The sequence below is a fragment of the Pyxicephalus adspersus genome, chromosome 1 (assembly GCF_032062135.1).
Source record: "Pyxicephalus adspersus chromosome 1, UCB_Pads_2.0, whole genome shotgun sequence".
Lineage (NCBI taxonomy): Eukaryota > Metazoa > Chordata > Amphibia > Anura > Pyxicephalidae > Pyxicephalus > Pyxicephalus adspersus.
The window spans coordinates 147,799,536-147,851,354 of record NC_092858.1 but is presented as its reverse complement, the minus strand read 5'-3'; the positions used below and the strand labels follow the sequence as shown (position 1 = coordinate 147,851,354).

At 38.1% G+C, this 51,819-nt stretch overlaps 3 protein-coding genes across 3 annotated transcripts; 2 read left to right on the top strand and 1 right to left on the bottom strand.

Moving 5' to 3' along the window:
- Positions 1-7,382: 7,382 nt before the first annotated feature.
- CRYBA1 (crystallin beta A1) lies at positions 7,383-11,107 on the bottom strand. The gene is made up of 6 exons (XM_072430624.1): positions 11,059-11,107; positions 10,129-10,193; positions 9,173-9,291; positions 8,487-8,628; positions 7,877-8,019; positions 7,383-7,690 (listed from the first exon to the last, which is right to left on the bottom strand). Exons 1-6 carry the CDS (start codon positions 11,087-11,089, stop codon positions 7,543-7,545), a joined length of 648 nt encoding a protein of 215 aa, XP_072286725.1. The 5' UTR covers positions 11,090-11,107; the 3' UTR covers positions 7,383-7,542.
- A 12,401-nt stretch (positions 11,108-23,508) lies between these two features.
- On the top strand, positions 23,509-30,735 carry LOC140343745 (beta-crystallin B1-like). Its single transcript, XM_072430616.1, has 6 exons — positions 23,509-23,556; positions 25,626-25,701; positions 26,301-26,419; positions 27,186-27,318; positions 27,795-27,937; positions 29,262-30,735. The coding sequence occupies exons 2-6, from the start codon at positions 25,636-25,638 to the stop codon at positions 29,428-29,430; spliced, it is 630 nt and encodes a 209-aa protein (XP_072286717.1). The 5' UTR covers positions 23,509-23,556; positions 25,626-25,635; the 3' UTR covers positions 29,431-30,735.
- Positions 30,736-42,513: 11,778 nt separating this feature from the next.
- LOC140322677 (gap junction delta-2 protein-like) lies at positions 42,514-43,723 on the top strand. Its single transcript, XM_072399240.1, has one exon. The coding sequence runs from the start codon at positions 42,514-42,516 to the stop codon at positions 43,585-43,587; it is 1,074 nt and encodes a 357-aa protein (XP_072255341.1). The 3' UTR covers positions 43,588-43,723.
- Positions 43,724-51,819: the final 8,096 nt, after the last annotated feature.

Sequence of the window (51,819 nt, the reverse complement as noted above, 5' to 3'; positions counted from 1 at the left end):
GTCCGACAGACCATCTGTGTTTACAAGGGTCATAAAGATGTTGGTAATTTCTTTCTCATGGCTGTACACATCAGTAAACAAATCATAACCCACAGCTTCACCTTTTCTGAGAGATGTATCTTATGACATTAAATGGCTGTTTTTCTGCAAGTGATGTTTCCAGGTAATTGTGACTACTTGGTGTTTGAAGAAAGGACAAATATTGTCATCTCCTGCCAATGTAGCCTGGCAATAGCATACAGAAATTCTCAGGTTTCTTTGAAAATCACAATAAGGATGCTTTTGAATTATTTTTCTGCAGTGGTGAAAGGATGTGAATACAATCCTAGTGCTGTCACAAATGAAATTAGCTTCATGACTTGAGGTCATTCTGGAAATGCTGTACTGGAAAGGAATTTTCCTAAAGCAGGTACAATGGTTTTCATGAGATTCTTTATTATTAATGTCCTTTAGTAAAACTAATCTCATCTCAAAGGTCAACCTTCCCTTGTGCAGATACATTTTTGGCAGGTCCACAAATTTCCACAAAATTCCACTTTCATTTCTCTGTTCTGCTGTCAGTGATGACAATAGGTAACAACTGAGCTGGCTTATTGTCTGTCTGGAAATGTATACACATCTTGTAATGCTGAAATGTGGAAACAACTTCTGCCAGGTCTGTATAGATTGTGTGAAGGATACATGGGGGGATCAGGAAGTTATTTCTGCCTTGTTTGCAGAGAGAAGCTTCATGAAGGTCCTTCACTGTACAGGAACATTTCCATTTACATTATTCCACAGCTGCCTGACAAACAAATTACAATGTGTATTTATAGATATAATTCAAATATAATGTGAAAAAATCACAATACATTCACTTCACTTCTTAATTTTATATGCTGGCCATCAGATACTACACCCCCGCCTGAACTTTAGTGTTGATCTCAGCATAGTTTAGAATAAACCCCATCCTATGTGGAGTTATGAGTTGTTAGAGGTCATACATAATGTTCAGAGTATTTGAAACTTCTTTAAAAAGTGATATGTAATTTTTCCCTAGAAAGACAGTTATATCCAATAAGCAGATTACCTCCACTCATACAAATAAGCATTGAATCACAAGACTTTATGACCCCTGAAAAGCAGAAGGTTTAAAGAAGGTGCATTCCAATGTCTCCACACCTTATATTGCATATGCTGTTTCAGCAAATTCTCTATGTGGCTGCTGTGGGGTCGTAACATCTACATAAAGGTGGTGCTGCACTGAAATGAGGAAGCGGTAACTGCATTGCAACCTTAGTATCAGTCTGAACATAGCCTAAAGGTATTTTGTTTAATCTTCAAGATGGCCTTTATTTGTTTTCATTAAGGGGCTTCTGTGAGTGGCAGACTTAGTGGTAGTCTAAAGGTGGCTGCTACCCATGGAGTTTCTTTGTGGAAAAAAAAAAAAGTACAGCATTATTACTACACAGTATTTATATAGCGCCATCATATTACGCAGCGCTGTACAAAGTCCATAGTCGTGTCACTAACTGTCCCTCAAAGGAGCTCACAATCTAATGTCCCTACCATAGTCATATGTGATCAATGTAGTCTAAGGTCAATTGTTAGGGAGAAGCTAATGAACCTAACTGCATGTTTTTGGAATGTGGGAGGAAACCAAAGTACCCAGAGGAAACCCACACAAACATGGGGAGAACCTGCAAACTCCATGCAGATAGTGTCCTGGCTGGGGATCGAACCTGGGACCTAGCGCTGCAAAGGCTGGAGTGCTAACCCCTGAGCCACCGTGCTGCCCATTATGATTTAGCCTGGACAATCTCTATGTAATCTCTATGTAATCTCTATACATAACTAACTTTTGGCTCATAGTTCCATGACATTACAGAAGTCATGTTGATGGTATGCTGTTAGCATGTTGTTCACAAGTTCAGCATGGTTTTCAGCTCGCTGGTTGCCCAGAAAGTTTTGTGCAACTAGCACAAAATTAATCCTAAGCAGCAAGTTCAAGTAGGTTGAGTTTGTCTCTGAATGAGGCATCAACTATCAAATTGCGGATTTGGGGACCAACAAAAATGTCTGCTTTCAGTTTAGCATCTGTTATAACTTTTCCAAACTTGTCCTTCAGATACTGAAAACTGGAACCATCACGATCTATTGCAACAACAAAGTTTTTCATTAATCCAAGTTTAATATGAAGTGGGAGATGGGAAACTTTCTGTGGATCAGTGAGTGATTTATGTTTCATGTTGTACTGGCCAAAAGTGTGTTCAGGGGTGGGTGGCCATTCTTTCACTTAGCAATTATTGCTGTCATCACGACTGTTCCACAGGCACAGAAAGCACATATGTTTTGTATATCCCAATTGCAGGCCAAGAAGGTGTGCCACCACCTTCAGGTCATCACAATATTCCACTTGTATTCTGAATAGTTAATCAATTTCAAAATGACCTCCATGGATTCTTATGTCTCTTTCATTCCCTCGGCATGAGCAAGAGGAACCTTTATACAGCAATACAGCTTTAAAACTTGCTTTGCCTGAGTCTATGAACAATCTCCACTGCTCTGGTATGTATTCGCAACCTACCTCCATCAGACCACTCACGTCGGTACAGAAGAAAATGTCGTTTTCCAGCTTGTAATAACCTGCAAACTTTGTGTGACGAAGACAAAAGTGTGAAGTTGTTGTTCCTTTTTGTAGCAAATTCTACACCTTTAATCTGGTGGTTAACAGTTCAGATTTTTCTTTTGACAAAGACAAATCCCTTACTAGATCATCTAAATCTGATTGGCTTTAAAAACGTGCCTTACCCTCTTCAAATTGGAGTTCATAACATTCATTAACATCAAGATCATCGTCCTGTTCTTCATCCAACATGTCACTGTCAGTAACAACAGATGTAGGAGGGACTGGCACCGAATTCTCTGCATCCTGTGGCACTGGCTTCAGAGCACATTCACAATCAGGATAGACAATGATTTGATTTAGTCTTAGAAAACCCAGCAATTTTCCTCATACAGAAGTAGCAGTCCTAGTGATGGTCTTTTGGCTCACGCTAAACCATAGGCACAGCAAAAGGCATTTTATTACTTTTCCCATTCAACCATTGTGTTAGGCCAGCGTAACACACCAGACAGCAGATATGAGGTGCCCAGCTTTTATCCTGATCTCCTATTTCACATCCAAAGTAAAACTTTTAAGCAAATCTCACCCTCTTGGTTAGGTTCTTACATTGATCACGTGGGATATATTTATCACAAATGTAGCAAAAATTGTCTGGTGTATTAACACTGCTGTGCCTACTTATCTTTAGGTCAAAACAGACTCACTATGTCCTATCTGTACTATCCAATAAGATGGTTTCGCACTAGAGACAAGCCCTTGGTCCATCTCGGCTTATATACCTATTTCTGACGCCAGCTCACTGATTTGCCCAGCCACTGCTGGAACATGCATGCCACCAGGGGGCGTGATTCAGCTGAGGTGGCAGCAGGCATAGTGATAGCTGCAACTGTTATATAGTGCCCATATAAAAATACATTACCCAAATACCGACCATTTGAACAGCTATAGCACGCCTATATCCTAAAATATGTACGTGATAGGCAAATTCTGTGTTCAGATTTGGAATCAGCACACTCAATATCATGTAAATCACATGTGTTATTCCCATTAGCAAAATTGTTGTTGTGCACTGTTATAAGAAGTTCACCGGCAGCAATGAGGCAATGATTGCCTACAGTAATATATGCTGCAGTTGCAAATAATCTAAATTATTGAGCTCCAGTGCTAGCAAAAAATGATGAATATGAATCCAACACAGATCTGCATTTTACATTACAGGCCCAACCTGGCGTGATTGTTGCTGCAGTAAATTCTAAATATGCTGCAAGTACACTGATCTCCCCAGTAAGATATCATCAGCTTCTCAAGTTATTAGAATGAGAACATTATATGGAGTTTGTAGAACCAAACTAAAGGAGCAATATTCTAGATGAATTTGACTTTAATGTGAATCTGACCAGCAATACTACTCATTTATTCTAAATTTATACAAAATGCACACTGCTGATTGTAAGGATGTATTAATGACATACCACATGTAGTCACACAAGGTCACTGTGAAACAATTCATAACACAAACTTCATTTCATAGACTTGTCAGTCAAAAGTCTTCCCAATAGATTTTAGTGGAGGCCCTAAGGGATTCACACATGGGCTGGGACTGCAGAAGGTTAGTAAAGCTGGCAATATACGCAGGTGAAGAGTGTAGAGGGTATGAAAGAGGGCAATTTGTGCAGGAGAGGAGTATGGGAGTGCAGAGGGTTGTCCAATAATGACAGTAATATGGAGAGGAGTGCAGAGGGTTGTCCAATAATGACAGTAATATGGAGAGGAGTGCAGAGGGTATGACAGAGGGAAGTCTGTTCAGGAGAGGAGTGCGGAGGGTATGATAAAGGGTTGTCTGTTCATGAGAGGAGCATGGAAGTGGGTACTCTGTGCAGGAGAGGAGTGCAGAGGGTATCACAGAGGGCAATATGCACAGCAGAGGAGTATAGAGTAGTTCAGTAGTAGACAGTCTGTGCAGTAAAGGATAGCAGAGGGTATAAAAGTGGGTAGAATGTGGGTGGAAAAGGAGGTGACTACCCTACTCTACATTTTGGGCTGCTGCAGTCTGTCAGTATGTGGAGAGGGCATGACAGCAGTATGCTCAGGGGAGGAGCGTGGAGGGTATTAGGATGAGCGGGAGAGAGGTGTGGAGGGTATGCCAGTAGGTAGTATGTGTAGAACAAAATGTAGAAGAGAAGGGCCCCGCTTGGGTGGGCCCACTGGCCAGAGCTGCGGACCATGTCTCCCGTACAGATCACAGGCTCAGGGCGGTGGGCGGGACCTCCTGTCAGACAGACCGGGGGTTGGGGACCCCTATTCTAGGAGATCAGGAGAGCAGTATGAAGGGTATGATAGTGGAGCGTATGTACAGGAGAAGGGTGGAGAGGGCATTAGCTGTTATGGAATTGATGTGTTGCTTAAATTGGTGCAGTATTGCTAACACTACTATTGCAATATTTTATTGCATTTTTTACACCTGTAGCAAGAAGTTGCTGTGTGAATACAGCAGATGTTACAGCCAGAGTGGCCAAAAACACACACATTCACATGGTGTATATAAACGGAGACAAACAAAGTAGCATTGTTACTTTTGTATTTACATTGTTCAATTTAGCTGTAGGATAAATGTATGAGCTTCAATTTACATGTGATTTCACTTAAAGTAAAAGTTTTCTGGTGTTCCACTCTTGAAGCTAATTTTAACATCCATTCTGATGGCAAGTTGTAAATGGCAGTCTTCGATCAGGTGGCTAGTTAGTAAATATGATACAATTTAGCAGTTAGTTGATAATTTTGACTTCAATCTGGTGGCATGTTGACTCATCAGGTCTGATTTACTAAAGCTCTCCAAGACTGGGGAGCATACTCTTTAATCAGTGAAGTTGGGTAATCCAGCAAACCAGGAATGGATCTGGTCCAGGATTCAAAAACATTTGCTAGCAAATGACAAAGTACGTTAATGAAATCCATTCCAGGTTTGCTGGATCACCCAGCTTCACTGATGAAAGTGTATTCTCTCCAGCCTTGGAGAGCTTTAATAAATCAGGGCCATCATGTTGACATGGTGGTTTGTTGAGATATTCAACTTTCAAACTGTGGACTAGATGACAACTAGATTTTTTTTATAGCTGACTAATTGAACTTTCCATCGAGGGGCTAGTTGATGTGTTAGTACCCTACAATCTGATGGTTGGTTAACAAATTGAACTTAAAATTTGCAATTTAGGAGGCTAATTTGCACTACTAACCTGTAATCTGATGTCTGCTTCATATATCCACAATTCAGCCTGATTGATAGTTCACACTTCAAATCTTCAACTCTACTCTAAAGCTGCGTACACACTTCCAATTTTTATCGTTGGAAATGAACGACGAACGACTGATTGGCCAAAAATCGTTCGTAAAAAAAGTAACCAATGACGCCGACGAACGAGGATAGTCGTTGGAAATGAACGACCGGACCGGCGGATCAGATTGGACGACGATCGTTGACCATCTATCCCCTTCTGATCACTCTGTGCCAATTCATCCCCTTCTGATCACCCTGTGCCAATTCATCCCCTTCTGATCACCCTGTGCCAATTTTTCCCCTTCTGATCACTCTGTGCCAATGTATCCCCTTCTGATCACTCTGTGCCAATGTATCCCCTTCTGATCACTCTGTGCCAATGTATCCCCTTCTGATCACTCTGTGCCAATTCATCCACTTCTGATCACCCTGTGCCACTTACCGTACTGTGCGTAGGGTCAGCGTGCTTCCGAGATCGCAGGGGCACGTGTGCTTGCCGGCTTCTCCTCACTCGGAGGAGGAGGATCGCGGGGGCACGTGTGCCGGCTTCTCCTCGCTCGGAGGAGGAGGATCGCGGGGGCACGTGTGCCGGCTTCTCCTCGCTCGGAGGAGGAGGATCGCGGGGGCACGTGTGCCGGCTTCTCCTCGCCCGGAGGAGGAGGAGACACGCGCTGCAGCCAGGAGGAGAGGAGAGAAGAAGCATGCAGCATCGCGGGATTGCAGGATCGGGTGAGTATGATATTTTAATTATTTTTAAAAACTGTGTTCGCTGTATAAGACGCACCCACTTTTCCCCCCCAGTTTTGGGGAAGAAAAAGTGCGTCTTATACGCCGAAAAATACGGTAACTAACTTATTAAGCTTAAGCATGGGGATGAAGACCATTCAATTTTAGACCAAAATACAGAGCTGCACTGACCATCCAGTATTTGTCTTTTTGGTAGGCAAAGTAACTTTGGTCGTGTAGGGACCCTGAAAATCTGGCTTTATGAAACTAGGTGACTGATTTTACAATTAAATTACTGAAAAGATTTTTGAGAGTAACGTTGACTATTTGGATCACAATGGCTTCTTCTGTGGCTCCAAGGCTGTTGCTCAAGCAGATCCTTTTTTATTATACACATTTAACTTCAAGAAATTTTCCCCTGTGCAAAGCTCAAACACAACAATACTTGTATAGCACACTAGTATTGAGCTCCAAGTACTCTTCAAAGGTTATGTCAGCACCTAGACAATGCTGTTTTAGAATTACCCAAGCTCACTGATGGAGCATAATTTTATAACTTTCATTATTTCGGTTCCTAATTCCACAGTTATGATAAAGAAATCCCAGACTGATACAATATAAAACCCCAGCAGGTGCTGCAACTCTTATAATACACATTTCCCAAGTACAAAATGACTTTGTCTCCAAAGAGGTTTCACATAAAACAGTAATTAATGAAAAGAGATCTGCAATGTTGATTTTTTTCTGAATTACATTTATTTTCATTTTCGCAGTTGGTACAATTAGGAAGTAATTTTCCCAACATGCATTCACAGTACAATAAAAGAATTCTGTTTCTAGATTATCATTAAAAGAGATTGGTAGCACCACAGAAAGCCTGTGAACAGTGACCTCTCACTAGCACGGCAATGGTAGGTGACAGAGCTGTGTTGTCCTTTTACTGCTGGATGCGTCGGATAGATTGGATTTGGGAAGTCTGGGCATGGGATCCCCACTCTCTCCAGTGCTTGTATTCACCTCCATGGTGGTCGCATTCCAGGATGTACTGGTAGCCGCGATAACCAGGATACTGGTAACACACCCAACTGTAAGAAAGTATAGAAAAAGTGTAATAAATGAATGAGTGGGGCTTGGTTAACTTTTATTCATAAAGTTAGAACCCTTATCTCATGTTGGCCAAAGTCTGGCCATATTTAGTGTTTTAAAAATTATTATTATGTGTTTCTTCTCTTTAGGTATAATCTGCCTTCTTCTTAGTGTTTAGTACTTACGCGCCACACTGAACCTTCATGGATCCAACTTCGTTGTTGCCCCAGCCCATAGCCTGCAGAGAGGGGTAGTCATCGCACATCTCCCACTGGCGCCCAATGAAGTTCTCTTTTTCAAAGATGACCAGCTTGGATTCTTTATGGTTCTGCATGAATCGAAATGAAACATGTTTATAAATGGTTTGATGAGAATAGGATGTAAATCTACAGAACATTAGGGGGGGAAATATTACATATATTACTTTACATATACTCTATTACACATTAAACAGTAATAGAATATTTTTCATAGTTATAAGTTAAAATAAGTCATCTCTCAAAAGGTTTTACCAAACCATTTTCATATCCATAACACCATCATATTACATTGAGCTTAAAAATTCCTAAAGACAAAGACAGTGCATAATTATTGGATAAATAATTATTTTTTGTATCAGTACACTTCACCTGATCTTGTCTTCAAGTCCTGCCAGATTCGAAGTTGTTTTAACCGTTGAAATACCAAACACTTAATAAATGATTTTGTTTCATGCTCAACTGAACATTTCATTTGGTTTTTTTTTGTTTTTTTACCCCCCACCAGAAACACTCATGATATCCTTTGCACACTCACAGCAGAACAGATTGGGCGGAAAGACATCAGGCGCTCAATGTGATAGGCATTGCTACCACTCCAAGCATCCCAGCGGGGGTACTCTCCTCTTTCCAGGACAAACTGCTGACCACAGAAGCTTGTGTGTTCATATCCAATCCATCTATAGGGAGACAAACAAGAATTTCAGTAAAATGACCAATGTGAATTGTAATCAATGACTACCTTGTTCAAGTGAATGCTGCAGAGCCCAGGGTGTGAATAGGGTCTTTATGGGCCTGATAAAAGAACAAACGCTAATTTAAGACTCTACATCAAGCTATAAGGTGGCCAAGTAAGGCATGTCAAAGCTAAACAGTTTTAATATATTCTAATACGGGGTTAAAATGAATCTTCATTTTAAAAGGGACCATTTGAAAACTAGCAAACTGAGTAAGAGACCCCTAGCTGACCAAATGGGTGCATTGACCTGGGGGGTCAATGAATAAAGAAATAGAATAAAGAAATAAGCACAGACACCCATACTAGTATTTTTTTAGTCTTATGTCTCCTCAAACTATTTGTTGTGTCCATGTGATTTGTGGTGTCTTTGTTATACAAGCTATACTATTTATGCATATCTAGAGGGACACTATTACCAGAATAGTTGTGCCTCACTACATAAATGGTGCCAGAAGCTTTAGAAATCCCCAAGGGGCCATACTTACGCTCCACACTCGACTTTCAGGGACCTAATGTTATCAAAGCCGCACTCCATGATGTTTGCGTTGGAGGCAGTGAATTCCATTCTCTTTCCTTGGAAGTTCTCTTGGTCATATACTGTAATCTGGTAGAGAAAAAAGACCATCAGTTCTGTGTTCTATTACCTTTTATTCATTCGTTTGGCAGGATTTACAAATTCAAAGTAATAATTTTATAGTCATGCAAAGACTAAATTAGATGGGTGTCAATAAATGGAATTTTTAGATCCCATTGTAACAAAATGAATACAATATGGGTTGTGGCTTTGGATGCCTGATCTCCTTAAAAACACCAACTTCAATTGGTGGTTACCCTGCAGACTAGGTTAGGCAACCTACAACCATGAAACAAACTCCAGTTTGCTATAAAACTCCATTCTGGGACTTGTATCTCCGCTAATGCTGTCTGCAGTTTGTCTGTAGCTAATAAGTCCACAATTTAGGATGTCTTTCCTATCCCCTGAGATCCTAAATTTAATTCTGGGTGTACGCAGTTCAGCACATCACCCCCTGCAGGCTTCTAAGGGTTTTGATCATTGTGAATTCTGCAATTTAGTAAAAACAGTTATGTGATTTGTGATATGCTGCCTTTGTGTTTTTGTTGCTTAAAACAAATTCAGATAAGGATGATGAATGGATATTTTTGTTTTAGTGGTCCCATGATTTCTTGTTCTTGGTGCCAAACAAAAGAGACTATTTTGAGCAGTCGACAAGAAATACAATAAAGTAAACACAAGTGGCTCCTTTTAGTCATTTTTGGTAATACTCTCCTATAACATGATCTCTTTATTGGATCTAATTCAGGATAAAACCCAGATACGGAACATCTAATCTACATAAAGTCTCAGTGTTCTGCTTTCATTTAAAAAAACTGTGTTATTGTTATCCCCATCAGCTCTCCCCCATGTACAATAGTTGGATACCTTCCAGGGTCCCAGAGGAGCAGGAAGTGGGTTAGTTTGGGCCATTTTTTCAGTGGTGATGTCTTCTGCAGAACAAAAAAAACATATCACATTTTACCAAGATTGATTGTTACTATTTTATGTTCAAATAATTTATCACTTATTTTCCAAGCTTTCTCAACAGCTAGAGAGAGATTCTTTTCTTTTACTTTTTTACTGTAGTGTAAAAAAGGCTTGTTATATTCTGACAGCAACAGCAGCTAATGGAATTGTAATTCCTATTGATGTAGGTACACCCCGATCTGCTTCCTCTGAGAAGAATACTGACAGTGCAAGGGTCTATAGGGATTTGTAATTTTGTCCATCTGATTTTAAGAGTTTTTTTTCTACTGCAAAAATGAATACAGCTTGGTCCTTACCCTATGATTGCACAGGAAAAGACCAGCAGAATATGGACCAGAAATCCTTCTGCTCTATCCACCTGTTCACATATACCTTGTATGGAGCACGCCTGGTTGTCTCCTAATGTTCCCCTCTCAATTTGAAAGCTGTTGTATAGGGGATAGGACGAGGCTAATAGATTCAGGTGTTTAGCTGCTTTTAGCAATGAATTCTGTGATCTTTAATGGTGCTATTGAAAGAAATACATTCATTTTGGCTCAAAATGATAATGATAATCATCCCTGTCCCCTATTTCTTTACACAGATAGATTGGGGATTTATCAGAACTATACAACTATGTGAATGCAAGTGTCCCCAAGATTACAATATAAGCTAATAAATCTAAACAGTAAAATGATCTATTTTTTAAAAATAGAATTAATTCAGAAACCAATCCAGACTCTAGTATTCCAATATAGAGAGGTCCCTCATTCTGTATGCTGTACTGGATCCCGCATAAAATGCGTTATAGTGTGTAGAATTGGATGCCCGCTAGAGCTGTGCACTCACCTCGCTCAGTCTGAACTGCTGGGATCTCCATCTGGCACTTGCCTATTCCCTCCATCCATTCACAGGGTTTATATAGGGAGAGGAAGCACGGGTTCTAATGCCAGCATTTCACCCTGTGTCAGCACAATCTGGTCTAGCCTATTGTCTCCCGCTGATCCCAGGCCTCCTGTATATTGCAGTCTGCATGAATGAGCCAAAGCCTATGACTTCACTTTTCTGCCCAACTTCTAACACTTCTGCATACATTGTGTATAAAGAGTTATGGGAGATACTGATAAATATAATATATTATATACTGATAAATAAATAATATGTTATAAATAACACCTGCCAACACAAATAATTAAATCAGTTTAATCAATAAACTAAGAGGGGCACAAAGGAAGCATACAATACATTAATTTAATGGGGATGGGGATGCATTTTTAAATTAACCTGTTGCTTTTCTGTATGGATCAAGCACAGTTTTACAAAATATAATATAAAATATTCTCAAAATATACTCTAGTTAGGAAAGTTGACTTGCTTAGATGCAATGACATATTGGGCCTAATTGATTAAAGCTCTCCAAGGCTGGAGAGGATACATTTCACATCAGTGAAGCTGGGTGATCCAGGAAAACCTGGAATGCATTTCCTAAAAGTCATTAACTATTTGTTAGCAAATCTTTTCAATTCTGGACCAGATCTGTTCAAGGTTTGCTGGATCACCCAGCTTCACTGATAAAAATAAATCCTTTCCATCCTTGGAGAGCTTTAATAAATCAGGCCCATTGCCTCTTGAGGGCTGAGTGACTGTGTGTTCCCCTCACAAGGTATCCCTACTGATATATTCTACCTTGCCACCATCTTGCTCCGTTTCTTTAACAAAGCGGTACTTGTGAATAGGGGTTATTATGTGACCTTTTACATGTCCTCAGGCCTTAATTGCCAGTTTAATGTTTCATATTACTCTTATATCAGCCAACTGTTTTCATTTCACATAAATATAGTGACAATATTAACTATAGCACTTGGAAAATGGAGGCATGAAAAATGGATGTAATCTAATAACATATTACACAAAGTTATTTGTAACTGTTGCCATGGCTAAAGCACTCTTATTTTTTATTTTGTGATGGTCAGACTATTCTAAAAGAGATCTCGCTTCTGTCTCTGTCCAGAGACATTGGGTCTGATTTTTTAAATCTATGCAAGACTTGAAAAGATGGACAATCATGAGAGAACCTGGGTGATCCAACAAACTTGGAATGGATTTCATAAAATTATTTGATCTTAATTGGCAATTTTTTTAGTCCTGACCATATCCTTTGCAGGTTTGCTGGATCACCCATCTTCCATGATATTCTATCTTCTCCAATCTTGAAAAGCTTTAATAAATTAGTCCGTTTGGATGTGTTTTTGCCTCCCTTTGTATGTTATAGATCCTCCAGTTCCATTATTCATAGTAGAAAATACATAGAAAAAATCTTACAGGGAGAAATAATGTACCTAATGACCTCAGCAGGTGTTTAGACTCCGAACTGGTTCTATAATCTCACCAATATGATTCCTAGGGGATATAGGAAACTGTCAGGTGGTATAACACTATCATCTACCAACAACTGTAACTAATATTTTTGAATTGACTTACATGTCCATGCATTACTTACAATTACCACATAACCTCTATCCCCCTTTCTACACCATTTCCCAAACTAAATATATATATATACATTGGTAAGGGACAGCTTTTATTACTTCCAGTGACCTCATTACCGGGTTTGTAAAATTCTTGCAGGACAGCTGCTGGGAGCTTAGTTCCTGCTAACACGCACCACCAGAACTACTTTCCAACAGAACTTTTCATTGTGTAGGTAGGGTTTTAGATTTGGGGCAGCAGCATTGCTTTGCTATGAATGAAAATAATGTATGCATGTGAAAAGGAACAAAAAAAAAGGTGGAGAATGAACTTACTAATAAACTGAAAAAGTAGCTAAAATGTATAAAGATGCTCTCCTAAGCACAATTTAAAAAAAAAACAAAAAACAAATAAATAGATAAAACCGTTTTGGGGGCTGCCACTAACATTTAGGCTTGCACAGAAGAATGAAACGATTAGGACATTTATTTGGCTACTAATCTTTTGAAATATTGGGATCTTGAGGTTGATGTAGTGAAGGATGTTGGTGCAGACAAATAGGGTTTGTTAGGAAAGGGTCAGGACTTTATAACAGCAGGCGTGCTAAACTTGGTTGTAACATCGTTACAATATGTTTATTATTCTTTAAAAATAATTCAATTAAGAAAGTGATCATTTGTAAGCTTTAGATCTATCCAGGTTATAGATGCAATATTGATTTTGGGGGCTAATGCCCTAGGGCCATATCATATTCATTCCTCTGTTACTGGTGACAGTTCACTACCATGAGCAATCAGCTGCTTTATATTCCAATAAAAGTCAATTGTGCTGCTTGGAATACTGCAGGATGTAATAATTGGTGTAAAAGCAGAGTCACCTCCCTTGCACACTAAGCCTCTTAAATTGCCTAATATGAGGTTATTTTCAGAAATCCTAGTGTGGGAAAAATGTTGCCAACAATTTAACTGCCCCAGTGACATGGGCCTAAGGCAGCAAGAAGAAGAAGCTTCAAATCAAAAGTTTGTGTTTATTTTTTCCGTATTGTTGCATTTACTGGTGTTCTGTGGATCCTAATGAGTAAACAGAATGAGATGGATAGAGTCTGATTACAGAGGTCCCAATGCTCCCTGTACATCACATAGAATGTAGATATATTCTTTCTCTAGTAATGATAATTCTGTATACACTTCAAATATAATGCTGACTTCAACATCATTCAACATTATGAAGATATAAAATGTTTTCTGTATAAACAATAATAAATTGCTACTTCACCAAATAAAGTATTATTTATGCCACATCCCAATGTAGAAACCCCAAAAAATTTAATTTTTTAAGGAACTTTTTAGGCACTTTTTCTTATTTCATACAACATACCAATCTTTAAAAGTACCAACAATTTTTATTTAAACAATTCCATTATAAAATGACAATTCTATTAAAAACAGTCAACTGATGATAGTTGGTTCTCAATGGAAGTATTTTTCGACGCATTTCTCGGACATTTTATCCGCTTCTCCAGGAAACAATCATGAGACAAAGCCAACTTTCTATTGAAGTGTAGCCAATTAAAATTTCCTCCTTCTTTAACACACTATTGAGGCTTACACAGAGCAACAAACATGGAAGGAAACAGACTTGGCACCAAACCAGTGCAGAGTATCAGTAACCAATATTATTAGGAGTTGTCTAACATCCATATAATTGTATAAATTGGGTGAAGTTTCCAGTTATGAGGACTTCAGCTACACTTATGTATCCTTCTTACTGCCCTTCATATGCTGCTTCTCTACATTGGCTTTCATTTTATCCCAGAACAATATCTGGCTATTGTTATTTGCCACTAAATCACTCCATTGCTCCTTTCCCACTAACTTCTTCCCATGCACATTTCTAAAGCTGCGTACACACTCCCAATTATTATCGTTGGTAAACGAACGACGAACGATCCTGCACGATATCTGCGAACGATCGTATAGCACCGATCCTGTACATACAGATAATATATATATACATACACACTCACTCATATACACAATACAGCCTGTATCGATCGAACGTTCGTTCATCGCGCATGGTCAGAACATGCACGATCACTGTACGACCGTACACACGATAGATGGTCAACGATCGTCGTCCAATCCGATCTGCCGGTCGTTCATTTCCAACGACTATCCTCGTTCGTCGGCGTCCTTGGTTACTTTTTTTACGAACGATTTTTGGCCAATCGGTCGTTCGTCGTTCGTTGTGTACGCAGCTTAAGACTTTGCTAGGGCTGTCCTTACTCTATATACCTTACTTTAGTCTTGCTCCTACATTTAGGACATAAAAAAGACATATAAACCCACCACTCCAAACATGCCTACCCTGACATATTGATGTCATAGTGTTATGTATGCAGGTTTATCATCTGCATCCCCTATTTATTGTACAGCGATGTGTATTATGTTGGCACAACATTAAGTTGGCTAAATTAAAGTTAATACTAATAATGTATGGTTTGGAAAAGTCAAAGAGGGCAAACAGCAATGCAGTATACACATTCCATGAATGGGGCAATAAAATGTTTAACTTGTAAATAGAAATGAAAGCTTTATGTAGGAACAGAACGTCCTGATCTGATTTCACAGAGGGATAACACAATATTTGGTATTGGGCTGGGATCTTCTGAGGCATTTTCAAAGAACCTGTGCAGTCACTTTGTTCTGAACAGCAACAAATCATTTATATAACTCAATTTATCCTTTACATAAATCACATATAAACACTAGGATTTACTTCTTGTTCTTCTAGCAGTAAGTTCTTAGTACTGAGTCTGTTCTTATGAGTCAGCAGACAGAGGAACAGCTTAGTATGGCTCAAGGGGGGAAAGATTAGCTGAGATTTGGACAACCTATGTTTCCCCCAAGTCTTGGAACTTTGAGTCCTAGACTGCTTCACAGGCCTGTGATAAAATTGAAGCTGATGTATCCAACAGCTGCTCCTATATTCAGGATCTGAGAGTTCATAATGAGTAAGTGGACATTTAGGCTATGTATACAAGTCAGATGATTCTCATCCGATATAAATGGACTTGCTCGTCTCAGACAAGAATCTGACACGTGTACAATGGCCACCCAATGCCCTTCATAAATCCTTACCGATTTACAAGTAAAGGGAGGGAGCACAGCAGGGTGCTGCTCGCTTGTTCTCTCCCCTTTCCTCTCCATAGACAGAATAGTGCTGTGTGTATAGCACTTGTTCGTTCATCTGTCACTCTTTGTCACTGGAAACAATCATGAAAGATCTTTTCCAGCGAGGAAAGTTGTACATGTGTACACAGCCTTTGACATTCCTCTTTCGGTCCAATATGTTATATAAATCATTACGATGGTCACGAAGGGACGATGGTCTCCTTGTACAGGTAGTCCCCGAGGTAAGGACATCTGATATACAGACGACTCCTAGATACGAACGTGTGCAGGACACCTCTTGTAACTCTTTAATGAACAAGACAAACTCTGCAGTTGTTTCCTTTTGCATATCAAAGCACAGCTTGCTCCAGAAGTTAATGAATGTCTAGGCTCCATAAAGTTTTTTTTTTTCTTGCTTTGTTTGTGATTTTATACAGTAACTGACACCATGCTGTCTAATAATATGTTGGGACAAACATCTGTCCTAATTGCATTTATTAAAATAATGTACCTGTTCCAACTTACATTCAAATTCAACTTAAGAACAAACTTACAGTCCCTATCTCGTATGTAATCCGGGGACTAACTATATTACAATTTAGTGCCGTGTAATAATATCTAATATTATATTAATTTAAATCTACGCTGCTACGCTGGAATAAAGCTGGAGCAGTTCAAACTTTTACCTAGATACATAAATATATATATATATATATATATATATATATATATATTTGCATATATTAGATTGTAAGCTCTTCTGGCCTGGGTCCTATCCTCCTGTGTTACTGTCTGTACCTGTCATTTGTAATCAGGATGAACTTTTTGGCCACCTTCACCTTCCAATTTCTCCTCCACAAAGCAGGGCAAAGTTCACCTTAAAATCTTGTGGTGTTATATTTTTGTTTCATAAAGGTGTCATGGTTGACTTTGTTGAGTCATGTTGCCCAACATGCAGCCCTTTAGCATTTTACTATATGGTCATCAAGGCCTGTGCAGACTGAAGTCTGTGTTTTGTGAAGAAAAAAACCTATTGGTATTATATGTTTTAGCATGTATTTTATATTTTGATTTCTTTCTTTTACACTTGTCGTGACAACACTTTCTGTTGTTTTACCCTAAAGGAACAATTTAAATAAAAAATGTTTTACCGCTTCAGTTTTTTATTCTGTTTTATCCTTTTTCTCATTTTATTTTTTATTCTAATTTTTTGTCATGGATCTTGCTGTGAGAAATGTTTCAAATGTGGAAAGAAGGAGGACAGAAAGCACTGATTTAGAAGAGTTTATTAGTACAGTGATGTGGTTTTACAGGTTGGCCGAATAACAAAAAGCCGGATAGTCCAGAGTGCCATTAATAAAGTACAATACTCACTTTCACACAAGACAGTGTTCCTCTCTCTACGTACCGGGGGACATCTGCTCACAGTTCCGGAGAGCAGGCAACAGGTCTCAACGTGCACCATGTCCGCCCGCACCACCCCGGCATTTTAGAATAAGGATTTTTTTCCATGGATGTAGTGTGTGCTGACTAAATGAATGTTTGTTTAGCAGTAATAACCTGAATGCTCATTTGACTATTGCCAAGCACCCGGAACCATCTCCAGTCATATGGTCTTTGGTATGTTTACTTATATAGAGACTTCTGTAGAAACAGACAATTTGGTATATTGCCAAAAAACGTGCTGTTCATTTTTTAAAATAAAGCCATTTTTCAGCTATTATTATTACACAGAATTTATAAAGCACCAACATAATATCCAGTGCTGTACAAAATCCATAGTCATGTCAATAATTGTCCCTACACAGGGCTCCCAATCTATGTCCGTACCATAGTCATATGTCATTAACGGTAACTAAGTTCAATGTTAGGGGGGAAGCAAAATAACCTAACTACAAACTGACATGATCATCACTTTAAAAAAAAATCTCCAGTTTACTGGTGGTCTTACTAGCTACCAGCACTACTACTACTGAAATATTAATATACTGAAAAATGGAGATCAGACTTGTTTTAGGAGTCTATGGTGATTTCCACATTGATAGTGTAAAATCCTACCAGAAATAATAGAGATTAGTGGTGTTTTTTTCAAAATCCTTTATTCCACTTTTGGCGCAAATAATCTATGCATCCACAATAAAGGTGAATGAGCTTTTTATATCAAATATAGTTATTGGTTACTTCATTCAAATGATTGAAGTTGCTACAGGCAGCAATAGCTTTCAAATCCTGATCACCAAGAAACAAAGTCTTTATTACCACTTATAAACCGATGGTCAGGATTTCAAAAGTGATGATCTGAATGTCAGATTGACAGTCTTTATAAATTACCCCCCTAGACTATTACATGGAATTGTTAAGTAAATCATCATCATGTTCATGCATCTTAGGGAGCCGGTGCTAACAACATTTTTGGTAACAATGCTCCTGCCAATGGTGCTCGGTGACCTTTAATAAAAGGAACTGATGTTGATGTGAATTGTCTGGAGGCATAGAGGTGTGAATTAGAGAATAGGCTACATGAGGTCTGAAGGGCAAAGTGAGGTCAGCATGACAAAATGAAACAAAAAGCAAAGGTTATACCAGTGACAGCATAAAATTGCATTCACCAACTAGACACCATTACCGCTAAAATAATGAACCTTCCTGGCCTTCCTGGCAGTGTGAAATGCTTCCAGAATGTTGAAGCATAATGAATTAATATCAGTAATTAATAATGAATACTGAAGTATAATCACTTCAACATTGGTGCTGAGGAAAAATTACATACAGAGCTTTCTTTTTACTTGATATCCTGGATTCTTGATTTCTTTTTACACATTTACTTAATTTACAGATACTTCTCCATATTTTCTAGGCCACCTCTACCCCATATACAGCCCAGAAACTAAATATAATTACATTTTAAAGTCCATTTTTGTTTTATTTTTATTTTTTTTTACCATAAATGGAAACACAACCTGTTGAGACTACTTGCCATTTGTCAGGTCATTAGTTTAGTATTACATTTTTAAAGCAGGTACAACACCAACTGACTATATACAGGCCATATGTATAACATAGAGCAGATATTACTATTTGCCATTTTTTTACACTGAGCTTTGCTGTGCACACCACCACCCACCATAATTATAAAGGTTATGTGACCTGCTCCAATTTATTCACATTCATTTTCAATGTAATAGAGAATGATTTGTGATTGAAGGAGAGCAGATCGCATGATCATTTTGCTCTATCAAGCAAAGAGCTTTTTTTGTCACTGAGTTCTATTACAGTACAGTTAAAAGGTTCTGAAGCTGGCACTGTAAAATGCACACCTATAAAGCACCTAGTTTGTCAAAGCATTGTGGAATATTATTGATTTTTTGTATTACTATTTTTCAACAATTGAATAATTTGTTCTGTGTGAGTTCTTCTAATCACCTTTTTTGCATGTCTACATAAATCCCATGGTATTGCATTCTTTAAGGTGGGTTCCCTGATTTTGAAAACAGTGAATAATGCCTATAGCTGTAATTAGGACTAAGCATAAAACCACCCCAAATTATATTCCATCAGACATTCATAGGATGGGTATAATACCCACCATGTTCAATGCATGAGAAGGTCCCAGAATGAGCATAGGTGGAGAAGCCATGTTTAGAACTTGTGTTGTAGGGTTTTCTTCCAGTTCACTAAAAAAGGGTAGAAGACCTGAAGACTTTAATCAGTTGGGTATCTGCAGATTTGACACGTTTTATCTAGTATTCTGATCCAGGGTGTCTTGGATGATTGGGTGGGTAAACACTCCAGCTGGTTTAGTGCTGTGTGCACTTTTCTAAGCATTTAATAAGTTTACAAATGCTGAAAAAAATCATTAATAAAAATGGTTAGGAAAACAAATGAAATAAAACTCAGTAGGGCACCTATGACCATAATGTTGTCTCTGTGTTTGCACTTTGTTCAATATACACTTTTGAGCAGTGAGCCTTTCATTTCTGATGAAGCTTTTCAATTTAAGTAGGTTTCAGTTTTAAAAGAGGTATTAAATAAAAGCTCAATGAGCAAACAGAATATGAAGAGGGACAGGATAGAGAGAAAACTGAACTCAGAAAGAAATAATGAATTACCAAACAGTATGAGAAATACAGAAAACAGAGAAAACAAATACAAATACCAGGGACGTAATAGGACTTGGCAAGATGATCTAACCAATTAGATCTAAGTAAGCAAGAGGTAATAAAACATAACAAACTCAAATACGATAGATTAGGACAAAGAGATCTCTATTGTAAGCTTTCATTGCAAAAGAAGGACATTTAGGACCATAAACACACAAAGACAGCTGGAATATATTTTACAAATAAGTTATGTTTTAATAACTGTGTCGGGGTGAATCTGCAGAGGAGTAATGTGTGGCTTATTCACTATCTTTGAAATCTTTGTGAAAGTCATCAAAGGAGAGATGAGAATATGAAAAAAAACCTTGTTTTGTAAACTGGATAAGAATTCAGTGCTGGCAGAGAGCACAGGAAGTGAGCGGATTTCTGCCAAGACCAGCAGGTGTTTTTTTCTTTTTCTGAACAGATATAGCAAACTGCTTGGTATATTTTACAGACCAAAGGTGAGATGTTCCTTGTGACCTCTAAGGTGACAGAGTCTCTTTAAAACTTTAATCACTTATCACACTGAATGCCGTTTACAAATACACTTTTATGTGGATGCCTATATTGTAATACTGCAAAGGACATATAGGAATCTAGGACATTCCCACTGTTGTCTATATTTAAAACGTTTCCTGTTTCATGTTCAGTTTGGATCTCTTGCGTAGCAGGGTATTTTCCTGATCACAGTTGCTTTATTAGAACCATCCAACAGATTTTGACTTGATGGCAAAGTTTGGTCAACTATGCAATATTTTGTATTTCTGGTGTGTTCTGCAGACAACCATAGTTTTCTTAACTATACTCCCCAACCTTCTGCAATGTCCCTGCCCCTTTCTTATAACAAACCAGGCAATAATGTAACTGGGGCGAGGGCAAGGCCACAGTTTTATTGATTTAGGCATATTATCCAACCCAGTATTTTTTTTAAACAAATAACCATAACTTTGTGCTGCTCCCACCAATATCACTTTAAAAGCATGTCAAAAGACCTTTCTTCACCATATGTTCCAGACAGTCCCTCAACTAGTCCATGTTCTTAGTGCAGGAGAAGGTTACACCAAAGTGAGTGACCAGATCATAAGAAGTGAATCTAGTTCAAGAGAAAGCCCAGCCTGCAATAATTCAATAGATCTGCTAGGAGAGAGAAGGAAAGATGGCAGGCTATTTAAGAGCAAAGAGTTTTACTTAAAATCTAACTTTATTGAAAAATTTCAACCTAAAAAACTATACAGAAGTCTACTATGCTAGCCCAAAACTAACAGAGGTCTCATGTACTTAACAAAATTATAGTAGTAATGTCATGTGTCCAGCAATATTTGTTAAAAACAAAGCATAAATGTCCCTGCCTGACGGGTTTCGCTCTGTGGGGCTTCTTCAGGAGATCGGGAACTTGGTAATATTGCTGAAACTTTCGACTGGTACAGAGGCAAGCTAGTGCCCTATACTACTCACAGTTGTGATAGGGGAAAACCCCAATATGTTCGGATGAAAGATAAAAAGGAGATATGTGAGGTATAGTCATGCCAGAGTGTGGAAGGAACTGAGTGTGGATGGCATTATTTTAGTATTCGGTTATCATTTTCCTGAAAGTAAGTATCTCACGTTATATGGGGGCTGGATAAGACACTTAAGTGGATTGCTAACAGGATGAAGAAGGAAAGTGTGCAGAGTTGTAATATGCTTGATAAAGGGTTACTGTTTACTGTTATGGGAAAGCCAGACTGTGAAGTTTGATAAATGGAATATTGGTAGCAAACCGTTGTGGTGTAGTGGCGGACCGGAGGCAGCCGTCCAGAAGACAAGAACACAGTCCATGTTCCTATAGGGTTTGAAGCCTAACTGATCTCAACAACTGTCGATAAACAAAATCACCAATAAAGCTGTGACAACCTGTAAAAGGAAACAAAAATGGGGGAGTGGGGTAAAAGACAACAATAGGGAGGAAAAGAAGGCACTTTAAGTCTTGATGGTTGGCTCCAAAAAGGGTCAGTAATTCTACCCCTTGCTTGTTACTTTTATAATTTTTCTAATAAGTCCAACAATGGGATGACCAAGGGCAGATAAATGTAAATGATCTGTACATCCTCTATAAGTTTCCAGCAGTCAGGGCTCCATTCCTAAAGATCAAGGGGCTTCATTTTCATTCCTCATTTTTTTTTAAATGACCATAAAAACATAACACATATTTATTTTTCTAAAATAGCAATCTGTTTTTTAAAAACATTTAAATTTAATATTCTGGATGTTTTCCACTGTGTTTGTAAAAATATCTTGGAATTTTTATGTAAACTTTAACAATCAACTTCCCCTAATTATTCCTTTTGGAGGGCAACTATACCACTCACAGAAATGGGTTATTATTCAGACCAGCCATGGGAACAGCGGTTCCTGTGCAGTGCCATACCAGCCCCCCCATTGCTGCACTGTTCCTTAATGCACCTACATTTGAATAGTTTACAGCAGGGAGAAGTACTAAACTGCTCACTACCACCCCCATTTGTTCCCTTTACGCGACCATGGGTGACATACAAAAAGTAAAGTTAAGCACAGGCAGGGGCTCATGGGTGTAAACTACACCACAACCTCATCACCCATCTGTCAAGCCCTTAGTTTTGGGGTATTTTGTGAGTAGAATGACTGTGGCATATACGTGAACTGTGTTATGTCAGTAAGTTTAGAAACCTAAACCACATCACTTTGATGCCACTCCCCACAATCATCAAAATATCAATTTTTCACCATTTTGTTTTCCCAAATATATGCCTCTATATCTTACAGTCTAAAGTCAAGCTGTATGTATAATGTGATATTGTGAATTGATTTACTACAGCTTTGGCAGCATTGTGTAATATGTTGTGTGATAGGTTTGATAAGTTCTCACTACTTGATACAATTGAAATTATGGTATATTATGCTCATGTTTGCCAATACAACTGTTGTAGCTTTAAATGGATAATCAGTGCCAAATAGTATTGTTTCTGCCAAGGTGTACTAGTGCTGAGGTGTCTATGGGCATTTTCCAAACCTGCTCCATTAGCTTAAACTTTAATGCCCAGACAGTCCAAGCATGCATGTTTATGCCAATATGTGTGCAATATAAAGCTTCTGACAGTCCTATCTTACCTTTACATCCAACAGCCCTCCACTTACAGCTTTAGTTTACTTTAGCTCCCAAATCTCCTAAAACTAGTGAGGTAATAAAGCTGCTCAGTGCACAGCCAGTGGAGTCAGCAGTTTTGCCCAATGACACCATCACAAAACTGTGTCTCTTATTGAGCTCCCCATTGTGTGCTGATCCCCTGTACGAGCACAAAACAATGAGCAAAATCAGCTAACTTTTCCCCTTCGGCTGAAAGACCCCAGCACACTTCTCATTTTCCATTGTCTGAAATATGGGCTTTGGGTCTATAGGTATCTTTTCATTCAACTTAGACCACTCCTTTGAAAAGTTCCAAAGAAAGTTTAGTGCAAGCAAATTTATGGAGTATATATTAGTGGGGAGGGGGCCTGGCTCCACACCAACATCAACCATTTCTCAGTGGCTCAGTCACAGCGATATTGTGAGTAACACTCTGCATGTGCCCTCTATATTCATCTGTAAAGGAGCATGCCAATATCTGTTTATGATCTGTATGTTTCATTGCAGTATAATATATATATATATTCTTGTGCTAATATGTTCCTGTATTACCAATAATAATTGGAACAGTAGCTGCCAAATACTATATTATTTCTCGTCCTTGCATTTATTTTATGTTAAAGTTTTGTGTTTAGTTGGATGGGAAAAAATGTTTTACAGCATTTGATAGGACCCATACATTTTGTTGCAGGATTATTAGTAATAAAGGCACCCTGTAGGCTTTCACAGGGAGGCATTTCCATCTCTGGAGCCTGTATATACACAACTTTAAACCTCTCGGCAAGAATCATCTTTCAGACAGGACATGTTTTCTCTTTCCCTGTTTAGAATATTGTATTATTGTGTAAATGATTTGCATGAGATGACATTTCTTGCTGATGTTGCTAAATTCAGCTCATTTTGTTGTCATAAATATTATTTAGGCACAGGTGTAGGTACATTACAAATAAGTCACATTTTTTTTAATGTGACTGTCTAGGTTTTTTGTGCATTTTTGTTCTCTAGAGCATGGAGTTTTCTTATTAACATGTAAGAGGTGAAAATCAATCAGGTATCCATTTATTGTTGTTTGTTTAAAGAAGAGCTGATTTTTGATTTGGGTTACTTTGGGTAATCACGTTTTGCTTATTATCATTGCTCTGAATAACCCTGAAAAGATTTATGTTAGTTTATTTTTTAAAGTTGCATAATGCTGGCACTTTACACAAAAATAATAGATGAGTATTAAAAATGTATTGGTAAGTGTGCAGCTTAGTTTTACAGTGGATGTAAATGATGATGTATCCATAACGAGTAAATATACCACTACCTTGTTTGATTTCTCAAAGATAAAGGCAGGTTTAAGAAAAGTTTCGTATCTAGCTGCCTAATAAAACACACTGCATGCTCAGTACTTAATACTTAGGACTTTGATCTTCTAATATTTTTAAATGCTGAGGAAATGGTCCTTATATTGGGAAGTGGAATTTCAATAAAAATGCCATAATGTTACCAGTTTACAGATTCCGATGAATTTGAGAAATACGGCTGTGTTACAGTGGTTCTGATTTTCTGTCCTTATTTTTCACCATAACTAGGGAGTGGTGAACTCCCTAGTCAGATTTTCACTTCAATCTGATTGCCAGTTCAATAAAACTATCCCAACTGAATTGAAATGAAGGGAATTCATCTGCTGACTAAGTGTAAGAAGCTGATTTTTGGTTTCCAATTGCTTTTGGATAGATGTGAAATGCTGGTAAATATTAATCAAGAGTATCCAAGCTGTCTTATTTGGACATATAATCAATTCCATCTAATTCTACTTCAAACAGAAGTCTGATCGCTTTCTACCATACACTTGTGTGCATTTTTTTGAGAAATCTGATGACTAATTAGAAAATTATTCAGATTTTTGTGTCCAATTCAGATTGGTTCTGCTCATGTGTACTAAGTTTTTATATAACAAATAGTGTCAGATGTCAAAAGAAAAATACCTGTTGACCTGTAAAACATATCCATACATAGTATTATCCACAGGACTAGAAAATGCTATGAAACCTCTTTTTCCTTATTAGGAAAATTCCTATTAAAACTACTAAATTTGAGTAAAGGAAAAAGCAAAGCATAAAAGTGTAATTACATTTCCAGCCTCCAATGTGTGGGAGTGGGATTCATTTAGATTGTCATAGAGGAGTCTTTTGTTCCATTGCATGATATTGTTTAGTCAATATTCAATGTTAAAGATATCATAACAGCAAAACAGCCAGTTGCTGCATTATAATATTCAATATAAAAAATGTATTGATCCTATACTTGGTTGTGTTTAAATTGATTAGTGTATGGCCAGCTTTGGATCACATTTGGGTTAATTCACCAGTTTAAATGTAAATGTTGCTTGATAGCAGGTCTATATCTCCCCTAACGTTTGCATTTAGAATGAGCTATAATCAATCTTTTCTGTACTCTCTGTTACAAAAAAGAACCTTACAAATATTTGCTGATTCTTTAAAGATTTGCCAAGATGTCTCACAGTGTAGCACAAGGAAGCATCGGTAGCCATTCTGCACTGGGACTGCAGAATTACAAGGTAAGTGCTGAGGACATCATAAAAAACAACTTTTCTGATATGTATTAGGATTTAACATATTACTGATGATTATTTATTATTAGTTTCTCTTTAAATTTTTTATGGGACACATAAAGCAATGCCATTTGCTCATAGACTTTTCTTTCTATGAAGTCAATAGAAAACTATAAAAATGTTTTTGGTAGCATTTTTTTGCAATGGCTCACAATACCAGCAAATAGGACCATATTTAAACCATAACTTTCATAGTAACATTTCAATGAATGTTAAAATACAGTATCTGTATATATGCGACCCAAAGCCGCTACATATTGGCAGATGCTTTACTCTAAATTTGTTTATTATAGAAACTAAATGTTCACTAGTCTAGCAGACATTTTTTAGTTAATGACTATCCTAAAATATGTATCATGATACTTTTCATCTAGTTGATGTTAACAGACATCCTTAGATGTATTCAATGTTGGATAATATTACCATGAAAAGGATTCTGTACTCTATTAAATACAGGAAGACACAGTCAAGTGATTTTTGATTTTAATCTGAGGGTATAAAACTTTGATGTGCCTCTGTACTGACCATGTTTTATTATGTTACAGCTGATCTGCTATGAATATGAAAATTTCCAAGGTCGCAAGGTAGAATTCATCTCTGAATGCAGGAACCTGTGTGATCATGGATTTGACCATGTTAAGTCCATTCGAGTGGAGAGTGGCCCGTAAGTTACCATCTTTAAAATACAAAATATACCAGAACACCCATTTAATCTCTTCCAATTATAGCTAAAACCAAAATGGACCAAATGAAAACATCAGACATTTCAGATACATCTAGGAATACAGAAGTGTATTACCTTAGGATTTCCTTCTCCAAAATTCTTAAAATGGCCAACTATAGGCCATAAATCTGCAAGGAAAACTGTTTCACATCTTTTCTGCCAATTATCTGCTAAATATGATCTAGCGCAGACATGCAAGAGTGACAAATATGTACTTTGATAATGATAATTTAGTAATCATGAGAAGACTGCATCTGTTTGTGCATGTGGCTCTCAATTGTTGCTACCGTTCTTCAAATTAAATGAATAATCAGCTTTCAGAATGTATGTCTTTATCTGTAACTTTTAGCCATCTCAGTGGATGGTCAAATCCTTAGAAGTCCTTGTCGCTTCGCAATGCAAAGGCATCTCAGTCAATTGACTTGTGAATTTCCATTATGTAATATACAATGTTCTGAGATATGGTTTTGCCTGTGAACATAGAAATACTTTGCATATAACCTTCGTACACTTGTGCTCCAGCCTCAGACTAATAACTGACAAGTTCCATAGTGATCCATCCTGCAAAGGTGCATTACTTTCCCTTACAACATCCTAAAACTAAAGGTATGCAGGCTAATGATGTGGGATGTTCCCCCATTTAAACAAACATAGGAACCATGCCACTGTGGAGTGGATTTTGATAAATCTTGGTTTGATTTCACAGTTGGGTTACCTTTGAACAAAAAGACTTCACTGGTGAGATGTTCATTCTGGAGAAAGGAGAATACCCTCGCTGGGACTCCTGGTCCAACTGCTTCCGTGCTGACAGAATCATGTCCCTGAGACCAGTTCGTATGGTAAGGACCGGACCACACTTCACACAAACATCTAACAACTTAATTTGTATGTATAGTCAAAGACATTTAAATTTTAAACATTTCTGGAAAAAATGAAAAATCATGATTTTCTCACTTTCTGTGTTAGAAGGGAAATTTATTCTGGTAAACAACTGTCTAAAAGAGGAACAGAAAGTAATAGGATTTTTTTTTTCGATATGAAGCAGCAGCCATAAGGAGCTTGATGAACTCCACATCTGTGACTCCATTGTGCATATGGCAAGAGATAATTTGACTTTGACATTCAATTACACTGTGAGACTGTTTAGAGCAGTTCATAATGTATTTATTCAGCAAGACACATTTGGCATTCCATAAAGCTGATGGATAAACATTCTAAACATGATATATTTTGTGTAGCACAGACTTTCCATTGTTTTTGCACATCAGGTTAGAGTTTAGCCAGTGATATGTTTTGATGATGCATCTAATTACAGGACACTCAGGATTACAAGATCTCTTTGTATGAATGTATCAACTTTGAGGGCAGGAAGATGGAGGTCTGCGATGAAGATATCCCCAGCTTGTGGTCCTATGGATTCCAGGATAGAGTGGCTAGCATCCAGGTTCTTGGAGGAACGTAAGTGACCAGTCTAGTGCAGAAATATACATTTCATAGCTACAGTACTACATTTTTTCCTGAAATATATTATTTTCATGCTAAGGGCTTTGTTGAGTATATAAATTTGAGGAAGTACTGCTGACTAATCATTCTTATAGCTCCTAAAGGCAGCAGAACTATTCCAATTGTCTTTACAATTTCAATTAAGTTTTTGAAACAAGTTACTTTATTAACTAATTTGGTAATAAGAAACTCACTAAAATGTGAGGAAAGCTCATATTATAAAATATTTAAAGCAATGGCACACAAAACAACCATCGCAAAAAACAAAAAAGGAAGATGCAAATGAACACACAGTTAAAATATTGTGTAATACATGAAAAAGGCATTTTACAAATAAATGCTAGTCAATAAAAAGTTAGGCAATTTATGAAATAGGACTAATTCTGCTTTGTATTAGACACTGACACTGCAGTTTAGAATGTGCTGAACTGCAAGAAGATAATAAGCATTTATTATTTATTTGTGTATTTCTGTTACTGCTATGCTCTGTAATGCATCCATAGAAAAAACAATGTCTGCGCGTATTGTGGTTGTATGTGGCAGGAGAGCACTAAAACTTGCATATAAATTATTTTATGACAAAATTCTAGAAGAAAGGTGTAAGGCATCACAGTAAGGCTGATTGAAAGCTACAGTACTTTAAAACCCCATGTTATCATATAAATTCTAAAAATAATGTGAAGTCACTAGCACTTTTTAAAATGATATTCACACATTTTTTGCGAAAGGAGTCCTCATGAATGTGGAAAATGCTGAAGTTTCCGAGCCGTGCAGGCACATAATGAGATTATAGTGTGCACCTCATACCACTGCAAAAGGCAAGCTGCTCACACCACAGGCTTTATATGTATTTTCACATTCTAAACAACAGTATATAAAGTTACCTTGTCCTTATAACTACTTGTATTGCCCAATGGCTTATTATGCTTTGTATAGCAATGACCTTACTAACCAAAGTCAAATAAAAAAAATAACAGCTGCGACAAGGGGCCAGGTAGTACTGTGAAGACAAGAGCAGGTACGCTTCAGGTATGCTTCCCACTTGGTAAAGGTTCAAGAGTCATTGGTTATTAGTACTGCTAAGTAATGCTAGATAATCTGAAAATGTAAAGGAAATCCATATTGCCGCAGGCAGACACAATAGTGAAAGTATATTGTGATAAATACACTATGCATTGGATAAATCATTTTTAAAGTGGCTATGAACTTTGATGCATAAAACAGATTTAAAAATTTGACTAGAAAGAGTATAATTGATGTTTTAAATGTTTTTTTCTAGATGGGTTGGATACCAATATCCCGGATACAGAGGATACCAATACCTGATGGAATATGGACCATACAAGCACTGGAACAACTGGGGGGCCAACCAGCCCCAGATTCAGTCTATCCGCAGAGTGAAGGACATGCAGTGGTATAAGAGAGGAAACTTTGAAGTTGGGAACTAAAAAGGCATTGAGGACAAGACACCAAACTTTACTGGCAAAATAAAGGGACTTGTTTCTTTTTAATCTTAAAACCATTGTGCGTTTATTGGTGGGAGAGATGACTGGGAAAATCCCTGCTTTACTTGTTTGTGTCCTAGTATATTTTTTTACTAAGGTCTTGACTATCTTCCAGATAGTCAATGGATAGAAAAGTTTATCAGCCCACATTACTTTTTCCCAGCTGCTCCTTTGATGCTTCTCTTATTTAATATGGAGTAACCCATACAGCAGGCTGTCCATTGTCTCCATTAAGCCTTGCTGTATTTAAAGAAAAATGTGGGTATGTTAAGCTTACAGCCTATCCGTTAGAATTACTAAAAGTAATTATTTGCAAGTAACTAAACTCTATCAGAGTCAGATGCTAGACATCATGGCTGTCCAAATCAAGTCCTCAAGGGACAGGGTCTGCACAACAAACAAACAGCAGTGCATTAGTAAGGTATAGTTTACAAAGAACCAAAAAACTTCCTATATAATAATCCTGGCCTGTATGCAGCCCTTGAGGATTGGAGTTAGACTCCCTTGTTCTGATCCAGCCATATATTGAAAGGTTAACATTAAGGAAAGTTTGAGAGAAAGCAGCATGCATTGAATAGGAAACAGCACGGACTGGATTTTTTAGACAGAGCTAAAGACAGCAAACCATTTTGTTGACTCCAGCCAGATTCTGTTATTGTGAGAGGGTTCCTTGTCTAGAAGTGTCTTGCATAAAATGTTTACATCAGAATTTCGTTTTTATAGAGGTTCTTCCAACAGACAGTGTCTGATTACAGCACATATTGCTGATATACTATTGCAAAACTTTACTATTACCTCTAATGCCTTGTGGTGGGCCCAGGTCATGCAGAGTAGCAATGTAATTACATCTTGTAACAGAAAAGATTGGCCAGCAATAGTAAGACTAAAGAAGCAACAGAAATGTGTGTGGCCTATTAGAAGAAAGTACGTTTTTTCAAATATGAAGCATAGTCTGTGCTGAATTCTGTCTCATGCTGTCCATAAACAACTTTTTTTGTAAAGCAGGAAAACCCTCTCTCCCCTCAATAATATTAAGAATGCTTCTGTTGAGGGTGGGAACACATGGGCACTGTCAGCTTTCTCAGGGAGAAACAAGTCTTGTTTTCTTACACTTTAACCTCAGCCAATGAATGCACACCATGAAAGTGTTTATTTCCAAAGCATTGTCCATCTAGTTACAGCTCTGCCGAAATACATGTGTCAAACCCTTTGCAGATGAGAAGAATTAAAACCATGTCATTAAAAATATACTGCTTGTTGGGTTTTGCTTGCATAGGTTTTTTTTTTACCAAAACACAACTACATTTAAAAGTGTATGTTAAACTTAATTATTTCACCACTTAATTGCTTCCTTTTATTCTGCTAAATGTATAATTTGAGACATTTTGTTATATCCGGTCCATTCTTTCAAAAAAATACCTGTTGATTTTTCCAGCTCTTACAACCTATTAACTTCTTGTGTTCTCTGTGTACAAGTTGGGGTTCTAAAGATGAATAGGGAGGTAAATGAGATGAGGAGAGGTCTGTATTTTTTGTAATCTATCACAAATGAAAAAGTCTGGGCTGACCACTCCTGCTTAGAAATTTAGAGCCATATATTGATATTGGTTGTAGGCACCAATTAACTGAACCACCTTCTGACCTCTTAACCTTTTAAATACACTGGTGATGAAATTGAAATCAAATTTGAAATCAACTACAAGTATTTAATGTACCATTCACTTTTTGATTATAACAAAAATGTGGTTTCAATTTCAATATGATGGTTAACCATTTGAAAAGAATAATACCAATCATAACCTAATTGGCATTCTGGCCTAAGTTTGATTTTAAGTATGATGGAAGCAACAACATTGGCTGAGTATTTGGAAATAAATTGCCCAGCCAAGTATTTTGATGCTAAGAAATTCTGATCTACATGGCACACAAAGTAGATGTAGCAATTTTGTGATAGGTTTTATATTTATGGATAATGTATTTATAAGTAATTTGCAGGGATTCGTTCAACAAAATCTGGTTTTACTGTTCTGTATAAAATGAAGTTTACTAAAGACCGGCATTTGTACTTTAATGTACTTTCAAGTACATTTGCCAATCTCGTCTTTTCTTTATAAATATACTCCTTTATGTTTTTCCCAGATCTCACCACCCACCATTGAAGATCTATCATTTGATATTGAGGTGTATTGTACAGTCCCACCTTGAAAGCTTTTACTTCTTTAACAAGATTTTATTTATCTTGTTAACTGTCTTTGGCTTCTCCTAAAAAAACACTGCTTCTTATTAGGCTTTAAAAAGGTGGGACTTCTTCTGTACAACATGGCGCGGATAGAACATCTAATTTGGAAGGGTTCAAAGTTTGACAATGAACAGCTAGTGCAAATTTAAAGGTTTTCTGCTTTTCTTGTAAGAGCAAAAAGGCATTTTAAATATTAAGTTCTGAGGAGCATTCAACCAGTTCTTTTATTTCAGTTTGGAGTCTAAGTCGCCATCACATACACACAGGAGCCAATTTTAACAGTGAACTGAATAGGAAGTTTAACTGGATTTCTTATTCTATGTACTAAGCAACAATCAAAGTAATGTGCGGTTATCATTGTACATGTCTGATTTTCCCAAGACGAGCATGATCATTTGTCTCAGGCGAGAATCATTTGGCATATGTACATAGCTTTAGTCTGTTGCCTATCCTATGAAGATCGAAAACACAAAACATAGCGTCTGTTTTTATATTCTATATTCTCCAAAGATAAAGAAACCCTATGGTGCTCCATAAGGACAATGAAAAATTAACCTGGGATCTCAGTCCCGCAGTATAAAACAAACCACGAAGACATTATAAACCATATTTATAAATTATTTTTGTGGTCATACATTTACATACCCTAGCAGAATTGTGAAATATTTACCATTGCTTGGAAAATATGACTGATTATGCAGAAAACCTTCCTTTCATTTAGAAAGTGTGCTCAGAAAAAGACATTTATTATAACATAATTGTGTGTGCCCTTGTTAAATCATAATGATAACTGAAATACCCCAAATGAATCTGATTAAAACTATACATACCTTTAAATGTTGGGGCTGATAACGTACACACAAGTGGGGACACATATGTTCCAAGGGTAATTAGGGACAATGTTCAGACCTGCAACTTATTTAATTGTCTGTATATAAATAGTCAGTTTAAATTATTTACATGCTCTACTGAATTTGCTGGATACCGTACCATAGAGAAAGCCAAAGAACTGTCAAGGGATCTGCGAGAAAAGGTGGATCTCTGATATACTGTGTGTGTGTGAACTACAGTGGCACAGGGAACATAGTGAAACTTGATGGGAAGATGAATACAGCATGGTACCAGAAACATCGGAGGCCAATTCATCAGTCTGGAAGCTGCGCATGGGATGCACTTGAATCTTCCAAGGTGACAATGATTCAGAACATTACGCAAAGTTTACCCTTCAATGGCTACAGCAGAAAAAAATAGCAAAAAAGAAAAATGTGTTGGAAAAGCCATAAGTCTCCTGACCTCATTATTATTGAAACACTTTGGGGAGATGTCAATAATGTCCATGTAAGACAGCACAAGCATTTATGAAACCTGGAGGCTTTTTTCCAAGAAGTATAGGCAGCTTTATCACCTGAAAAATCAAGTGTCATCCACAACTATCACCAAGTCTGCATGAAATCATCGATGCTAAATGGGGCAATGCATACTATTACAAACTAATGGTATGTAAACTTTTGAAAAGGGAAAATATCTAAATATTTTCCTTACTGATATGTTTAGAACAAGCCAAGCACAGGTGGGACTTTACAAGCATAAAGCTACGTACACACGGCAGATTTTTATCGCCCGATAATCGGCATCGGCCAATTATCGGGCGAAAATCTTCCGTGTGTACAGTCGGTGTCGTCCATTGTCCGGACGACCGACCTGCCGGATCCACGGACGATGGACGACAGCCGATCATAATGAAAGGGAAGGGGAGAGCGCGCAGCAGGGTGCCGCTCCGTCGCTCTCCCCCCTCCCCTCTCCATAGAGCATGAACGGTGCTGTATGTACAGCACCATTCATGCATCTTGCAGCCCCTCGTCGTTGGAAAGGATCGTCAAAGATCCTTTCCAACGACAAAAATTGCAAGTGTGTACGCAGCTTAAGAATCAGCACAAAAGAAAAATAGTAGAGATAAAGTAGTAGTAAAAATGTAGAGATAAAATAATGGTAACCTTCCTCTGATTCCTCTGAGGTTCCTCTGGCAAAATCTCAATTCATTTTGGGGGTATCCAAGTCAACTTCTTTAGGAAAGAGAAGGTAGCCTTGAGCAAATGAATGATCAATTTTAAACAATTCTACATGCATATAACAGATTATTATTATTAAAAAAGATTTATATCGCCAACATATTACGCAGAGCTGTACATTAAATAGGGGTTGCAAATTACAGGCGAATACCGACAGTGACACAGGAGGACCCTGTCCCAAAGAGCTTACACTCTAGGAGGATTGTTGACCAAAACCCTGTGTTTGAGACCAGGAAAGGACAAAATGAAATAGACACACACGGCAAAGTAGCCATATGACCCTGATCCAGCTGGAAGCAAAAAGCATATCAACTCATGGGGAAGTACTGACCACTGATATGCTTACTTTTGGATTTAAAACTCATATTGCTAGAGGTGACATTATATGCTAGCCCCAGGTCTTCCCTACAGTAAATATAAATAGACACTCCCTGTAACAGAACAAAGAGATTGTGGAGGGCAATCCCATTTTCCCCCAAGCAACTGCCAGTATGAGAAGATAATGGTGGAGCTGCAGGGTCAAACAGTCAACTGCCCAAAAGACTCTCTAGCTTCTTTGAAGTACTGACCTAGTGGATTTATTCTGTGGAACACTCACTGTAAACAGCAGCAAAATATTCTTTTGCCCAACTATCAACACAGAGGGGCAGGAACCTAACCCCACAAATATATTTAAAAGAACTCTACAATAAGGATTTATTGAATTCTTGAAGGTGTAGACAAACATTTAGTCTCCGAATATATACTTTGTAAAACAAACATGGCAGCATATACTAGGAAGAAGAAAAGTACATTAATCTTTCTGGAACACATTTTATAGTATGCCCTATCAATGCTTTAATGATCTTTCCATGTCCTTTTAATTCCTATACGTTTGGGTAATATAAGGAGGATGTAGTAAAGGCTGGGAAGGTCTTGAGGTTGGGGAGCAAATATGAAAGTAGAGAAGGAGGAAAGAGGGAAGGGGAAATGAGAGTGGAAAAGAAAGAGAGGTAGTAAGGGAGGACGAAGGGGGAAAAGGTACTATGTACAGCACGAGAGAAAAAGACCCACTACTTCCTTGTAAAGAAGCATGATAATTTAATATTAAATAACTACAAAAACAGGGCTACCTACAATATTAAATGATGCATGAACCACAGTAATTTATAAAAAGAAACAACAATGCAATAAGAGAGAAAGATGAATACCTCAAAGTCATGTCCCCCTAGGCACCAACCACACACCCGGAAAATTTATAGGTACTCATTAAGGGAAGGGAAGAGAACAATGGAGAAGCACCCTGCTGCACTCTCTCTCCCCTTCACCTGTTTTATGATCGTTCATTGTTCGTGGATCTGCCAGAATGGATTCAAACATGTCATCAAATGACCGCTGTACACATGCCAGATTCTCGTCTCTTGCCCGTCACTCAGGGGGTAAGCACTTCACCTATGCATGGTATACTGGTGGGTCCCTAAGCACCTGGTGGATTAGGATAGCAGTGGGAACACAATGAATGAATACTGCCTTATTCAGGCAATTCCCCCACCCCAACTAAAATTTTAGTAAAAATTCTACTATATAGCATTAAAAAACATTCCTTTAGCTCCTTGTATGCAACTACGTGAGACAACATAAGGTATATACTTAGCTATTAAACAGATGGCTGCAATGACATGATTATGTCTTCTAGGGGAAGGTGTTTAGTCCAGGGAGTAGGTCTTGACCCTAAAAGATGTCTAAACAAAGATTGCACTGTCTTTATAAAAATAAAAAAAATAAGGGTTAGAACAACAGTGACCTTTATGAGCAGTAATGAGAGTTATACTTATACTGCATGCAGGTAACATGCTTACACATTTTCCCAGACTCCATCGAACACCCAAGCCATTCAAAGCATGTTTTTTTTGTTTTGTTTTGTGAACTGAATAATGATTATAGTGTACTGAAGTCGTCTTTCCAGGGGAACAGCAACAATTTCTCCCACACAGTTTTCCTTATGGAAATTACTGACTTGAACATTACAGGAAATTGTTAGAGTATCAGTTTAGAATATTATAGAAGCAAACAGTTTATTATGTAATAGCATGAAGCACTGCCTTTCTAAAACATGTATGTTATGTATATCACACCTCTTCCATTACTATTAAAAAAAACCAAAGAGTTCAATAAAATTTGCATTTGTAGATTAGAATTATTAGATGAGAAATGGGAAGCACTCTACTCCTGGCTTTATTTGTTTGATTCACCTATTCAGAACAACAGATTTTTCTTTATTTTCAAGATTCTGCATATTATTCTTAGCCAGCGTTAAGCTGAGCTCCAACCTTATCTTTTTTTTGCCCATTGATTGATAGTCCTTTCCTGGACCATTATTGCTATTTCTTTGTGCACTGTGATATTCACATAACAAGTGTTAGAAGGTACAACAGGTATCCTGAGCCCACCTCATTTCCTGCCTGATGGACTAACAGGTAAATCTGAGCTGCCCTGGCCCTTCCCTTTCAGTCATTTGCTTCCTGTTCTTTCAGTCATTTACTCTCAGCTTTGCAGTGTGGCCATTTCTTAGGGTGGTCTGCATGCAAATGCAGTCTTTCCAGAAATACCATTGTGCTGATACAGTGTGTGTGGGAGGCAGGCCTGAGGAGATGGGGATGCAGCCAGTACATCACTCCAGGGCACTTTGAAGCTCAAGGGGGCCCATGAAGCTCAACGCATCCCATAATTTTTACTATAATATGAACATTAATTTATTTAATTCATGTAATATTTATTGTAAGTCTATTTAGTTTCAAAATTTAAAAGGTACGTGGGTGAAGGTCAACAGTTTACAACGTAAGAGACATTCATAAAGACCGCCCTAGGAGAGAAGTCATGTTGTCTACAAGGGTATGTGTGATAAGGAGGAGGGAGTTCCAGACGCAGTGAGAAAAAAGACGGCAAACGTATACGTCACATAGTCGCCACGTTCTGAGACACCATGAATTCGGGAAAGCGGACTAAGTAATCAGTATCAAGTCTGATCTAGCAAAACAGAATAATTTTGATTATGTAATTCAGAGTTTGCCAGGAAAAGGGCTAGGAAAGCACCTTTGTTCAGCAGACAATAAATGCTATTATAAATGTCTTTTACTATTATAAATAAATTGTCTTATTATTACATTTATACCTTTACATACTTATCTAAATGTATCAATGTAATCTACGATTGTTGGGAATAAATATTAATATACACACATACATTTGTGTAGAATTTTGTATAAGGGCCCACACACGTTCTTTGTACCAGGGCCCGCTTTTCTCTCCGCGGCCCTGGTGGGAGGTAGTGGAGTGGGCTGAGAAATCCCCAGTCTGTGTTGAAGTTTAGTATTCTTCTTTCACATGTCTGTTTCATGAAGATTTCTCCTAAGCTTACACTCAGTGGGGTAACATAACAGTGAATGTATGAGCAGACACATGAACAGACAACAGGAAGAGGGATGTTCTGATTTCAGTAAACGGGAGAGATAAAGGTCTGTTTTCACACTCTAATGTACAGCAAGTTTTCAAAACCATGAGAACCATGTATAGAACTGGAGACGAGGAGGGTGACTGCTGATCTTTAGCCTCCCTGGTGGTATTCCGGAGTGTGGCTCAGGGTAATTTTTAGTACCAAATGGAGACTGGAAGAGACATTGGCCTCCTCCTCCTCTTGGCTTTCAAAGATAGATTCTTAGCAGCCCCTGTAATGACATCACCAGGGCAAAGAAGAGGGATTACATATGACAGGGTCACTACACAGGGGCAGGAGAGGAAACAAGGTGTTTAGGTTTATTAACTCAAAAACTTTCAAAAGCAGATCAAGCAATGGCTACCAATGTGGTTTTCTTGTGGTCTTGTGTTGATAGATAATAAATATATATAATATATATATCCTCTAAAGCAGGGTTGTCAAACTCAAATACACAGAGGGCCAAGATTAAAAACTTGGACCAAATCGTGGGCCAAACTTGAAATTTATTGAAAAAAATTAAGAAGTTTTTCCTTCTCATTAGATATAAAACATTTAACATTCAATCTGGAACAAGCCTATATTAGAGAAAGAGGCCTAAGTTTTTTTTTTACATTTTACTGCATGATAGAAAAATAAAAAGACTACAATAAGCTATGCAGAAGAGAAGTTTTTTGGATTTTGTTTATCCTGGAGTGTGACAAAACTTTCACTTTGGTGTAATCTGCATGGTTGTCAGTAGTATCCTAGGGTAAGTAGTCTTCTTTCTTCTTATTGTTTTTTCTTAATTGTTAAATTTTTCTTAATTGTTAATTGTCTTCTTTCTTAATTGTTAAACTTTGCCAGAGAATGTAATGTGAAACCAAATTAATTGCTGCAATTAATATATCAACAGCTCTATGATACTTCCTGATTATTGAGTTTACCTGTCAGTATAAACTCTGCGGGGTCCACGCAGGCTGCTGTTGAATAGACACGATTGATGTCGCTACTACAATTCCCGGCATTACTTGCGTCGAATAAATGTGGGGCCACGCATACGCCACGTATAGGCAGAGAGGCTGCTGGTCTAGAGACGCAAGTGATGCCGGGAATAGTAGTAGCGGCATCACTCGCATCCAGAGAACAGCAGCCTAATATTATTTGCAGCTGGCTCGCCGTTACTATGGATTGTAGTAGCAGCCGGCCAGCTGCAATTCATATTAAGAATTCTTTTGGGGGCCAAAAAAAAGAATGTTGCGGGCCAGAGTTTGACACCTCTGCTCTAAAGTGACCCTGCCAGTTCAGGAAGTTCACCTAAAATAGAGGCTATACTATATTTTCTTCACTGTTGGCCCGTGTCTCCTACCTACCTAGTGCTTAGGCCACTGTCAGAAACTTTGGCATTTATATTACTGTTGATGGCCATGTTTTTCAACATGCTTTCTTAGGCCATTGTCAGTGCTGTTCCGTAGTGACCTAGAGGTTTGAAGTGACCAGAGGACAAAAGTGTGCAGCAGAAGACACAGGCATCTGATACTGGAATAAAAGTAGGACTGTGTAGACCTTTTTTCTGATTAGATATTTTACCTTTAGCAATTTTAAAATAGAAACCTGCTTCTAAAACCTGTTTTCTCCTGAAAAATATTTAACCTGTGCAGTCAGACATATGTTGTGTAGATTTCTCTGGTCCACGTTGTGCCTCTCTTCTCCCCTTTATCAGCTTAGAGTAATAGAACTGAGGCAAATAACCTGTCCATTCCTTCTCTTTTCCCTCTTTCTAGTTCATTCTGTTGTGCTGAGTTGCTGAATGGCAGCAAAAGAGGTAATGACCCCATGTCACACTTGTGTCTTTGTCACTCGCTGTAAATTAAACCTTTTTGTCCTCCTATGTGTACAATGAGTGCGTGTGCTAAACAATTTGGATATGTGCTGTCAGCCTATTCTCCATTGAGTGGCCCAGGGGCATAGTCAATCAAAGCTTGCTTTCTATATTCTGGATCCACATGATGTGACTAGCACCTATGGAAGCCTCTTACCTCCTATTCAAGAAGACTCACACAATAAGGTAAGATGTAGAATCTTTCCAAGCTGATGACTGCATTGTTTCCATCTCACAGGTATTGCTATTAGTTTATATTATGATATTAGGAACATCAATAGACATGAAATTAAATAGGGGATATAACATTTTTATTGTTATTACTATAATATCATTTAAACGTTCAGACCCATACTATGAAGATGAAACTGATGGTTGACAACCAAGGACATAAAACATTTGCCCATTTTACCTTACTGTAGTAAAAGTATATATTTTTTGCAAAATATATATTATTAGACAAACTTTATTAAATTATCTAAAATAAGAACTGCAAAGGTTGCCAACCAGCAACAAAAACAATGTCATCCTGATATTTTTTTGGTTTTTGTTTTAGGATTGAATCTGGTTGTAGAAGACAATTTTGTTCCGAAAATACTGCTAATAGTAAAAGTGCCTGCCCACAGAAATTAGATTGAACATCTGATGCAGTCGAAATCCAATTATCAGGCAATGATTGAGATGTCTGCGGAGAAACAGACGTCAGCACACATCTTTAGCTTACTCCTTACAAGGAATAGACTGCGGCCTGCGGGTGGAATTTTTCAGAAAAGTTTATTTGTGCTCTTACGATAAGAAAGTTGGCAGGAGTGTTTATAGGACATTTAGGATGCCCATAGACCTAGGAGAGTGGTTGTGTACAAGGGCAGAGTCTGATTACCCTCAGTATTTTTCATCTGATTGCCTCTTTATAAACTTGTGTGACCAGCCAAACATATGTATATGAGGAGAGGTCAAAAGCTCATTTATCTGGGGATAACAAAATAGGAAACAAGGTTTTTAAATCTGAACATTTTCCTCTTAAGAAGCGATAAGGTCATTACCAGATCTGTCCATAAATGATAGGACAAGACAATATATATGTTGTACTTATAGCCAATTATTTACTATATAACTTTCAGATACACCTGCACATGATTATATGATTATTCACAGATGCATAACATAAAATTATGTGAATGTCAGGTATATGTGATTATCAACAATACTTAATCAGAAAAATTTGCTGAGGCAATATGTAACAAAACAAACACGTAGCATGTAATTAATGATGTTTTTAATGAAAAATGAATACTTGAAATGGGTATAGGAAGCAATATTGCCAGACACAGCCAAGGACCTAGTAGAATAATGTCAGCAGTCCCCACATTGCCATGTAAGGTGTTTTCATTAGTCCCCTGGGATCTGCAATGTTTGTTTATGGTAACATAGTTCACATTTTGGATATATAATTTTTACTATAAAAAGTTTTTCCAAAAGATATAATAAAAGCAAACTGTAGATTAAAACACATAATTTTATTAAGTTTCCTAGTTAGACACGTGGGTCATTTGAAAACATCCTTTGATAACATAAAGCTGCTGTTTTAACCTAACCAGATTGTAATTGGTCTACCACAAATTGTACATTATTGTAAGTAAGCAAGTGAAACTGTAGTATAAAGAATGGAATTGTAGGGCTTATTTACATTTCTGTGGGCTATTGCAATGTATTAACACATACTGTACATGTTAACTCGAATATGTAACATGTTTACATGTGACAGTCATTTTGTTTTGGATGAGAAGCATGGGAACGGACCATGGCACATCATGTGATTTGTGGTGCATTGCTGCCTACTGTAATAGTGCACTGGGTACCATTCTAAACAAATGGCACCCAAACCCAATGCAAATGTGCTTTGCCGAAATGTTTTAGTGTTTGGTACTGCAACCTACAAATTTGAAGGGTTTTTGGAAATTTGTTATTAGGGAGAAAAGGTGGCTGCTGTTGCAGAACTATTCATCTGCAAATTATATTTTCCTGGCTGCCATGCTGACCATCTTGTTTTGAACTGCTTGTCATTAAACAAGCAGGTAATTAGGGTTTTGTGACTTTCCTAGCCTGCATGTGTTCTGGGTAAGTGACTCAGACTGTCAGTGGATCAGCATACAATATTTGTAAGGAAGTTAGGAATGGTGATGAATTGCTGGTGAAGAATCAAATAGTGCCATTGAAACACATAAGCCTGGAAGATTCACCAGGAAATGTTTAAAGGAATGTCTGATTCCCTGCTTTATAAATAGACCTCAATGTATTTGAGAATATTACTCCTCACTGACCATCATAACTATAAATTCTTTCAGATAACTTCCTGCAAATTTTACATATAAATTATATAATACATACAAGAAAAACTGTTGCACACAGCTCTCCATAGCTGTAGAGGATACACCTTCATCAGTGATCCAGCAAACCTGGAATTGATCTAATGCAGAATTGAAAACATTTGCTAACAAATAGCAAATTACTTTTAGGAAATCCATGCCAGGTTGCTGGATCGTCCAGCCTCACTGATGAAAGTGTATCCTCTCTAGCCTTGGAGAGCTTTAGTAAATCAGGCTCAGTGACTGAGTAGGTAATATATACTAAACTAAGTATTCTGTAAATTGTCAGATGCCTAGCTATTGTTTAGTGACAATGGGTTCAATTCTGAGAGCAGAACAAGTAAAGATAAAAAGTTCTGACTTCACTTATTACATGCTTGTTTAACATCTTCTTGGGAAGTATTAAGATCACAGACAGTAAGGCAACAAGTATTTTCGGAAGCCAGGATATTTGGACCATATTTACTAGATAACTTCCAGATACACCTGCACAATATTATTATCCAGCATTTATATAGTACCAACATACTTTACAGCGCTTTACAAAGTCCGCAGTCATGTCACTAACTGTCCCTCAAAGGGGCTCACAACCTAATGACCCTACCATAGTCATATGCCATTACCACAGTCTAAGGTCAATTTGGGAGAAGCCAATTCATGCTAACTGCATGTTTTGGAATATGTGGAACCGGAGTACCTGGAGGAAACACATGCAAACACTGGGATAACCTGCAAACTCCATGCAGATAGTGTCCTGACCAAGGTTCAAACCCATTTGACCTAGCATTGCAAAGGCCAGAGTGCTAACATCTGAGCCACTGTGCTGCCCAATATGATAATTTTACGTTTTTTTTTTTTACCGCACGACAAGGACATGCCCGACAGAATTGCATGTCCTAATAAATATGCGCTCTTTGTGGATATCCACAGCTTTGTAGAAGCTTATTTATTTACTCTGCAATTTCATATTTGAAAAACTGACCAAAATGTTTTCTGATTTTTATAATATAGGTTAAAACATGGGGGACTGGTCTATCTTGGGACGTCTACTAACAGAGGTTCAGAACCATTCAACTGTAATTGGAAAAATATGGCTGACAATGCTCCTGATATTTCGAATTCTTTTGGTAACACTGGTGGGAGATGCTATGTATGGTGATGAACAGTCTAAATTCACTTGTAATACCCTGCAGCCTGGCTGCAACAACGTGTGTTATGATAGCTTTGCCCCAGTCTCACATTTAAGATTCTGGATATTTCAAATTGTTCTAGTGTCTACACCCTCCATTTTTTACATAATCTATGTCCTGCACAAAATTGCCAAAGATGAGAAGAGTGAAATAGAAAGGGCCTACATCATGGAACTTCTTCAAAGCTTATCCACTGGGGAACATTTCCTAAAGACCAAAAAAAGTGCAGATGCAGATGAATTGGTGGAGGTCAAAGATACATCTAAGAAGGTGGAGAGGTTCAAACCAAAGTTTAATAATGATCCGGTCCGAGGCCCCATTCCTGTGTTTGACAAGATGCATGTTATTTATATTGTTCATGTGGTGCTCAGGTCAATTATGGAAGCGGTGTTCTTAGTTGGACAATACTACCTTTATGGCTTTGAAGTACCTCATCTTTTCCAGTGTCACACCTACCCTTGTCCTACTGCAACAGACTGTTTTGTCTCCAGAGCTACAGAGAAGACAGTCTTTCTTAACTTTATGTTTGGAGTTGGTCTTGGCTGTTTTATTTTGAACATTGTGGAGCTGCATTATCTAGGATGGTTCTATGTATTTAGAGTCTTATCAGTTGCTTGCAATACTTGCTGTGAATTCAAGAGCAAGAAGAAAAAGAGGCCCATGGTATTATATCCTGAGCAGAATAGTCTACTTATACATCTAAAGGATACTATACAAGAAAAATTTGTCCTGAAGACCTCAACAAGCCTTTCCCCGGACAGAATTGGCTGCCTACCCTCTCCACCCGTAAACACGATTTCCTTCACAAACGATGATGCAGATGATACTACCTCAAGGAAGAGCCCAGATATTAAACATTGCAATGTAACCAAGATAGGCAAGGGCAAGAAATCATGGCTTTGAGAAATTACTCTTAAAATTGTCATAGTGTTTTTGGTGTTGTTGAAGAACACGTGGTATTGAACTGTTTGGTGCACATCTGGGTGAATATTAGTCTAAAATTGAATGGCTCTGTAAAAATATATTTTTAAACTATGAATAGTCTGCCATGGTTTCCATTGTAGTGTACTATATTGTGTTCCTCTGTGTGGTAATAAAGTGTGTAAATCCAGAATACCTGGAAAAAGAGGCTTAAAAACATTTTGGAGTCTAATTTTAAAGCAGTGAATCTGACATTCACTGAAACATCCCCTGGCTTCTAGGTCAACGTGTTTAAATGCAGTTATTAATTCTTCATCAAGGAATGATTCAGTGAATGTGAGATTTGCAGTTTTACAAGTAGACTCTCATAGTATACAATTTATTTAGGAAAATATATTGATACACATTTTTTTTTACCTGTTCAATTGACTGCATTCCAATAACAGTATGGAACAAAGTCTGATGATCTTACCTAATTTCTTAACATTTTTGCAACAATAAATCTGGAGATTAGGTACTTGAACTCAACGTAAATTTTAGTCCCTGCAAGATGTCCAAAATTTACACGCTAATGCCTTAGTTTGACCTTCACACACTGGCTAATCAGGCAACTACATGAGGGACCACAATAAATTTATTGTTATCCAATTAGAGCTAGAACATGTATGCATCATACAATCCATGGGTAATAAAACTGGTCCGATGATATTGGAATCCACAAGTAGCATATTAATCCCTTCTAATGTATATTTGTAGAATTACTACTACACAAGATGTTTCTAGGGTCTCCAATGTGTACACACGCTAGATACGATCGTTTGCACGATGCAGGAAGTGACGTGTAAAGGAGAAAGTGTACTGCAGGACCATCCAAGAACACTGAACGACCGTAGACACCATAGATTGGGAACAATCGTCCCCCAATCAGATCTGCTGGGATGGTCACTTGCTTCCAGCGACAACGTTTATAGGTGTCGTTGTGCACTTTTTTGTTAACGATTATTGGACGAACGGACGTTAGTCATTCATTTCCAACAATAATTATTGCACGTGTGTACGCAGCCTGATTTTATAGGGGATGATCTAAAACAAAGTAATTACTAAATGTATGGTCCTTGCGACAGGCAATGATGGCAATATTCTCTACCAGATTAAAACCAGCAAGAGTCACTTTAGAGGACTGGTCTTCACAATTGGAACTGGAAGGAGAGAAGACTGCTGGACCATGGAGTAGGCAAGGTATTTTTGGTCATCCTCTAAAAAAAAAGTCTAACTCAATGATATTCATTTAACTGACTTCAGTATCCATACTCACCCACAATCTGGAACTGTCGCCAACAGTATCCTAATATTTGCCAGAAGTGGAAAGACTGTAAATGGGGGGTTTATTGGCCCTACTCCCTAAGTGTGATGCCCTCAACTCACAGTGTATTGATGTCATCATGTCACTGCCCCTCTTTGCATGACCATGGCTGCCTACTTCCAGCATAAATGTGAAAAGTAAGAAAACCCAATGCAGTGTTGAACCCAGAATTTTTTTTAGGCTGGGTGGGAAGACATTGTAGGAGGGTGGTGGCCCCTGCATTGTGGCCCAACTCTTCAGTAACCACCTAAAAACAGCTGGGTGGCTGTGGACCCAGCTAAAAGGGGCCGGGGAGACCACTGCCAACGTGTCACATGACCGACCAGGAGATATCAGAAAATGGTAAACAAAGTAAACAAAAAAACATAAAATACAGTTGGGGACTTTTAACAGGAGGCAGAAAAGAGGAAGAGCACAAAGTATGAAGTTGGGATTTACCTATATTAGAGTTTAAGCAAAATTTTCCTGTGAAAACAGAAGACTAATGTAACATATGGGAATCTTATGCAAACATATATAAATTGACCATATAGATAATAAAGTAGAAAGACTCTAGCAAACCCCTTGTCATTTGCGGCATGTTTAAATAGTAAATGTGGAATATTCATTACAGTCTACAGCCTAGTAAATTGTTACATAAAAGTGCACAATATAAATGGCTGCTCTAATAATAATATTTTTCAGCAACAAGTTTACCAGTGCTTTGTATTTACCTGTAAGGCTTAGCTACAAATTGCAAAAGTAGGGCAATTTGTAGCAATGAGTTTTTTCATAATAACAAAGCAGATGTTTGACCTGTGAAAATTGCCTCTAGTGATTACTTCACTAGCTTCAAATCCCAGGTAATTGCCATCATTAGCAATTTGTAGAAGCGAAAAGATAACTGCCACAAAATTGCCCAACTAACATGGCCTTTATTGATAAAGCAGCACAGTTATGAACTGGTCCAACCTATTTCTGTTTAGTAGTCTGCTCACTTTAACTAAAACTTTAAATTCCAATAAAAGTTGGGGCTGTTCATGAGAATCACTGAGGCTGTAATTGCTTACCATCCTTCTAAAGAGACTGGATTTGTCATGACGATGCATTTACTTCAGTACTTTGAGTCACTGACATGAAAGGACTTTCAAAGGATCAGCTATGTCACTTTTGTATCCTGTAGCAACAGGAGTCAGTGGGTTGGAAGCACAGCGACCAGCAGGGAACATGCGGCTGACACATTTAGAATGTTGAATAGCATCACCTCTATGCATGTACTAGCTCCTCTATGCATTAAAACCTTTTTTAGCAATATCCATGAAAAACAGATATAAATGATAGGGAGAAAAAAAACAGATTTGTGAACGGTGCAATGCAGCATTACATGAGGATAAATGCCACCTTAGTAAAAGAGTGAATTACTGCAAAACAGGAAAATGGAACAACAGACAATTATTACAATATACAGACAATACCCTGGAAAATTGTGACAATACCAGTAAAACATAGGTAATTGTGACCAGGGTGTACAGGGTTACCACCAGAATGTATATGGTTACCACCAGTTACCATGCTAATATTACAATATCACTGCAAGCTTGCTCCCTACCATGACATTGGGTTAATTTACCTTAACATGAGGCTGGCCCAACACCGTGGCCTTGTTACCTGAGTTAGAAGTATAATTTATCTCTGGAAGAAAAATCACTTTGCCCCACACAGCCTCCACTGTGCCTCCATCAACCAGAACCTGGTGCCTCCATTTATACAAGAAATAAGGGATCCATGATTTCATTCTGGCAACTAAACTCTAACGCTATAAATGTCAGAGCAGAAATCAAGACTCATCAGACCATGCAATTTTTACTAATCTTCCCTTGTCAAATTTTGCTGAGCCCATGCCAGTTGTAGTCCCAGATGCCTGTTCTTAACCACCAGCCAGGGCACCTGGTGTTGTTTCTTACTGATGTAGCCCATCTGCTTCAAGATTTGATGTGCTGTGCGCTCAAAGATGCTCGTGGTGTAGGGAGTGGGTATTTGCGTTTCTGTTGTCTTTTCTATCAGTTTGAACCAGTCTGACTATTCCCCTCTCACGTCTAGCATTAACATTTTGCCAAGAGAACTGCCACTTTCTGAATATTTTCCCTTTTACTGACTATTCTCTGTAAAATCTAGAGATAATATTTAGGTCTCTCATTCTATGAAAGGTTTGGATTGATATCCTGTCCATGACTACGTAGAATCTTAAACAGTTAATTATTTAATGTAATGAGAACAATGCAGGAAGGCCCTACTACAAAACAAAATACACATCAACCAGCCAGTGCTAGTAAAGACAGAGAGGTGATTGTGCAATGACAGCATGGAAAAAAATGATGTAATTAGCTTAACAACATACTAAAAGTGCACATAGATTTGAAAATTATTGGAAAAAGTTCTAGGGCCATCACAATGACGCTGTAAAAATTTTTAGATTGAAAATGAATTTAAAACAAAAGCATCTTGAACACCAAGAAGCAAAACCTAATCAGCTCTTCTGGCTTTGAGCATTTAATTGGGCTGTGTCCAGCAGAGGTCGCCATTTCACCTCTTATTTGAATCACATTATTATTATAAAGGAATAAATGAATTTGTAAAATGTGCATATGTTTCCTTGTCACATCTATACAATGTGTATGTATGTTTTTGTTCCATTTAAATACATAAAATTAGGGATTATAAAAGAACTACAAATATAAGTAAAACAAATACACATTAGACTCATGTAATGCTTAAGGATCTGATATAATAATAATAACTCTTGCGAGTAAAATGACAAATCAAGTGTCACCTTTAAGACATCTATTGACATAAAATGACATCTGTTCAATTAATTCAATTATTCTTCTGGCCTTGCTAGTGAGTGTTGTCACCGTTAGGACAGAACCCGCTGAAATAAAACAAAAAAAAATAGGAAATGAACATTTATGCAGCCATCACATCTAATGACTGATAATGAATGGTATATTTTTCATGTTTGTTCTTGGTTTTATATGGAATTAGGAATAAATCTGAATATTTAAAAAAAATATTAAAAAACTAATACATGCAATATTAAACTACCATACATAGTCAATGGGCGCACAACCAGGTAAACGATCGATTGCTTGTCTAGATTACGGCTGTGCATCAACCAGAAAATCTGACATTTAGCTAGGAGCTCTCCCTAACAACCACCAGCTAATAGGGGTCTACCCCAAAGAGTTTTTACAGTGGATGGCAAAGAACTTGTAACAGCCACCACGTAAAGAGAGAATGCTTCTGGCTGAATTGTCTAATTAAATATTTATCACAAATGTTCTAATTTTAATTAGATTTCTGTTACATCAAAAAGTTCTATTGAATCCAAAATCTACTCTATTAAAAATTTTGTTCTGTATATGGTCACCAAGAATAGGACTGATTGCCACAAGCCAAACATGGAAAAAAGAATAAAGAAAAATAAATGAGAAAGATAGAAAATACAAAACATGCAGGGGTCCCTATGTCCTGTAGTAGAGGTAAGCAAAGACTGTTTAGCAAAATTGATGTTATTATTATTAAACAGGATTTATATAGCGCCAACATATTACGCAGCACTGTACAAATTAATAGGGGTTGCAAATGACAGGCAAATATAGACAGTGACACAGGAAGGGGGGGGGGGGACCCTGCCCCGAAGAGCTTACAATCTAGTAGATGTTGCAGCAATAACAGTTGAAAGAGAGCATTAACAGGAGCAGGTAAGGTGCTACCTGCCACTTGTTGGAGGTTAGCCAATGGTCCAGACACTAACTTTAAGGAAGAGAGACAGTGACCAAGGGTCATCATTTGTACTGTGTGACCTGTGCAGTTGCAGCACCCCTGCCGGAAGTGCCTTAAACAGGGACCAGTCCGACATGCTGCCCCTTAGAACCTCAGCCCAATGCTCGTGGGAAGGGGAGGTATAGTAAACTCTGTGGGAGGCTATGCATGTTACATACACCTGACTCTTGCACCAGGATTTTGTGTGTGCGGCCTGTGCAGACCTCTACAGTCTGCATTACTTACTACTGACCTCTCTCACTTCATATTACATTTACAGTACATAGTATTACCCTTTGCACTCTAAGTTAAATACTAATGAATGTTGCACTTTGTATGTATCATTCACCTGAGAAGTAAATGTCATTATTAGTCTAAAAGGAATGTGCAATGGCACAAAACATGCTTCCCTAGCTAAAGTTGTAATACAGACTGACAGACTGGCATTATTCTATAAAATATGTTGCCACATTACTTACTGGTGATTTTGATTTTACGGCTCTCTAAAAAATGATTGTGTTCTACAGCAAAATTACTTATACCTATAAAGTACTTATATTATATCTCTGGCACTGATTTTCTACTACACTGTAAGACAGCAATGCTGGTGCTATCTGCCCCCCGCTGGACTCTCTGTGGGCATGTATATATTTAAATATGTTATCATTCATTTTCTGCTTCTTCAATGATGCCCAGCTGAGCATACAAGCTCCAGAAGTGTAATTCCTTTCTGATGGCTAGTTCTTTCTTCCGCCTTATCTGTATGAGTCCAGGAGCAGACAGTGCGGATAGCCAGAGAAGCATGAATATTAATATACTTTTTCTGTATGAACACAATTACCTATGTGTTAATTTTTAGCAATGCAAAGAAAAAGAAGGCAATGATTAAATCCTTGGAGTCCAACCTGTAGTCCTTTGGTAATATCAGACCCGAGTAGTTGGAGTGGAAGCATTGATTTACAAAGGGGCTGTAATGCAAGTGATCTCTAGCAGTCTTACATGGAGAAGCCCCCAGTTGCTTACTGACTTCTACAGCTGGTTTTCAGTCTTTTAACCACAACACGTTTATCATGTTGAAACTCACTAACCATCTGTAGTAGTCTGCAGCTTGTTAAGCTGCGTACACAGTTCCAATTTTTATCGTTGGAAATGAACGACGAACGAACGACGAACGATCGATTGGGCAAAAATCGTTCATAAAAAAAGTAACCAACGACGCCGACGAACGAGGATAGTCGTTGGAAATGAACGACCGGACCGGCGGATCGGATTGGACGACGATCGTTGACCATCTATCGTGTGTACGGTCGTTCATTGATCGTCCATGGTCTGAGCATGCGCGGTGAACGAACGTTCGCTCACTTCCTGTGGTGCACGTCACTTCCTGTATCGTTCAAACGATCGCATCTATCGTTTGTACAATATCTGCGAACGATCGTGTCGTTATATGTATGTACAGGATCGGTGCTATACGATCGTTCGCAGATATCGTGCAGGATCGTTCGTCGTTCGTTTACCAACGATAATAATTGGAAGTGTGTACGTAGCTTTACAGTCTTCTTGTTTTCTTCAATTATTTAAAGAGGAAGTAAACCCAAAAACCTCCCAACAAAAAAAAAAATACACTTATCCTCAATCCCGCAGAGCAGTCGATCCATCCAGAGGGTTCTTCCATCAGGTCCTGCGTCGCCCGGATATCCGCCTTCAGGCCGGCAAGCTAGGCAACGCCATCTTCTCACTGTTCTTCTGGGATCTTCTTCCTACATCACCTGATGCAGGCGCGAGTTCAGGTGACATAGATGGGAAAAAAACTTGCCTATCTCATTGCACAAGGGTTGTCTACCCTTTTATGTAAAGTGAAATTTCTGAGTTTAGGTATGCTTTAAGTCCTGCCTACCAGTGGACTGGCAGTGGACAGGCAAATAAACTTTTTATTGCTTTGATTACAAAAAGCCTCTTTTCCCCCTTTGTAGATTTAGTTTTTAGATGTTGCAGGGGTAAATTTCACTGTCAATTGACAGTTCCTATTGTCCACATGGGTACTCTCACAGGGAAGTCTGCTTGTATGTTTATTAGGAAGTAAAGCCTTGCCTGTGCCCATTTTCATTCCACAATGTTTTGTGGGCTGTTATTCCCTGGCTTTATGGACAAACTGCCCCAGACCCCATTGCTCTGTGTCTCTACCCCGGTGGATAGGGAAGACACAGTCATTGGGGCAGTGATTCGGCACAGAAGAGACTTATCTTCATAATAAAATGTGTTCTTTGTGACCGCAGGGTAATTCTCACAGTGGGCAGTGCTAATGGAGTGTTCTGTACAGATGTGGTCTTACTTCCTCTGGTGTCCACAAAAAAATAAGTATTAAATGAAAACAAAATATTGGGATGTGCAGGGGGAGATTAAAAAGGATTTCTTTGCTGATGATCTGAATGATATGGACAATGTTATCCCCAGGCGATTTTAGCTGGGTCCACCACCCAGCACATATCAGTAACCACCCGGCTGTTTATGGGTGGCTACAGAGAGGCCCGTAGCCGTAAGAATTAGGCGCAGGGTCACATGACTGGGTGCGAGGCCAGAGCTTTTAAGGGGTTAAGAAAAAGGTAGTGTTGCTAGAGGGGGCTGGGCTAGTATACAACGTGGGGTAGGAGGAGATTAGGAATGGCAGATGTTAAAAGGGCTGGATGATAGTGAGAGGCCCTCTTTTGGAAAGAAAAAGTTTCCCACCCACCCTCCCTCTTATGTTTAGGTAGAGTTGAGAGTTGGGTTCGTTTTAGCGGTTGGGGTCTTGGAAGGCAGGGATTCAGTGTATTGGAAAAGTGGTGGATTTTGGCAGGGGGGATCACCTTTGGTGGGGTCTCCCCCTTTATGGTGAACGGATGATTATGGCTCCTGAAGGCAGTGCTGGGCAGCTAGGGGCCAAGGTGGAGATGTTGGAAGAGTTCAATTCTTGTTGGGTGGGATTTTGCCTTCTGAGACCTGCAGCTTGGTTGTTTGGGTGTATAATTGGGAGTTTGATAACATTATGGATACTGTTGTAATGGTTATGT

Coding starts and splice junctions, on each gene's coding strand:
- LOC140322677 (XM_072399240.1), top strand. CDS start 42,514: ATGGGGGACTGGTCTATCTTGGGACGTCTACTAACAGAGGTTCAGAAC.
- LOC140343745 (XM_072430616.1), top strand. CDS start 25,636: ATGTCTCACAGTGTAGCACAAGGAAGCATCGGTAGCCATTCTGCACTG. Junction 25,702..26,300: donor TGGGACTGCAGAATTACAAG/GTAAGTGCTGAG, acceptor ATTATGTTACAG/CTGATCTGCTATGAATATGA. Junction 27,938..29,261: donor ATCCAGGTTCTTGGAGGAAC/GTAAGTGACCAG, acceptor GTTTTTTTCTAG/ATGGGTTGGATACCAATATC.
- CRYBA1 (XM_072430624.1), bottom strand. CDS start 11,089: ATGGAGATCCCAGCAGTTCAGACTGAGCGAG. Junction 10,194..11,058: donor AGCAGTTCAGACTGAGCGAG/GTGAGTGCACAG, acceptor TTTGTTCTGCAG/AAGACATCACCACTGAAAAA. Junction 9,292..10,128: donor CTCCTCTGGGACCCTGGAAG/GTATCCAACTAT, acceptor TTTCTCTACCAG/ATTACAGTATATGACCAAGA.